Source organism: Oncorhynchus nerka, linkage group LG12, assembly GCF_034236695.1.
Source record: "Oncorhynchus nerka isolate Pitt River linkage group LG12, Oner_Uvic_2.0, whole genome shotgun sequence".
Classification (NCBI taxonomy): Eukaryota; Metazoa; Chordata; class Actinopteri; order Salmoniformes; family Salmonidae; genus Oncorhynchus; species Oncorhynchus nerka.
Window position 1 is genome coordinate 47291019 of NC_088407.1, and position 72089 is coordinate 47363107.

The window sequence follows — 72089 nt, forward strand, 5'->3', positions numbered from 1 at the left end:
TGTGGTCAGTATATGACAACTGTTGCATTGCTAACCCCCCCACACACACACACACACACACACACACACACACACACACACACACACACACACACACACACACAGTTGCCAAATAGTGACAAATGACTGTAGATGATTGTTTCGGAGGAAAGGCAGAGTAGAGGTAAGACAACGATGAGGTTTATGTGTTGCTGGGGAAGAGAGGGAAGAGGGAGATAGAAAGTCATGGTCATTAATACTAGAAGTCTCCATTCCATCAGCAGCAGCTGTTTATCACGCTGTAAGTTGGAGTGCACCAACATTGCATCACACACGGCTCTGGCTCCAGCACCCCAGCCGCCGGCTCTGCCCAGCTCCGTCCTGTATGTTAAATATTTAAGCAGACGACAACATCAAAAGAGCATTGTAAGAAAGAAAAATACAAAATAAATGAAATAATGCCACAGCAGTGCTGAATCAGAGCTTAAACGGCAAAAGTAAAAGCATTAGTTGATACGCAACACATAAACACAGCAACATGATATCCAAAATGTCCTTTGCAATGTTTCTACCTTCTGTAGACATTGTATCACAGGGATTCTAGACATCAACATCCACCCACCCACCCACCTAAGCAGCAACACGACTTCACCCAAACTTCCCACCGGCCTCATCTGCTAACAGACATCAGAGGCATTCCAACTCATCTGACACTCGTCGAAGGAATTCTGCAAATATTCCACACAATTCTCCCAGGCAGTCCCGAGTGTCTGTCAAAAAGACTGGAATGCCGACCAAATCAGGCTCCTTTAAAACTTAAAGCGCCACCTTGTTCCTTTAAACTATTAAAACCCCCCCAGAGTCAAAGTCCGCGCCTCCATGGAAATCTAATTAGCTCCTTTAAAAATGAAAGCGCCACCTTGTTCCTTTAAACTATTAAAACCCCCCAGAGTCAAAGTCCGCGCCTCCATGGAAATCTAATTAGCTCCTTTAAAAATGAAAGCGCCACCTTGCTCCTTTAAACTATTAAAACCCCCCAGAGTCAAAGTCCGCGCCTCCATGGAAATCTAATTAGCTCCTTTAAAAATGAAAGCGCCACCTTGCTCCTTTAAACTATTAAAACCCCCCAGAGTCAAAGTCCGCGCCTCCATGGAAATTGAATTAGCATTATAAACAAATCCCCATAAGAATCTGTCGATTTAAGCTAGAGATATGTGTTTTTGCATTGCATATGGCTTAATCCACCGCATCTGCCAATGTCTCGCACAGTGTCGCACTTTCGCACTTCCATATCTGTGGTGAAAGGTGAAAGAGACAGTGAGACTTCTCACAAAATCGTCTGTAGCGTCTGAATGGTTTGGGCTGCTCACTAATATGACCACTCTGTTGAAAGGTGTTTTGCTCTAGGACGCCCACATGCGTCACAACACTCGTCTGAAGGTCCTCCAGTATGGTTTGAAAATATTCTACACAAAAGTATATATACAGTGCATTTCGAAAGTATTCAGGCACCTTCACTTTTTCCACATTTTGTTATGTTACAGCCTTATTAAAAAATGGATTCAATAAACTATTTTCCTCGTCAATCTACACACAATACCCCAATAACGACGAAGTGAAAACAGCATTTCAGAAAATGTTCCACATTTTTGCAAATGTATTAAAATAAATCAAACAGAAATACCTAATTTAAATAAGTATTCAGACCCTTTGCTATGATACACGAAATTGAGCTCAGCTGCATCCTGTTTCCATTGATCATCCTTGAGATGTTTCTAAAACTTGACTGGGTCCACCTGTGGTAAATTCAATTGATTGGACATGATTTGGAAAGGCACACACCTTCAATATCAGGTCCCACAGTTGACAGTGCATGTCAGAGCAAAAACCAAGCCATGAGGTCGATGGAATTGTCTGTAGAGCATTGAAGCTCGCCAATAACACGGTGGCCTCCGTCATTCTTAAATAGAATAAGTTTCCTCTTCCTAGAGCTGGCAGCCCGACCAAACGGAAAATCAGATGGTCACTCTGACAGAGCTCCAGAGTTATTCTGTGGAGATGAGAGGACCTTTCAGAAGGACAAACATCTCTGCAGCACTCCACTAATCAAGCCTTTATGGTAGAGTGGCCAGATGGAAGCCACTCCTCATTAAAGGGCACATGACAGCCCATTTTGAATTTGCCAAAAAGGCACCTAAAGGACTCTCAGACCATGAGAAACAAGATTATCTGGTCTGATGAAACCAAGATTGAACTCTTTGGCCTGAATGCCAAGCGTCACGTCTGGAGGAAACCAGGCACTGCTCATCACCTGGCCAATACCATCCCTACGGTGAAGCATGGTCGGTGGTTTTTCAGCTGCAGGGTCTGGGGAACTATTCAGGATTGAAGAAAGATGAACGGAGCAAAGTACTGAGAGATCGTTGATAAAAACCTGCTCCAGAGCACTCAGGATCTCAGACTGAGGCGAAGGTTCACCTTCCAACAGGACAACAACCCTAAACAGACAGCCAAAACAACGCAGGAGTGGCTTCAGGACAAGTCTCTGAATATCCTTGAGTGGCCCAGCCAGAGACCGGACTTGAACTCGATCAAACATCTCTGGACAGACCTGACAATAGCTGAGCAGCGACGCTTCCCATCCAACCTGACAGATCTTGACAGAATCTGCAGAGAAGAATGGGAGTAACTCCCCAAATACAGGTGTGCCCAGCTTGTAGCATCATAGCCAAGAAGACTCAAGGCTGTAATTGCTGCCAAAGGTGCTTCAACAAAGTACTGAGTAAAGGGTGTGAATACTTATGTACAGTGGGGCAAAAAAGTATTTAGTCAGCCACCAATTGTGCAAGTTCGCCCACTTAAAAAGATGAGAGAGGCCTGTAATTTTCATCATAGGTACACTTCAACTATGACAGACAAAATGAGAGAGAAAAAATCCACGAAATCACATTGTAGGATTTTTAATTAATTAATTTGCAAATTATGGTGGAAAATAAGTATTATAAATAAGTAAATTCATCAACTAACTTTTGTATATATTTCTTAGATACTTCAAGGGGTCTTAAAATTCAAAATCAAATAGATAAATGATCCTTCGTATGAACTTCTTAAAACAATTCCATATAGCTTAAAAAATATCTTCTCGGGCTTAGAGAGGGCTTGGACTGTTATGGGTTTAATGGGTCACATTTCTGATAGGACATCTAACCTATCAAAGTAAAATAATTCATGTAGGGTAAATTGATTCATATTTTTCTTTTGTTATTCTAAAATCGTACTATGACATCAGATGACATACTACGCCAGGAAAGCTCCTTGTTTGTGTAACTGATGGGTGATAATTTGTCATGGAATTGTGTATTTCTTTTCTCCTGGTGTTGGTATGGCCAGTGTGTGCACCCTACAGTTGACACCTAAGTGTCATTCTGAGAATTCCACCAAATAGCTCCAATGTCCGCAGACTTTACTTGGCTACCCCATGGATGTTTTAAAGGATGGCCGACTTGACACTTTAAATGGGAATAGAATACACATTTCCTATATCCACTGACCGAGCGCCTTCTCTTTAATGAAGTCACTTGCTTGTTAAATTACTCTATTGCCTCTACGACCATAACTGAATCTACTTCTGCGGTGGGCCTATTGGCCTATGACCCTCTGTGTAACCCTTGGAAAAGTTTATTTTGGGGTCAAAGAAGTTAAGGATCATGCCAAATAAATTAGACAGATTACATTATGGACATTGGAAAACGTGCATGGACAATATGTAATTCGATAATAATAGATTTATTTTACAATCATGAACCGATTACTCACAAATTATCATTGGCTACATTTCTTAATAGCCTACAATTCTTATCTTAATAGAAAGAAATCGTAATGTATTTTCGTGCTCTTTACTAAACAGCTTAGGCTTACGTAATATTACAAATCAGAGCATTTATTTTAGCGGGAAGCTATTGGACAAGCTACAGGACACTCTTGTGTGTGTTTTGTTGTATAAACCTCTCTCACCACAATCTGAGAGCGCAGCTGCTGTTGCGCAGCGTAGCAGAAAGCGCTCTCTGGAGTGATGTCGAGCCTCGTGCTGCCTGCTGCGCATTGCCACTGACCGAGCGCCTTCTCTAGTTGCCTTGCTGCTGCTGGTTGCGGAATGTTGTCGCTCTCTTACAACGTTGGTTTCCATATGACAGTGCGACACTTCCCTTCCCTGGACTGAGAGGACACCGTGTCATTACCATGAGTTGTTTGGATGTTATGTACCCAGCCTATGGACATTACGCACCGTACGCTCCAGCCGCCCCCGCGTTCATCAACAGCTTCCAGGTAAGGAGGCGCTGTCAAATGTTTTCGAATGAACTAATTAAACGCGCGAGAGAAACTTTGTTTTCCGAGAATAAGTTTATTTGCATAAAAAAGTAACCTATTTGATTGTTTTACCTACACTAAATGTTGGATCTATGGGCAGATTATCAACGAGGTCTGTAAGAAACCAAATGTCTCCAAAACCTGCACTTCTCTGTTTATAAATTTTCCATGATCAATGCTATGGATCTCACATTTGTTTTGTCTAATGTTGGTAGTTTATCAGACCCATAAGCAGTGGATGTATGTTGTCGGTATTTGTATGACAGGGGGCTTACCAATTGGCACATACTGATTTCGTTTGAAAAGTTGTGGAGAAAACAGTGTCATGACCACAAGACTATTAGTCAATGCACACACACACACACACACACACACGTCTTATGTCACAATAGACTTGGTCTTCCAGATCTCTCCCTTCTAACAACTGTCCATTGACCCCACCCTGCCCCCCTTCCTCCTCCCCCTTCAGGCACCCATTGGTCTGAGGAGCCCCTCTCCTCGCCGCAGAGACTTCATGATGGAGAGCGCGGAGATGACAAGGTGTCCGGAGGGGGTATCGGCGGGCACCAGCACGGGCCCTGGCTCTTCCTCCTCCACCTCTTCCTCATCCTCATATCCCCGTGCCACTCGACCAGAGGAGTGCCATAAGGAGAAACAGGAAGTGCCCGAGGCTGAGTACCTGACGTCTCGTTGTGTCCTCTTCACATACTACCAAGGGGACATCGGCAGTGTGGTAGACGAACACTTCTCCAGGGCACTCAGCTCCTACATGGAGGGAGAGGGCAAGAGGAGGGCATCGGACCTGGGCACAGGTAGCGTGTGTGTGTGTGTGTGTGTGTGTGTGTGTGTGTAGATATAAAATGGCAAACCAAAACGGCAAAGAAATGGACAGAAGGGTGCTTGTTTAGTGGTGCCTGTTGTCCTTTGCCCTAATGGGGTCAGAGGTTAGGAAGGCTTGAGGGTCAAGGGTCAGGGATATTATTAGACATGCTTCATGTGTGACATGCTTCATGCTCTCAGTTAAGTGTGTTTTTGGGCAGTTAGGTGTAGTTTGATGATTTTTCAGAAGAATATTAATGCAGATACAGGTAAGATCAACAAAGTTCAGGATTTGGGCCAAGAAATGACCCAATGGTAGGCAGTATGTCATAAATGAAACTGATATTATAGAGAGAACCAGGTAAAGAGATTGTTTTACACAAAAGAGACTGACATTACTCAGATGAATGGGTTATTAACAATCAGTGGATGTTTTCTCGACAATCACCAACAGGTGCAGACAGCGTCAACCAATGTCTTCACATTAATTGTTTTCTACAGCTTTTTTTTTTTTACAAATGGTTTCAACTTTCTCTCGATCAATGGTACCACTATTACATTCGCCAAAGTAGTCACCCAAACTCGAGTTGTGCTCTGCCTGTCCTCCCGATTTCCATGTAGGACTTAGATCCTCCCTCTCCCTCTCTCGTTGGACGTCTTCCTGCCTGACAACAGATACTATGTTTATACGCGGCCGTAAGCGTTGAACCCCGCGGGCCGGCATATCGCCTTCAAATGGCTCCGGGCGGCCCCACAATGGCCGCTGCTGATTTATCACACAACTGGTTTGATTGGGGCTGCTGCGTGCACTGCCGCACGACGGTGTCTTTTTTCAGAGTAATTCTAAATATAAAAAGTAACGTCTAAAAGCCTAAAACTGTCCCACTGACATTCTGCTTCGGGCAAACGGAGTGGTGCAGAAAAAACAACAGGTGGGGGGTGTGTTGGGGGGAGGGGGTTCGTGTACAGGTCCAGAGGAGGGGGTAAGTAAGGGGGCTGGGGGAGGCAGGACACAGGGCCAGGGTTCTCTTCCTCTCTGTGTCAGTGAGTGTCTGTATCTCTCTCTGCTTCAAGTTTTAATGTCCCGTGCACAAACAAGTACAGTGAAATGCCTTTCTTGCCAGCTCTAAACCCGACAACACAGTCATCAAGATCAATGTGGTACTAAAAATAACAAGGTAGAAGAAAAACGCACAACAAATACAAATAAGAACATGAGAAGTAAGTAAGCTACTGTATATACAGGGTCTGTTCCAATACCAATTTACAGGGATACTGGAGTGATATAGGTTGATATGTACAGGGCTAAGATGACTGGGCATCAGGATATACAGTATATGAATGTGTGTGCGTGTGTGTAGAGTCAGTATAAATATGTGTGCATGTTATGTGTGTGTGAGCAAATTAAGTGAGTGTGTGTGTGTGTTGGAGCGTCAGTGTGTGTGAGTGTGTAGAGTCAGTATAAAAATACAAGGTCAACTCAGTCCATGTCGCCATTTTGTTAGCAGTCTTGGTGTCAGACTCGGTCTGTCTATTTGTTTCTCTCTCTCTCTAAGATTCTCTAGTATTTCTTTCTGTGGCCTGCAGGAGACTACTGTTGGTAGGACTGTGTGCTGTATGTACATATGTGTAAAAACCATATGACCTAATGTTGTTTTCATGACTTGCATCCATCTCTCACGGGCTATTCCATGTGTCTGTAAATCATGCCATACAGTAACACAATTGTCCGTGACGTATGCCTAACCCCCCCCTCTCTCTCTCTCAGATACCCCTTCACCCAGTAGTCGCCGAAGCTTCCCCCTCCTTCTGGGACAGCAACTACTCCTCCCCCAAAGTCGCTCCCACTGCGAACCCGGAATGCCCACCTATTCCATGGACCCCTACGCTTCCGGACTCCGCCCGGGCATTCCGCACCCTCACGCCCATCCTCACAGTCACCCCCACTCGCACCTCCACCCATCAGAGGGGTGGGGCTACACCCCGAGCCAGGCCTACGGGCCCTCCAGGCCCCTCCACGAACTCTACACTCCTGGTGGCCTGGAGCCCCACCACCCCTACAGCCCCTTGCTTATGCCCACCGTGCGGCCCCACCACCTGGGCTCCCTCCCCGTGCACCACCCCTATGACGTCACCAAGCTGGACCCCACCGCGCCCTGGCCGGGCCTGCTGCCCCCCGGAGAGATGGCCCTCAACATGGACGCAGGTATGGAGTCGCTTCTCTACTTCAGCGGAGCCTACCGCAACCACAACAAGCACAACCACAACAACAGCCACCTGCAACTTTTCAATAGCAGTCCTCTCTGCTGCAGCCACAGCCACCTGCGTGTCCACAGTCCCATAAATGTGCAATATCGGTTAACACCATGAACCTCAAACGCTCGACAGGCTTTTGACCACTGACATTAACATTGGAAAGCTGCTTTTTGAGCCCACAGAAAGTATTTTAATACAGATGAATGTGTACCCGCAACCCCAATGAAATGGACTTTTCAATATCATCTGTCAACACAGCTTAGTCATTTCAGTTGTCATTGTGCTATTGTTCCAAATTCTACAATGTAAGCTGATCAATCATGTAATACTATTAAATGTCAGTTTCCCACCAGACGAACTGTCACCTGACCATATAACGATGGCTGCCGAGCACACCAAACATTTATTTGGTGTGGCAGCCATCAGAGAATCCACCAGTATGCGTTATTGACCAAAAAAAAAAAAAAATCTTTTACCAGTTCTCTATCAGTGTGTTTTGCCCTCTGTGCTGGGACGGTTTAGTGCCAATAATAAACTGTTTTGTCCACCTCACTCTCTAACCAGAGCCCAATTTGGCGATTAACATCCACTCACACCTTAGTCTTCAGTCTCGGTACACTACACCTCTACATTAACCTGGTCCTACAAGCCACCTCAGCAGTTTATTTCTTTCAGCTACATTTGTCACTTTTAGGTCACATTTGTGAGCTGTCCTACTGTATGTTTCTTTGCTGCTGTTGTATGGCACAAACAGAAAATTAGTGTCAGAGAAAACACATCATCAATAGCCTTTACATTTTTTTGAAGCTGTTTGGATTAAAGAGCAGGAGCAGCCATGACAACCATTGTGCCTCGTTCTCATTGTTTTCCTCCATTGTATCTTCTTTCTTTTTTTTCTACATCCCCAGGCCTCCAGCATCACAAGAAAGGGAAGGACCTGTACTGGTTTTAACAACCCTCCTCCTTTGCCATCGACCAGCCATTACCGGATCCAATTAGGACGTCTGGACCTGTACCATTGAAGCGCCCCCTCCTCGCCGTTCCCTCATCCCCCTTTATCACTCACCCACCACCGCCCTCGTCCCCCTCATTTGCCCCCCCAGGCCCACAGTGCCAGCGCAGCCGAGAGGCTCCAGGTCGGCATGTGTGTACCGTGGAGATAAAGACTCAGAGGCTGAGGCTTATGGAGAGCAGAGAGAGAAGATGTACAGCCTTGGAGACCACTGTTCTGTGTTCTGTGATGACTGGCCTATCCCTCTCCTCTCCTATCCCTGCTCAGGGCTCATCTGTGTGGTGTAGCAGCATAGAGACCATTGGAGGACACTAGCAATGTGCTAACAACAGTGTCCTGGTTTGGATAGAGAGACAGAGAGGGACAGGCTCATAAGAAACTTCCTTTGGACACAGGGGGAAGTGCAAACAAAGACGGATGAGATGAAATGGAATTTATCACATGCTTCGTAAACAACAGGTGTAGACTAACATTGAAATGCTTAAACCGGTCGCCCAATCTTTCACTACACCCCTCCCTACTGCAGGTTCTCTTCTCTGTGTTGACACTGCACTCGTCATCTATATTATCTGGGCAGTTATCTGCATTTCGTCAAATGGACATGCGATGATTGGACTGGTTGTGAATGGTTTTGGATTGTGACTGTAATCATAATGTTTATTTTCTTTCTTTTTTTCTATTTATTTGTGTTTTAATATGCATTTCTGAAATGAAATCTTCATTTGGCCAGTGCTCTGGAAATACTCTGGTTGTGGTTTATTAAAAGCTGGTTGAGAAGTTCTTGAAGAATGATTGCGAGAGGCTATAAAAGGTGTTTGACAGTATTTGTTGATCTATGAACTAACCTTTTAGTTTGAGGAAAGGAAACACTACAATGTATGTCAATGATCAGCATAGTTAATAATAAGCATTTTATAAGCTGTTGATCAAGTATTGATCAGACACCACATTTGCTTTTAATAATTTGAATGTGTTCCATTGATGTTCCTTTCGTTTATACATGTGACTTGTAGCCGTTTTAAAAATGTGGACCTTAAGAAGTGTTATTCAGGGCATGCATTCTCTTGCTTGTGTCAAGAAATAACATTATTGTCAATAAATATTTTTATGGTAAATTCAGACTTTTTTTCAATATCTGTACAGAATTATTAGAGTGATTTTTAAAAAGTATATGGACCCGTCAGCATAACCCAGTGGCAAACTGGTTACAATGATGTCATCATGAAGTCTTTTGTGACGCTAGGGTCAGGTTATAAACTGGTTACAATGATGTCATCATGAAGTCTTTTGTGACGTCAGGGTCAGGTTATAAACTGGTTACAATGATGTCATCATGAAGTCTTTTGTGACGTCAGGGTCAGGTTATAAACTGGTTAAAGTCTTTTGTGACGTCAGGGTCAGGTTATAAACTGGTTACAATGATGTCATCATGAAGTCTTTTGTGACGCCAGGGTCAGGTTATAAACTGGTTACAATGATGTCATCATGAAGTCTTTTGTGACGCCAGGGTCAGGTTATAAACTGGTTTTAAAATTTTAAAAAATGGTTCTCTGACCAAATGACACATCTTTCCAATGACTTGTTTATGTTGTCATGAAACCCCCCCACCTTTGCCTGGTTGTAATCTGGTCATATGATGTCTTTTCAAACAGGGAATTATGTAATTGTCACATTTTGCCTGCTGGGGAAAGCTAGTGGAAGCCTGATGATATGTTACACTTGAAATGACCGTGATTGAGTTATCAATGTAAACAACAGTTTTGTGGGGCGTAAATTTAAACAGAATTAAATTCCAAAAATGTAAGTTATTTTTCAAATAATCCAAACACCTCCGAAGACATTCTGTTCTACTTCCATTTGACACTTTGACACCTATGAAGTGGAAACGAGCTTTGAATTCCAATTATGTGTAATCCGAGATGACTCCAACACTCCCAGTTATGCACAAGTGTTGCTGCACTATTGATCCAGATGATAATCAAATTGTGTCAGTATGCCAAGCATCGTACATGTTCATTTAGATGGACATTATGTTTGAGCCACTCGGGAGCAGCCAAGTATGTCACTGGCTGAGTCCCATATTGCATCCTATTACCTATGCAGTGCACTACCTTTGTCCAGAGCGCTATGGGCCCCAGTCAAAAGTAGTGAATAGGGTGCCATTTGGGACACAAGCGTGGCCCCGAGGCTTGGAAAAACACGTAAAGTAATCAAGTTGGAATGACTTTTTGAGGAACTGTATTTTGTTGCTAAAAGCACCCTCTGCCAGACAACTTAAAGCCACGCATGTACACAATTACAAAAGGTATATTATTACATTTAAGTCATTTAGCAGACGCTCTTATCCAGAGCGACTTACAAATTGGTGCATTCACCTTATGACCTCCAGTGGAACAGTAGTGCATCTAAATCTTTTCAGGGGGAGGGGGGGTGAGAGGGATTACTTTATCCTATCCTAGGTATTCCTTAAAGAGGTGGGGTTTCAGGTGTGTATTATCAGGTATACCGTTTTGTAAGCGGTATAAGCATAGGGTATATTATATCCCATTTAAGTCACAAAGATCATATTCAAATACTTACAATGAATTAATTAGATTTCTAAGATGTAATTCTACGATGTAAGCATAGAAATTTTTATATATCAAATCTGCCACTACAACTGTAATGACCTAAAGAACATGTAACAGCATTTTGTTCAGCTACACCAGTTAGACTATCCTTAGTGTCCCCCAAAGAGATGCACACTGAGATGTACACCTGCCCCTTCCATGACATAGACTGAATGGAGGTATTTATGGAGATAGTTTCAGTGCCTAAAATAAGGGGATAAATACATGTAAATAAAGAAATACAAATAGTTTCTTGATCTGTCTTTATATCTCCCAGATATAGGACAGACACTTCAGAACCAACTTCCTTCAGATAATGTTTTAATTGTTCCATGTAGGGAATCTGTTATTCAATACGTTTCTATTGGTTAATGCCAGTATTGCCAAATTCAATGTTTCATCCATTAAGTTTTTTTATATATTTTTTGACAGGGTTCTTAAAATACTAAATCAAACAGTTAAATCATCTTTGGAATGACCATCTTAAAACAATTCCAAAATGTTTGCTTTAGAACCCTTCTCCCTCCTCCGGCTTAGACAGGGCTTAGATTCTAGAGAGTTAAAGAATGATTTTTAAGTCTTGAGACAATTGATGCATGGATTGGGTATGTGTGCCAGAGGGAGAATGGGCTAAACAAAACATTGAAATACCAGGCACACCGGTTTGTGTCAAGAACTGCAACGCTGCTGGGTTTTAACCATACCTACATGTACAGTGGGGCAAAAAAGTATTTAGTCAGCCACCAATTGTGCAAGTTCTCCCACTTAAAAAGATGAGAGAGGCCTGTAATTTTCATCATAGGTACACTTCAACTATGACAGACAAAATGAGAAAAAAATCCAGAAAATCACATTGTAGGATTTTTAATGAATTTATTTGCAAATTATGGTGGAAAATAAGTTTTTGGTCACCTACAAACAAGCAAGATTTCTGGCTCTCACAGACCTGTAACTTCTTCTTTAAGAGCCTCCCTTGTCCTCCACTCGTTACCTGTATTAATGGCACCTGTTTGAACTTGTTATCAGTATAAAATACACCTGTCCACAACCTCAAACAGTCACACTCCAAACTCCACTATAGCCAAGACCAAAGAGCTGTCAAAGGACACCAGAAACAAAATTGTAGACCTGCACCAGGCTGGGAAGACTGAATGTGCAATAGGTAAGCAGCTTGGTTTGAAGAAATCAACTGTGGGAGCAATTATTAGGAAATGGAAGACATACAAGACCACTGATAATCTCCCTCAATCTGGGGCTCCACGCAAGATCTCACCCCATGTGGTCAAAATGATCACAAGAACGGTGAGCAAAAATCACAGAACCACACGGGGGGACCTAGTGAATGACCTGCAGAGAGCTGGGACTAAAGTAACAAAGCCTACCATCAGTAACACACTACGCCGCCAGGGACTCAAATCCTGCAGTGCCAGACGTGTCCCCCTGCTTAAGCCAGTACATGTCCAGGCCCGTCTGAAGTTTGCTAGAGAGCATTTGGATGATCCAGAAGAAGATTGGGAGAATGTCATATGGTCAGATGAAACCAAAATATAACTCTTTGGTAAAAACTCAACTCGTCGTGTTTGGAGGACAAAGAATGCTGAGTTGCATCCAAAGAACACCATACCTACTGTGAAGCATGGGGGTGGAAACATCATACTTTGGGGCTGTTTTTCTGCAAAGGGACCAGGACGACTGATCCGTGTAAAGGAAAGAATGAATGGGGCCATGTATCGTGAGATTTTGAGTGAAAACCTCCTTCCACCAGCAAGGGCATTGAAGATGAAACGTGGCTGGGTCTTTCAGCATGACAATGATCCCAAACACACCGCCCGGGCAATGAAGGAGTGGCTTCGTAAGAAGCATTTCAAGGTCCTGGAGTGGCCTAGCCAGTCTCCAGATCTCAACCCCATAGACAATCTTTGGAGGGTGTTGAAAGTCCGTGTTGCCCAGCAACAGCCCCAAAACATCACTGCTCTAGAGGAGATCTGCATGGAGGAATGGGCCAAAATACCAGCAACAGTGTGTGAAAACCTTGTGAAGACTTACAGAAAACGTTTGACCTCTGTCATTGCCAACAAAGGGTATATAACAAAGTATTGAGATAAACTTTTGTTATTGACCAGATACTTATTTTCCACCATAATTTGCAAATAAATAAATTAAAAATCCTACAATGTGATTTTCTGGATTTTTTTCTCATTTTGTCTGTCATAGTTGAAGTGTACCTATGATGAAAATTACAGGCCTCTTTCATCTTTTTAAGTGGGAGAACTTGCACAATTGGTGGCTGACTAAATACTTTTTTGCCCCACTGTACATACTACCTCAATAAGCCTGACTAACCGGTTCCTGTATATAGCCTTGCTACACTTATTTTCAAATGTCTTTTTACTGTTGTTTTATTTCTTTACTTACCTACACACACACACATGCGCACACACACACACGCATGCACACACACGCACACACACCTTTTTTTGCACTATTGGTTAGAGCCTGTAAGTAAGCATTTCACTGTAATACAACACCTGTTGTATTTGGCGCACGTGACAAATAAACTTTGATTTTATTTTGATTTTTCACGCTAAACAGTTTCACATGTGTATCAAGAATGGTCCACCAACCATAAGACATCCAGTCAACTTGATACAACTGTGGGAAGTATTGGCGTGAACATGGGCCAGCATGCCTCGAAGAATTGAGGGTGTTCCTAATGTTTGGTATACTCAGTGTATGTTCTCATTTTAATTGGTCATTGCATGGGAATTATATTACATTAGCCTGGTAGTGAACTTCTCACTTCACTTCCCCTATAGATTTTCCAAAAACAATTGTTTTGCATGTGTTGAGGCAGAGGTGTCAATGCAAACCACTACCTTGCAGAACAGTGCTGCCTTCTGGTGGAGAGTTCTCATTATCACTCCAGATAAACAAAATGCCATCTGCCAGTGCGAGTAAAGTATACTGAACAAAATATATATAAATGCAACATGCAACAATTTCAAAGATTTGACTGAGTTTACAGTTCACATAAGAAAATCAGTCAATTGAAATACATTCATTAGGCCTTAATCTATGGATTTCACATGACTGGGAATATAGATATGCATCTGTTGGTCACAGATACCTAAAAAAAAACAAGTAGGGGAGTGGATCAGAAAACCAGTCAGTATCTGGTGTGACCATTTATTTGCCTCATGCAGCGCAACATTTTCCTTCGCATAAAGTTGATAAGGCTGTTAATTGTGGCATGTTGTCCCACTACTCTTCAAAGGCTGTGTGAAGTTTCTGGATATTAGCGGGAACTGGAACATGCTGTCATAGACATCGATCCAGAGCAACTCAAAACATGCTCAATGGGTGACATGAATGTTGAGCATTCAGGCCACGGAAGAACTGGGACATTTTCAGCTTCCAGGAATTGTGCACAGATCCTTGCAACATGGGGCCATGCATTATCATGCTGAAACATGTGATGGCAGAGGATGATTTTATATATTTTTACCTTTATTTACAGCCTAGGAACAGTGGGTTAACTGCCTTTTTCAGGGGCACAACAACAGATTTTTTACTTGTCAGCTCGGGGATTCGATCTTGCAACCTTTCGTTTACAAGTCCAACGCTCTAACCACAAGGCTACCTGCCGCCAAATAGCATGACAATGGGCCTCAGGATCTCGTCATGTTATTTCTGTGCATTCAAATTGCCATAGATAAAATGCAATTGTGTTTGTTGTCCGTAGCTTACACCTGCCTATACCATAACCCCACCGCCAGCATGGGGCACTCAGCAAACTAATCTCCCACATGACGCCATACATGTGGTATGGGGTTGTGAGGTCAGTTGGACATAAGTAATTTCAGATAATTTAGCATTATGTGTGCTGGCCTTATGATAGACTGGCCTTATGATAGAGAAATTAGCATTCAATTCTCTGGCAACAGCTCTGGTGGACATTCCTGCAGTCAGCATGCCAATTGCATACTTGAGACATCTGTGGCATTGTGTTGTGTTGGCATTGTGTGACAAAACTCCACAATTTAGTGTGGCCTTTTATAGTCCCCAGCACAAGGTGCACCTGTGTTATTATCATGCTGTTTAATTAGCTTATTGATATACAATGCCTGTGAGGTGGATGGATTATCTTGGCAAAGGAGAAATGCTCACTAAGAGGGATACAGTATGTGCACAACATTTTAAAGAAACAAGCTTGGTGTGCGTATGTAACATTTACGGAATCTTTTATTTCAAAGGATCAGCACTCCACATGTTGTGTTTGTTTTTTGTTCAGTGTACTTGTGCATAACAATAGGTCATGTACCTTTATGTCAATACAGGAACTGGTTCTCTGCATTTCAGTTGGTAGAGAATGGCCCGGTCCAGGCCTATATGCTGCCCTAAGCGAGACAAGAAAAATTGTTGCGTGCAACACCAGGAAAGTTGGTTCAATCCCTGGACCACCAATTCGTAAAACATTTATGCACCCATGAGTGTAAGTCGCTTTGAATAAAAGCTTTTGCTAAATGGCATATATTATGTTAAATAAATGGAGATTAATTTGAGTTTAGAATGGCCACCACGTATATTCCATTATCGACATACACTACCGTTCAAAAGTTTGGGGCCACTTAGACATTTACTTGTTTTTGTCGATTAAATAACATCAAATTGATCAGAAATACAGTGTAGACATGGTTAATTTTGTAAATGACTATTGTAGCTGGAAACTGTTTTTCTGGAATATCTACGTAGGCGTACAGAGGCTCGTTATCAGCAACCATCACTCCTGTGTTCCAATGGCACGTTGTGTTAGCTAATCCAAGTTTATCATTTTAAAAGGCTAATTGATCATTAGAAAACCCTTTTGCAATTATGTTAGCACAGCTGAAAACTGTTGTCCTGATTAAAGAAGCAATACAACTGGCCTTCTTTAGATTAGTTGAGTATCTGGAGCATCAGTATTTGTAGGTTTAATTACAGGCTCAAAATGGCCAGAAACAAAGAACTTTCTTCTGAAACTCGTCAGTCTATTCTTGTTCTGAGAAATGAAGGCTATTCCATGCGAGAAACTGCCAAGAAACTGAAGATCTCGTACGAGGCTGTGTACTACTCCCTTCACAGAACAGAGCAAACTGTCTCTAACCAGAATATAAATAGGAGTGGGAGGCCCCGGTGCACAACTGAGCAAGAGGACAAGTACATTAAAGTGTCTAGTTTGAGAAACAGACGCCTTACAAGTCCTCAACTGGCAGCTTCATTAAATAGTACCCGCAAAACACCAGTCTCAACGTCAACAGTTGAAGAGGCGACTCCGGGATGCTGGCCTTGTAGCTCGACTTCCTTAACATTAGAGATCGCGCACCAGCGGATTTTAACAAAGAGACTGATTACATGCAATCAAACCCGAAGTCTAAAGTACTGTGATATAATGTGACTGACATACTTTGGGCCAGCAAATGCACAGCAATTTGTTGCTGTTCAAGAATTGTCACCTGGATGCAATTCAAGATCAAATAACCTGGTATACTATGACAAGGACAAGAAGGAAAGTTGGCCACTAACATTCTAGAAATGTTGAAATGAATTGAACCAATAAAGTAAAATCATCTGACTTCCTGTGAAGGAAAATGACTTTGCCATAAAATCACATTGAACAATATTATAACCAATATCACAACTTAATAATAATAAAATATTATCAAACCGGTCTCAATTTAAAAGCAGAATGGGAAGTAAATGATAAATAATCGTGATGAAGGTGAAAGTAAGGGAGCGGTCAAAATGTACACAATTGTTACCTGGAGGAAAATGGGGGAGGGTAATGCTTTTTCAATTTCAGCCAGGGGGAGAGTTTAGTATATATATTTTTGTTGTCTAGGGGAGGGTCATGTTATTTGTAACTGATTAAATGTCATTTTGCTCAGGGTTTGAGAATTAGTTGGCTATTATATATCAATATGTATCCAATGATGCATCCTCATCCCTGATTCTCTGCTGGGCGCTCAAAATCAAGTGTGCCTAGTGTGGTCTCAATCAAACAATCTATTCATAGGTTGCACCTCTGTCACTCGGTCGCGTCGTGAAATTGTTATGAACGCTCTCAAGCCGCCCTCTACCGGCGGCGCTATAGTGGTGCCCTAAAGTGGTGAAAAACCCAGTCACCCCGGACGAAGGCTAACTTCTGTTTCGTCTAAATTACACTATAGTGCCTGGAAATACGATGACATTGCGAAAGTAGTCAAATATTTAGTAGGAAACAACTCTGCCGGCATTATCATATCGTCAAATTTACTTTAGATAAATGGCAATGTTGTCATTAGCTAGCCAAGTTAGTCAAAAATAGCTAGCAATGCTAATGTCAGCTTGCTAAAATCCAGTGGCCTCTCCTCAATCTTAGCTATTGGCCATATACCAACATAAAAAAAACAAAATGTGCCTTATTGCCATCATTAACTGATTGCCAATGAAATTAGAGCAGTAAAAATAAATATTTTGTCATACCCGTGTTAAAGAGTCTGATATACCATGGCTGTCAGCCAATCAGTATTCAGGGCTCGAAACACCCAGTTTATACTATAGGCTATAGATCACGGCTATACGAAGAGCATGCTCGGAGAAGCACAGGGCAAAATTATATTTCTTAGAAAATGTACATCCTTCCCAAGCTTTTGCCATGCTGGGATGGTGCATGTAAAACTATGCTACACTGCATTACACACTGCAATAGATAGGCTACACCAATCATGAGCCTTGGCCTGCCCTACTCTTGCTGATGTAAACCCCTTTGTGCTGCCTAACAAATGGCCATGTTTGTACGGTGGCACAGGAGGCGAGTCAAAGGCTTCTTCCAAACTAGGCCTACTGATGCCCTGTTCAGTTTGAGAGGGAGAGCATGAAGATGAGGACCGGAGGTAAGCTACTGCTGTAATTGATTTGAATTAAAACAATATGTTTCTTTGTCCATAATGGAGCTATTTATCAGAGTTTTTGACCTCACAATAAGCCATGTTAGAGTATTATTATTACTACATTACTATGAAGAGGCAGCCGCGGAGATGGACAGTGTATGGGTGCTAAAACAGTGTTCATTGTAATTTGTCTTTAGGCTACTAACAACAAGAGGGCTTTGTGTTGGAGACTATTTCTTCCTATTCAAGAAATAAAAGGTAGGTCTACCTGTTTGACAGACTAAATTAAAGTCTACTATCCATAGATTGTGTCAGCCAATTCCTTCAGTGACTATGCACTCCTTAAATATCTCAGTGTCCATGAAGGGCTTGGTGTGTTAAGTTAAAACCAGGGCTCGAATTGAGGGGATATGTGAGGGTATTGTAGCTTTTGTTAAAAAAATGGCTAAAAGCATAGGCCTACCCCTTGTTAGTTTAAGATTGAGAAAGAAATTGAATGGACCTGATTATAATAGTTTAAAATAAATTCTCCCTTGGTAAAGGGTGTCAATTTATCTCAAACACTGAGCGGAAGCATTCATATATAAAATATCACCATAAGCATTCATTTATAATTTTACCTTTATTTAACTAGGCAGGTCAGTTAAGAAAAAAATGCCTTGTTGTAAGCTCAGGGATTTGATCTTACAACCTTTCGGTTACAAGTCCAATGCTGTAACCACTAGGCTACCTGCCCCCCATAAATATAGCTGGTACTAGCCTCCTTCTGGCTTAAAAAAAAGGCCTTATTCCTAAAATGAATTCCCAAATTCAGCTTTCTTTTTTTGTAAGTTGTTGAATATGCAATTTAAAATCTCAAGATGTTTATATGAGGTTACAGCTGTAGCCTGCCATTAAAGAAAAAAATTGTGAAGCATTTGTGACACGCTACAGGCTGGCAGAGGTGATCAACAACAGCACTTCTACAACATCCCTATACATTTTGCAATTAGGTTGTATAAAAAAATGACATATTAGGCTATAGTCATTCTACAGTGCCTTTGAATTCACTTATTAAGGGAATCATGCGGTGAGCATTACATGCATAGTTTGTTAACTTAGTCTAGCAGATACTGTTATATTCCCATGCCCAAATCACAGTCAACACAAATCTATTCTTGTAACAACAATATCATGGAATAAAATAGAATACCTTTGAAGATGATAGTTTCCCAAATATATATTTTTTTACAAGTGCATATAGGCCTACCTGATGATCAACGGCTGCTGTGTTCAAAAATGAATAACTGTTTTTTTTTTCTCAAATTCATTTATGAATACTTCAGTTGTGGTCTAAGGCACAGGATCTCAATGCAAGAGTTGTCACTGCAGTCCCTGGTTTGAATCCAGGCTACATCACATTTGGCCGTGATTGGGAGTCCCATAGGGCAGCACAAAATTGACCCAGCGTTGTCCATGATTGGCTGGGGTAGGCTGTCGTTGTAAATAAGAATCTGTTCTTATTGACTTACCTAGTCAAATATTAAAATCCAAATGTCTCCTGTGCTGCAGCATGCACTCATTTGTTGTCATGCTCTGTTTTGAAAGGCTGATCATGTCTCATCAACACCATCATCTGCATTCGCATACCGCCTGAACAGATCCACAGATGACACAATTTCAATTGCACTCCACACTGTCCTACCTGGAAAAAAAGAACACCTATATGAGAATGCTGTTCATTGACTACAGCTCAGCGTTTAACACCATAGTGCCCTCTAAGCTCATCGCTAAGCTAACAACCCTGGGACTGAACACCTCCCTCCGCAAGTGGATCCTGGACTTCCTGACGTGTCGCCCCCCAGGCGGTGACAGTAGGCAACAACACATCTGCCACGCTGACCATCAACACAGATGCCCGTCAGGGGTGTGTGCTTAGTTTCCTCCTATATTCCCTATTCACCCACGTCTGCATGGGTTTGCACGACTCCAACACCATCATCAAGTTTGCTGATGACAGGACTGATCAACGACGACAATGAAGTAGCCTATAGGGAGGATATCAGTGACCTGGCAGGACGACAACCTCTCCCTCAACGTCAGCAAGACAAAGGAGCTGATTGTAGACTACAGGAAATAGAGGGACAAGCACGCCCTATCCATATCGATAAGGCTGTAGTGGAGCAGGTCTAGAGCTTCAAGTTCCTTAGTGTCCACATCAGGAACTAACATGGTTCACACACACCCACACAGTTGTAAAGAGGGCACAACAATACCTCTTCCCCCTCAGGAGGCTGAAAAGATTTGGCATGGGCCCTCAGATCCTCAAAAAGTTCTACAGTTGCACTATTGAGAGCTGCTTAACTGGCTTCATCACCTCTTGGTACGGCAACTGCACGGTACCCGACTACATGGCGCTGGGGCCGTGCTCCCTGCCATCCACGACTTCTATACCAGGCGGTGTCAGAGGCACACTCATACACACATACACTCACAAGTTGCTGCTACTGCTCCACATACGCTGCTACAGCTCAGTCTATTATCTATCCTTTGTCTGGTCACTTTACCCCTGCTTATATGTACATAGCTACCTCAATTACCTCGTACCCCTGCAGACTTGTCACCTGACTTCAGCTGTAAATGCAGCATAGGTTGATATCTTTATGCACCCACACCCACACAACTCACATAGCACAGGTGTTCAGTGGTTTAGTAGCAGACTGCTGTGAACGTGTTTGTGTGCTTGCCTGCTTGCCTTGTGCGTGCATGCGTGAGTGTGTGCAGTGGTGTAAAATATTTAAGTACTACTTCTATATTTCTGACATCTTTTACTTCACTACATTCCCATAGAAAATAATGTACTTTTTTTACTCCATACATTTATCCTGACACCCAAAAGTACTTGTTACATTTTTTATGTTTAGCAGGACAGGAAAAGGTCCAATTCACGCACTTATCAAGAGAACACGTGGTCATCCCTACTGCCTCTGATCTGGCGGACTCACTAAACACAAATGCATTGTTTGTAAACTGTTGGAGGGTGCCCCTAGCTATCTGTAAATGTTAAAAAACAAGAAAATGGTGCCGTCTGCTTTGCTTAATATAAGGAATTTGCAATTATTTAAACTTTTACTTTGGATACTTAAGTATAATTCAGCATTTACTTTTGATACTTAAGTATATTTAAAAATAAATTCTTTAGACGTTAACTGAGGTGGTATTTTACTGTGTGACTTTCACTTTTACTTGAGTCATTTTCTATTAAGGTATCTTTACTTTTTCCTAAGTTTGACAACTGGGTACTTTTTTCACCACTGTGTGTGTGTGTGGCGGCTTTACTGTAAGACTGTGGTGGCCCGTCTGTCTCTCACTATCTCATTCAGAAAGTCACTTTATGTGGCTTAGGTGACAGTACACCTCCCCAACAAGCCCTGGGCTCATTTTGATAACTACAGTATACATTATTTGAAAATAAATATAAGCAAAACACAGTAAAACACACATACATATACAGTGTATTCGGAAAGTATTCAGACCCCTTGACTTTTTCCACATTTTGTTACGTTACAGCCTTATCTTAAAATGGATTCAATCGTTTTTTCCACTCATCAATCTACACACAATACCCCATAATGACAAAGCAAGAACATGTTTTACTTTTTTTTTTGCAAATTGATCAAAAATATTTTTAAAAACTGAAAAAAATCACTTTTACATAAGTAGTCTGACCCTTTACTTAGTACTTTGTTGAAGCAACTTTGGCAGCAATTACAACATTGCGTCTTCTTGGGTATGGCGGTACAATCTTGGCACACCAGTATTTGGGGAGTTTCTCCCATTCTTCTCTACAGATCCTCTCAAGATCTGTTAGGTTCGCGATGGGGAACGTCACTGCACAGCAATTTTTAGGTCTCTCCAGAGATGTTTGATCGGGTTCAAGTCCGGTCCCTGGCTGGGCCACTCAAGGACATTCAGAGACTTGTTCCGAAGCCACTCCTGCGTGGTCTTTGGCTGTGTGCTTAGGGTCTTTGTCCTTTTGGAATGTCAACTGTCACTCCAGTCTGAGGTCCTGAGTGCTCTGGAGAAGGATTTCATCAAAGATCTCTCTGTACTTTGTTACGGTCATCTTTCCCTCGACCCGGACTTGTCTCCCAGTCCCTGCCACTGAAAAGAAAAATATCCCCACGGAATGATGTTGGATTCACCGTAGGGATGTTTCCTCCAGACATGGTGTTTGGCATTCAGGCCAAAAAGTTCAATCTTGGTTTCATCAGACCAGATAATGGTCTGAGTGTCTTTAGGTGCCTTTTGGAAAACTCCAAGAGGGCTGTCATGTGACTTTTACTGAGGAGAGGCTTCCGTCTGGCCACTACCATAAAAGCCTGATTGTTTGAGTGCTGCAGAGATGGTTGTCTTTCTGGAAGGTTCTCCCATCTCCACAGAGGAACTCTAGAGCTCTTTCAGAGTCAACATCGGATTCTTGGTCACCTCTGACCAAGGTCCATCTCCCCCGATTGCTCAGTTTGGCTCAGCAACAAGCTCAAGGAAGAGTCTTGGTGGTTCAAAACTTCTTCCATTTAAGAATGATGGCGGCCACAGTGTTCTTAGGGACCTTCAATGCTGCAGAAATGTGTTGGTACCCTTCCCCAGATCGGTGCCTCGACATAATCCTTTCTCTGAGCTCTACAGACAATTAATTTGACCTAATGGCTTGGTTTTTGCTCTGACATGCACTGTCAGCTGTGGGACCTTGTATATTGTATACAGGTGTGTTCCTTTCCAAATCATGTCCAATCAATTGAATTTACCATAGGTGGACTCCAATCAAGTTGTAGAAACATCTCACGGATGATCAATGCAAACAGGATGCACCTGAACTCAATTTCAAGTCTCATAGCAAAGGGTTTGAAAGCTTATGCAAATACGTTTTTTATTTGTTATAAATATGCATACATTTCTCAACCTGTTTTCGCTTTGTCATTATGGGTTAATGTGGGTAGATTGATGAAGAAAAACGTTTATTGTATACATTTTAGAATTAGGCTGTGACATACAGTAACAAAATGTGGAAAAAGTCAAGGGGTCTGAATACTTTCCAAATGCACTGTACCTTATCTTCCTACCAAAATAGATCAGACTGGAAATAAATAAATAAATGTTTTAATGAGTACGTACATTGCCATTCTGATCACAGTGTTTGGCTTACGTTTCATTGACATTTTTACTATATTTTGTCTGGGGCTTTTGTTTTGACAGGTAAGTCTTGTGACTTGCAAGCACACCCACGCCCACTCCCCTCATGACGACCATTGACCTAAAATGGCCATGCAGAAATTCACCATTGGAAAAGTTATGTCAAAAATAGTGACATTTAATCATTGTAGATATGTCACTAATGCTGACATATTAGGTTTCACTGAAGCTGACATATTAGATATGTCACTTTTGGTAACATATTACTTATGTCACTAACATAATTAGTATTTCAACAGCAAATAAGATCAACTCGAAAAATTACACTACGGTTAAGAGACAGGTAAAAGGAGGTAGAAGAAAAACATTGAGAGGGAAACTCTCCAACCTGAACTTCTAACAGGAAGTTTGTGGGTAGACAGGATGTGCTGCACTGTTGTTGAAAAGAGTAAGCTATCTTTTTGATTAGAGCAGGCAAAAATAGTTAATCTACAGGAGTCGGTTTGTCCCTCAATAGACCTACCTGTGGCTTGAACTCACACAAGATTAAAACGATAGCAGGTTGATGGTGCAGGAGAGGGTTCTCTTGTCTTGGTGAGTAACCCATCAAAAACTATCTTAGCTAAGGTGTTGCTATTTGATACTGATGGTAATAAATGTATGAAGTCTATTCTGTAATCAACAGGCTTTTTGTTCCAATGTGTTTGCAGTGAGATGACCCGAACCTCAAGATGTGCATGCAGTTGACACTCAAACAGCTGTGACGTCACATGTGTGTGTTCCTCTTGTGCCCTCCCAGCTTCCCCTAACACCTGTGGTTACTTGAAGAGAAGGTAAGATGAATTACCATTACTATTACCACAGGGCATCTGGACTGGGCACCACAGAATCAATCCAGTAGACATTACAGGAAGATGTGGTAGTGGAGAGCACCACATATACCCATCACACCACCCACTGATAGATGAGAAACAGGGCAACGAAAACCTTTTTATATATAATGGGTTAGTCATTTCTTGCAAATAGCTGAAACAGACGTTGACAGAAACTCTGAGCAGAAAATGAAAAGCACCCAATTTTGTGTGACTAAGAGTATGGAAACAAACAAACACAAAATCAAACAGACAAACCACACGACGGTAGATGTAGGCTTACATCTGCACTCAAGTGGTTGAGTCAATATTGTTTCCATGTTATTCCACCTTTGTTATTACTGCAATGTAATCATGTTGCATCAATATTTTTTTAATATTGCATCAATATTTTTTAAAAGTTTTTTTATCTTAATTGACCTACCAAACATAGACAAAAACTAAAAATGTTCACGTCCAGATGAAAAGTAAACTGCCCGTTACTCAGGCCCAGAAGCTAGGATGTGCATATGCATGGTAGCATTGGATAGTAAACACTATAAGGTTTCTAAAACTGTTAAAATAATGTCTGTGAGTATAACAGAACTGATTTGACAGGCAAAACCCCGAGCACAATCCATCCAGGGAAATATTTTTTGAGGTCATTGTGTTTTCCAATGCTTTTCTTTGGGAAACCTGATTTATTAGGGCCCAGATTGCAGTTCCTATGGCTTCCACTAGATGTCAACACTCTTTAGAAATTGTTCGATGTTATTCTTTTGAGAAATGAAGAAGTAGTCCTATTAATTTCATGTGTCACTCAGAAGGTCTCTAGTCTTTTGGTGCACGTGAACAAGAGCGCGCTCCGTGTTTTTCTTTGGTATTGGAAACTGTTTATCCCGTCTTAAATTTGATTGATTATTTTATTGATTATTTATTTTAGGGTACCTGAGGTTGGATTAAAAACGTTGTTTGAAATGTTTGGACTAAGCTTACAGGTAACTTATTAGATACTTTGTAGTCATGTTGGGCGAGTTGGAACCGGTGTATTTCTGAATCAAACGAGCCAAATAAATTGACATTTTGGGGATATAAAGAAGGAATTTATCGAACAAAACGACCATTCATTGTGTCACTGAGACATTTTGGATTTGAAAATGATGAAGATCTTCAAAGGTAAGGCATTTATTATATCGTTATTTTTGACTTTTGTGTCACATCTGCCTGGTTGAAAAACATGAAAAATTATTTTCATGTTTTTGTAAGTGGGGCACTGTCCTCAGATAATCGCATGGTGTGCTTTCGCCATAAAGCCTTTTTAAATTTGATACAGCGGCTGGATTAACAAGAAGTTTAGCTTTATTTTGATGTATTACACTTATATTTCTGTGAATGTTTAATATTTATATTTCTGTAGGTTGAATTTGGCGCTCTGCAATTTCACCGGATGTGGTCAAATCTATCAAGCTAACGGGATTGGCGCATTAAGGGATCCCTAAGAGGTAGCCCCTTTTTTTCAATTTTCACCCAAAACGACATACCTAAATCTAACTGCCTGTAGCTCAGGCCCTGAAGCAAGGATATGCATATTCTTCGTACCATTTGAAAGGAAACATTTGGAGGTTTATGAAAATGTGAAAGGAATGTAGTATAATATAAAACAATAGATCTGGTAAAAGATAATACAAAGAAAAATCCAACCTTTCATTTGTATTTTTTTTGTACCATCATCTTTGAAATGCAAGAGAAAGGCCATAATGTATAATTTCAGCCCAGGTGCAATTTAGATTTTGTCCAATAGATGGCATCAGTGTATGTCCACGTTTTAGACTGATCCAATGAACCATTGTATTTCTGTTAAAAATGTTATCAAGACTGCCCAAATGTGTCTAATTTGTTTATTAATAACTTTCCATGTTCAGAAATGTGCACTCCGGCCTCCCGGGTGGCGCAGTGGTTAAGGGCGCTGTACTGCAGCGCCAGCTGTGCCATCAGAGTCCCTGGGTTCGCGCCCAGGCTCTGTCGTAACCGGCCGCGACCGGGAGGTCCGTGGGGCGACGCACAATTGGCCTAGCGTCGCCCGGGTTAGGGAGGGCTTGGTCGGTAGGGGTGTCCTTGTCTCATCGCACACCAGCGACTCCTGTGGCGGGCTGGGCGCAGTGTGCGCTAGCCAAGGTGGCCAGGTGCGCGGTGTTTCCTCCGGCGCATTGGTGCGGCTGGCTTCCGGGTTGGATGCGCACTGTGTTAAGAAGTACGGCTTGGTTGGGTTGTGTATCGGAGGACGCATGACTTTCAACCTTCGTCTCTCCCGAGCCCGTACGGGAGTTGTAGCGATGAGACAAGATAGTAGCTACTACAACAATTGGATACCACGAAATTGGGGAGAAAAAGGGGTAAAAAATAATAATAATTTAAATAAAAAATGGGCACTCCTCAAACAATAGCATGGTATTCTTTCACTGTAATAGCCACTGAAAATTGGTCAGTGCATTTAGATTAACAAGAATTTAAGCTTTCCACCAATGTCAGATATGTGTATGTCCTGGGAAAAGTTCTTGTTACTTACAACCTCATGCTAATCACATTAGCCTACGTTAGCTCAACAGTCCCTTGGAAGTGACACCGATCCCAAAGTTAAGCAGAGGACAGTGTGACAGGCGTCCATCACCAGCCAGTGGCTTCAAGACATCCTACACACACACACATACACACAGACACACACACACTTCCTGTGGCTGAGGTGGGATGAAAAAATTGATTGCAAGATAAACATCGAGAGAGAGAGACAGAGCGAGAGAGAGAAAGACAGAGAGAGGAAGAAAGATAGAGAGAGAAACAGAGAAAAGAAAGACTGTATACAGTGGTGAGATAAAGAGAAACATCTGGTGCCTAGCCTCCTGTATGATATCTGTCTCCTAATTTTCAGTAAATCTCTGCTGTCTTTCTCCTCAGAATTAAGTTTTTGGTAGTTGTGGCTGCTGCTCTGGCAGTGGCGAGCGCCGCTAGTCTTTCATTGGAAGACCGGGAGTTCCATACCTGGGAACTGAAGTTTGGTAAGAGATGCATCTCTAGCCTATTTCATGTCAGCCTAGTTCATTTCAGCCTCTTATCATTGACAATGATGGAGTGTGACTCTCTCCTCTTTTCTTCGTGTTTATTATCTGTCAATCTGAACCTCTTCTTTCTCATTGTCCTGTTAAAGATGATATAGAGCAGGGGTCGCTGACCTTTACATTCCTAAGAGCTACTTCATACAAATAAAACATTTATGGAGCTACTCACAGCCAGCATATTTTGTTATGGTAGGCGTATATTTAGAGGCACCCAACGCTTAATTTGTATTATTATTATAGAAAGAGCAGAAATCAGAGCTCTCATCAGTTTAATGAAAATAGTTTTGTTGTTTATTAAACATGCCAATATTGATGTTCCCGGAAAGATTTTAGTTGGTTTTCCATTTTGTGGTTTAAGTGGGCTACTGTCTGTCTATTCTTCAAAGTGCAGATGCATCCTCGCCTGCTCGCTATAGGCCAGCATTCAGGTAAACGTGTCCCAAATGTCACATAGCGTAACAGTAACCTACAATTCTATACGGGGAAAAAAATAGAACAAATGGGCATATTAGATAATTTAAAGTAAATGATGCAGTGCAACACTGGAGTGATAGACATAAGCCTGCAACTCTCTCTCTATCAGAGCAGAGGTAGGGAAATGGCTAGAAGCACAGGTCTCTCTCTCTGTCACCACAGCAAAGGCCACTTGTTGGTTTCAAAACATAGCCTACAAAGTTGTACAAACATAAGAACAGTCACGGCCCACACAAATCAATTCAGAGAATTAACAAGGAGTCAATCAGTATACTTGTAACAACTTAAGCATGACGGAACTTCTATTCTATCAAATAAACCATTCCATTTTTGAGGGGCTAAATTTGAAACTCCTCGATTGGTGAGCAAAAGAAACTAACACCACCACCTGCTGGAGAAGGCAGATTTTTGGCCGAGTTGAGTCTCTCGTTCGCCTCTTCCTCTCTGGCTATATGGACACTGTCATGGAAATTCAGTACTGAGAGAGACGTGGTCATTTCTTCAAACAATCATCTTTATTTAATATTGATTAATTATTGCAATAAGGAGGCTGGTCGACCCCCACCCTTGAGTGGTGGACCGAGTAACCTAACCTTTACACAAATGCAAATTACTACAGTGCTTTGCAAAAGTATTCACCCCCTTGGCATTTTTCCTATTTTGTTGCATTACAACCTGTAACTTAAATTGATTTGTATTTTTATCTCATACAATTGACATACACAAAATAGTCCAAAAAATCATTTTCAAAAACAGAAAAGTGGTGCGTGCATATGTATTCACCCTCTTTGCTATGAACAGATACTCCATATATGTATTCACCCCCTTTGCCCATGGACAGATACTCAAATCTCCGCTGTGGAGCTTTGCAGCTCCTTCAGGGTTATCTTTGGTCTCTTTGTTGCCTCTCTGATTAATGCCCTTCTTGCCTTGTCTATGAGTTTTGGTGGGCGGCCCTCTCTTGGCAGGTTTGTTTTGGTGCCATATTCTTTACATTTTTTAATAATGGATTTAATTGTGCTCCGTGAGATGTTCAAAGTTTCAGATATTTTTTTTATAACCCAACCCTGATCTGTACTTATCCACAACTTTGTCCCTGACCTGTTTGGAGAGCTCCTTGGTCTTCATGGTACCGCTTGCTTGGTGGCGTCCCATGCTTAGTGGTGTTGCAGACTCTGGGGCCTTTCAGAACAGGTGTATATGTACTGAGATCATGTGACAGATCATGTGACACATAGATTGCACACAGGTGGACTTTATGTAACTAATTATGTGACTTCTGAAGGTAATTGGTTGCACCAGATCTTATTTAGGGGCTTCATAGCAAAGGGGGTGAATACATATGCACGCACCACTTTTCTGTTATAACTTTGTTTTTTGTTGTTATTTTTTCATTTCACTTCACCAATTTGGACAATTTTGTGTATGTCCATTATATGAAATCGAAATAAAGGTCCATTTAAATTACAGGTTGTAATGCAACAAGATAGGAAAAATGCCAAGGGGGATGAATACTTTTGCAAGGCACTGTATGTCTTGTTCATTTGCCAACCAGTATACCAGCAATATGAGAGACGTTTTGGAACAGATCTCTCTCCATGCTCACTCCACATGTACTTCTTTGGCACTCCCGAGAGAAAAGGCAGTTGATGACTTCAACTGGAAGCTGTACACCGGTTGCTGGCTCGGACTCAGGGCTCTCGATAGAAGTGGTGGCAGGACAGGGCCGTAGTGAATGCCATTTCTTCAGCCGGTTAGAGGGGGTTTTGAGATCGACACCCTGTTTGGTCGAATTCCCTTCTATGCATCTAGATACCATCTCCACCATAACTTTGAAAAAGGACAGATCAGAACAGTAATTCAGTTCCGTGCATCTCTGATTCACGAAATCCAGAAAAGCATTTAAGAAATCCAAACAAATGATCTACTGTATGACAAATGATTACTACTACCAATATGCTTAATGCAAATCTCTGAAGCACATGTCAAAGAAAAAAAATGACATCACACTCTGATGAAACACATTTTCAAATCCACTTATCACACTGTCAACCTCATTGCAGAGTCATAGAATCAGGAAATTATCCAGATCATCCAGCAGACCCAATCTGGTGAGATTTATCAAAACAAAACAGAACAAACAATGCAACAATACACTCTTTAATACATCAATCCAAAAACCTAAAAAAAACAGGTGATTCACCCATTTTGACATAATTCACTAATGTGTAAAAACACCACTGGTTAAAATTGGTATACATTTTTAAATAACTAATCAAATAAAATTGTACCCATAACTTGATTCAAGAAATAGAAAAATAGACCTGTCTATATAGATGGCATCATGAAAAAAAAATAGATGGCATCATGAAGGGGGAAAATTATGTGGATATATTGAAGCAACATCTCAAGACATCAGTTAAAGCTTGGTCGCAAATGGGTCTTCCAAATGGACAATGACCCCAAGCGTACTTACAAAGTTGTGGCATAATGGCTTAAGGACAACAAAGTCAAGGTATTGGAGTGGCCATCACAAAGCTCTGACCTCAATCCTATAGAAAATGTGTAGGCAGAACTGATAAAGCGTGTGCGAGCAAGGAGGCCTACAAACCTGACTCAGTTACACCAGCTCTGTCAGGAGGAATGGGCCAAAATTCACCCAAGTTAAACGCAATGCTACCAAATACTAATTGAGTGTATGTAAACTTCTGACCCACCGGGAATGTGATGAAAGAAATAAAAGTTGAAATAAATCATTCTCTCTACTATTATTCTGACATTTCACATTCTTAAAATTAATTGGTGATCCTAACTGAACTAAGACAGGAAATTTTTACTCTGATTAAATGTCAGGAATTGTGAAAACTTCCGACTTCAACTGTACATACTCTATTGAACTTCCATCAGTCCTGGAAGCAAGAATCCTACTCAAGACGAATCAGATAATAGCGTGTTTCATTAAGTGGAAATCGACACAGTCTAAAATAAACAATCCCAGAGCCCCTTTCCGGTAATCTTATCAATTTAACCTGTTGTATTAATTTAGTAAAAAAATTGGTAGAATGCTCACGTGCTTCTATTAGTGTCTTTATGACTTTGGACCAACAGAATGATAGATTCCCCCAAAAACAAAGGAAATACATTTAGTCTTTCTGAAATAATTGTTTCCATTGATTATAAATAACAATTAGGTCTATCGAACAATTCAAACCTTTAATTAAGTTAATTGCAGAATTTGCTTTGATTAATTATGATTCATCACATTATCCAAATCCTAAAAATAAAAAAAATTAAATGGAAAATCCACTCAAAAACAATATTCTGGTATTTCTTCCATTAGTCCACTGTTGATACAGTCCTAAAAGGATTTGCATGTCAGCAATCAAGTTTTTGAAATATTGGACTCATGTCCCCAGCCACATCATCAATGTTTGTCTATGGAGATTGCATGGCTGTGTTGCTCAATTTTACACACCTGTCAGGAATGGGTGTGGCTGAAATAGCCAAATCCACTAATAAACAAACATTGGCAGTAGAATGGCCTTACTGTAGAGCTCAGTGACTTTCAACGTGGCACCGTCATAGGATATCACCTTTTCAACAAGTCAGTTCATCAAATTTCTGTCCTGCTAGAGCTGCCCTGGTCAACTGTAATGCTGTTAATGTGAAGTAGAAAGATCTAGGAGCAACAACGGCTCAGCTGCAAAGTGATAGGCCACACAAGCTCACAGAACGGGACCACCGAGTAATGAAGAGCGAAAACATCTTATTTTCTCAGTTGCAACACACTCTACCAAGTTCCAAACTGCCTCTGGAAGCAACGTCAGCACAAAAACAGTTCTTCGGGAGCTTCATGAAATCATTTTTCATGGACGTGCAGCCACACACAAGCCTAAGTTCACCATGCGAAATAACAATTGTCTGCTGGAGTGGTGTAAAGCTCACTTCCATTGGACTGGAGCAGTGGAAACGTATTCTCAGAAGTAATGATTCACGCTTCACCATCACCCATCTGGCAGTCCGATGGACGAAAATGGGTTTGGCGGATGTCAGGAGAACCCTACCTGTCCGAATGCATAGTGCTAACTGTAAAGTTTGGTGGAGGAGGAATAATGGTTCGGGTTAGGCCCCTTACTTCCAGTGAAGGGAAATCTTAACGCTACAGCACACAATTACACTAGCGTTCAAAAGTTTGGGGTCACTTAGAAATATCCTTATTTTTTAAAGAAAAGCTCATTTTTGGTCCATTAAAATAACAAATACATTGTAGACATTGTTAATGTGGTAAATGACTATTGTAGCTGTAAACGGTTGATTTTTAATGGACTATCTACATAGGCATACAGAGGCTCATTATCAGCAAACATCACTCCTGTGTTCCAATGGCACGTTGTGTTAGCTAATCCAAGTTTATCATTTTAAAAAGGCTAATTGACCATTAGAAAACCCTTTTGCAATTATGTTAGCAGAGCTGAAAACCATTGTTCTGATTAGAGAAGCAATAAAACTGAACTTTAGAATAGTTGAGTATCTGGAGCATCAGCATTGTGGGTTTGATTACAGGCTCAAAATACCAGAAATAAAGAACTTTCTTCTGAAACTCAGTCTATTCTTGTTCTGAGAAATGAAGAAACTGAAGATCTCATACAATGCTGTGTACTACTCCCTTCACAGAACAGCGCACACTGGCCCTAACCAGAATCGAAAGAGGAGTGGGAGGCCCCGGTGCACAACTGAGCAAGAGGACAAGTGTCTACTTTGAGAAACCTGAGATATGGCTTTTTCTTTGCAACTCTGCCTAGAAGGCCAGCATCCCGGAGTTGCCTCTTCACTGTGAGAGTCGCCTCTTCACTCCCTGCTGGCCCATATAGACTCACAAGTTGTCCACAGTTGTGTCAAGGTGGCTGGATGTCTTTTGGGTGGTGGACCATTCTTGATACACAGGAGAAACTGTTGACTGTGGGAAAACCCACTAGTGTTGTAGTTCAAGACACAAACCGGTGTGCCTGGCACCTACTACCATACCCCGTTCAAAGGCACTTACATTTTTTGTCTTGCCCATTCACCCCCTGAATGGCACACATACACAATCCATGTCTCAATTGTCTTAAGGCTAAAAAATCCTTCTTCAATCTGTCTCCTCCCCTTCATTTACACTGAAGTGGATTAAACAAGTGACATCAATAAGGGATCATAGCATTCACCTGGATAGTCTATTTCATGGAAAGAGTAGGTATTACCTACTGTTTTCTACACTCAGTGCATGTCTATTGTTGTGCTATCACAGGAAAATGAGGAGTACAGACGCATCATCTCCCAGCGCTGCCTGGGCTCCTTCAATGCCTCCAAGCCCCGTGGCGGCTCTACCTTCTTACCCATGCTTGGGGATAATGATCTGCCCACCACCATGGACTGGAGGGACAAGGGCTATGTCACCTCCATCAAGGATCAGAAGGATTGTGGCTCCTGCTGGGCTTTCAGCACGGTAAGGGAGGGAGAGTGTTGGAAGGGGTTAAGAGAGTGAGTTAACTACAGTATAGACTCTGCTCTACTTAGATGTGGAGTAATTGTTCAGCCTGTTCTACTCTTTTACCTTTGTATCATGTGGTGAGAGTGAAACAACAATGAGTGTGTGTTTGGGTGGTGTATCTTATATTTCCAGTCTGTAAATGTTAAATTTTTTGTATTCGGCTGTTTTCCAAAAATTGTGGGCTGCCCTAAAACTATGCCAAGGTACATATATTTGAAGTCAAAATACTTTAACGTACTACCTCTTTGGGCTTTCATCCTGTGAAATTGCAGAGCGCGAAATTCAAAATACAAAATTCGTAATATTAAACATTCATGAAAATACAAGTGTCTTACATCGTTTAAAAGCTTAACTTCTTGTTAAGCCGCTTTGTCAGATTTAAAAAAGGCTTTATGGCGAAAGCACACCATGTGATTATCTGAGGACAGCATCCCGCGTACATAAGCATTACAAACATTTTCCAACCAAGCAGAGGCGTCACGAAAGTCAGAAATAGCGATAAAATAAATCACTTACCTTTGAAGATCTTCCTCTGTTTGCAATCCAAAGGGTCCCAGCTACAATGAAAGCCCTAAAAAGCCTCCTCATGCTTTTGCCCAGTCTTCCCCTTTCGGCCCCAGGTTCCGAGAAGTGTTCCCAAGTCATGTCATTTTCACTTTGTTCCCCATCTCCTCCATTGCCACAACCCTACATCCTCTTGAGGTAACTCAGCACTGTGCTCATCACTGTATATGCTTTCACATCAATGCCTTCAACATGTTGTTTAGAGTACAATTACCCCAACATCCTCTTTCATATGATTCATTAACCAATAAACCAGCTAACCCCAATCCAACTATGATGTATAAAATAGCTCCCAGACCCAACCCTTCGGCATGTCTTACAGTGGAATCTAGTCTCTCTTTCTCTCCACTTCCTCTGTCATGGTGTCTTCAAGCTCACCCATTATGCAGCTGGACCTCACTTCACGTGAGAACTTTGCACCCACCGAGGAGAGACATGACGATCTTTACCGCTGCAGGTGCTGTAAGGAGTACTGTGTGTGAACCAAACCAACTCTGTCCCAACACCCCTGCCTGGTGCATCTTGATGTACACTCAATCCCCAGAATTCAGCCCGTGCCCTTGGTTCTCTGCTTTCGCTTGAGGATATACACACTGCAACACATGGGTCATTTTTTGACAACCTAGACTCTCCTGTTATGGCAAGATCATTCATTTGTGACATTTGAATAAAAGCCTCCCCTGTACTCCCATCGGTCTCCCAGTTACCAATCATGTGGCACGAGTCCTCATTAACTGATATCCCAACAATGCTACTAAAGTAACCCCTGCTACTACTAACATGGCCCATGACTATAGCATCTTTCAATTACGGTCCCTACAGCGACTGCCGTGAGAATAACTGCTGTATGTAATCTGTCAAGTGTTCGCCGGCTGTTAGAAATTGAGAGAGATTAATGAGTTGGAAGAATATCCAACCTAACAATACTCTGAGTCACCGGGTTCTTGAAGGTTTACCATAGTGTCTGAAATTCCACCACTATTTCATCTACTCTCACCATGATCTGGGTATGTGTAATGTTCAATTAAACTCATACTAATCCCTGTATTGTGCACAGTTAGCTATCCTCCCTCTCCTATGAGCTATCTCCTGTAACAATATACCTAGTTTCTGGGAATGATACTCCTCTATCACCACAACTTTAATTTATGAGCCCCCACAGATCTCCACTACAGTCACGTTCCACCCCACTTAACAGCCCTCGCCTCCTGCTAGATATACATTTGCACATACTAAAACATTCTCAAATCAATTAGTCAATATACATCAGTCCCTCCTCTGGAAAAAATGATCACAACATATTGATTTGAAAAGAAAAGAGAAAAAAGTACACGTTTAATAACTTCACATCACCCGTTGATGCAATGAACATTATAATTCTGATGACATGGTAAAACAAAAGAGAACAACATTTTTTTTAATGGTTGACCAAAGCTATCATCCAGCCCCCACCCCTCGCCGTTCTGTAGTAACTCTCTTGCTGTATCCAAATCATATCTACAACATTTTTATCAATTATCCAACCCAAATGTAGAATGACAGTCCTCAGTTCCAGCTTCTAAATTCAGCACACATCATCCCTGTTAGCACATACATTTATAAACAAAACCATTTTATTGTCGGTAATTCTCATTACAGCCCCACTTTGTCCCTGTTTTCCTGTCACGAGTGGCCTGGTAATGAAAGACCAGTATCTCAATGCATCCTTAGTCTAAATGGTTCACAATGTGTAGACCCCCCTGTCCTTTTCCCGGCACTTATCATTCTAGCGTGTCTTTTTCAGATATTGTTTACAGTTCATCTTCCCAATGGCCCTAGCTAATGTCCCGATTCCAATATCCAAATAGATACATCCATTTCTCCCACATACAATAGTCTCTCACCTGAGCAGTTCTCAGCACTCCTGCTGCCCGCACCCCGGTTTATGGCTCAGACTCAGATAGAAGTGTTAAAAGTCACTTTGCACGAGTCTCTCTTTCTTCTGCCGGTTAGGGAGGGTTTTGAGGTTCACACATCCTGTTTGTGGTCAGATTATTCCTACCATGCATTAAGACACGCTCTGACGTCACTTTCCATGACAACTTCAAAAAAAGCACAGATCAGAACAACAGTTTAGTTCAATTAATTTATGTTTCAGGAAATCCAGACAAGCCTTGACAATATGACAAATTATTACATGAACCTTTTCTTGATAACGTTATCTCTACGACAAATGTCAAAAAGCATAGCAATATACTTTTACTGCTAAAACCATTTTCAAAATTAGCCCATACTCCCTTATTCTACTGGCGACCTCTCGGAAGGGTTACCAGATCATGAAGTTAGCACCCTAACCCCTCGCAGAAATCCCACACTCCAGTATCCCAATTTGGTAAAATATGTATCGAAACAAAAACAAAAAATGAATATCAGCAATACATACAGTTGAAGTCGGAAGTTTACATACAGTCAATTAGTATTTTGTAGCATTGCCTTTCAATTGTTTAACTTGGGTCAAACATTTCAGGTAGCCTTCCACAAGCTTCCCACAATAAGTTGGGTGCATTTTGGCCCATTCCTCCTGACAGAGCTGGTGTAACTGAGTCAGGTTTGTAGGCCTCCTTGCTCGCACACGCTTTCTCAGTTCTGCACACACATTTTCTATAGGATTGAGGTCAGAGCTTTGTGATGGCCACTCTAATACCTTGACTTTATGGTCCTTTTTTCCACAACTTTGGAAGTATGCTGGGGGTCATTGTCCATTTGGAAGACCCATTTGCATTTGCGACCAAGCTTTAACTTCCTGACTGAGGTCTTGAGATGTTGCTTCAATATATCCACATAAATTTCCTGCCTCATGATGCCCTCTATTTTGTGAAGTGCACCAGTCCCTCCTGCAGCAAGGCACCCCCAGAACATGATGCTGCCACCTCCGTGCTTTACGGTTGGGATGGTGTTCTTCGGCTTGCAAGCCTCCCCTTTTTCCTCCATTATGGCCAAACAGTTCTATTTTTGTTTCATCAGACCAGAGGACATTTCTCCAAAAAGTACGATCTCTTTCCCCATATGCAGTTGCAAACCGTAGCCTGTTTTTTTTAATGGCAGTTTTGGAGCAGTGGCTTCTTCCTTGCTGAGCGGCCTTTCAGGTTATATCGATATAGGACTAGTTTTACTGTGGATATAGATACTTTGGTACCTGTTTCCTCCAGCATCTTCACAAGGTCCTTTGCTGTTGTTCTGGGAATGAGTTGCACTTTTTGCACCAAAGTACATTCATCTCTAGGAGACAGAACGTGTCCCCTTCCTGAGCGGTATGATGGCTGCGTGGACACATGGTGTTTATACTTGCATACTATTGTTTGTACAGATGAACGTGGTACCTTCAGGCATTTGGAAATTGCTCCCAAGGATGAACAAGACTTGTGGAGGTTTTTTCCAGCCAAGTTAGTGTATGTAAACTTCTGACCCACTGGAATTGTGATAGTGAAATAATCTGTCTGTAAACAATTGTTGGAAAAATGACTTGTGTCATGCACAAAGTGGATGTCCTAACCGCCTTGCCAAAACTATAGTTTGTTAACAAGAAATTTGTGGAGTGGTTGAATAACGAGTTTTAATGACTCAAATCCAGAGTGTATGTAAACTTCCGTCAACTGTATATCACAATCCATTTGTAGTAACTGTCATCCCTTTTTAACCTCACTAGCCTCCCACCTGGCCAACATCCAGTGAAATTGCAGAGCGCCAAATTCAAAAACAGAAATAGTCTTTATAAAAATTAATGAAACATACAAGTGTTATACATGGGTTTAAAGAAACTTCTTGATAATCCAACCACGTTGTCAGATTTCAAAAAGGCTTTACGGCGAAAGCATACCATGCGATTATCTGAGAACAGCGCCCAGAAGACAAATCATTACAAACAGTAACAAGCCAAGTAGAGAAGTTACACAAGTCAGAAAGTGATAAAATTAATCACCTAGCTTTGATGATCTTCATATGTTTGTACTCACAAGACTCCCATTTACTCAATAAATGTTCGTTTTGTTCGATAAAGTCCATGTTTATATCCACAAACCTCCGTTTTGTTAGCGTGTTTTGTTCAATAATCCACTGTTGTAGAGGACTGCTAATTCCTATGTAGGTGACATTACATTACTATTAATTCCTATGTAGGTGACATTACACTACTATAGCTGAGACAACGTATTTTCATAAGTAAAACAGGTTGGGCCCCATACAGGATATTTCTCACACACACACTCACTCAAATCATCCAGAACACTGTCACAACAGGATACTCCTAGCCACAGGTGCTAGCCGGCAGTTCGGCCACAACTCCCCTGAAGATAGGGACGCACACACATTACACACTGACCCCAGAAGACAGGGACGACGCACATACAGTACACACATAGCTGCCGAGGACACCCAGATATGACACGCACAGATTGGCAGAAAGCCTAGATTTAGAGACAAACTAGCACACACACATAATCTCCCTCCCAGCCGAACATTGTGTGACTGAAGATAGCGCACACACCAGATCTCCTTTTCAGCTGAACATGGTGTGACGACCAAGAACAGGCATGGCAGGATTCTACGATGACGGACAGACAACAGAGCCAATGCCGGATGACTACATCCCAGCCTGATCCAATCCGAAGATCCGATCTCCTAGAAATCAACCTACTTTCTGTTGTGTATATGAAGCTTGTACTCACTGTTAGCAAGGTTCCTTTCTGCTAGTCTCTGATGAGCTAACAGAGGGGCCCGTATATACGCTGTACCAGATATCTTCACTCTGAATAAACCTGTCGCTTGTCGTACAATCTACCACCTTGTCTGCATCGATCCTTGACCGACTCACCCTCTATCATATCCCATTATCAACACTGTCTCAAACAACATCCGGTGAAATTGCAGAGCGTGAAACTCAAAACAGAAATTCTCATAATAAACATACATAAAAGATACAAATGTTATACACCAGTTTATAGATAAACTTCTTGTTAATCCAACCGCTGTGTCAGATTTCAAAAAGGCTTTACGGCAAAAGCAAACCATGCGATTATCTGAGAACAGCGCCCAGCAGACAAATCATTACAAACAGTTGGCAGCCAAGAAGAGGAGTAACAAAAGTCAGAAATAGCGATAAAATGCATCACTTACCTTTGATCTTCATATGGTTGCACCCTGAAGACTCCATGTTACACAATAAATAGTAGAGAGGTAGTAGAGAGAACAGTCTATGACTGGGGTGACTGGGGTATTTGACCATTTTTAGGGCCTTCCTCTGACACCGCCCAGTGTAGAGGTCTTGGATGGCAGGCAGCTTAGCACCAGTGATTTACTGGGCCGTACGCACTACCCTTTGTAAGTGCCTTGCGGTCAGAGGCTGAGCATTTGCCGTACCAGGCAGTGATGCAACCAGTCAAGATGCTCTTGATGTTGCAGCTGTAGAACCTTTTGAGGATCTCAGGACCCATACCAAATCTTTTTAGTTTCCTGAGGGGGAATAGGTTTTGTCGTGCCCTCTTCACGACTGTCTTATTGTGTTTGGACCATTCTAGTTTGTTGTTGACGTGGACACCAAGGAACTTGAAGCTCTCAACCTGCTCCACCACAGCCCCGTTGATGAGAATGGGGGCATGCTCGGTCCTCCTTTTCCTGTTGTCCACAATCATCTCCTTAGTCTTGGTTACGTTGAGGGATAGGTTGTTATTCTGGCACCACCTGGCCAGGTTTCTGACCTCCTCCCTATAGCCTGTCTCGTCGTTGTCGGTGATCAGGCCTACCACTGTTGTGCCGTCAGCAAACTTAATGATGGTGTTGGAGTCGTGCCCGGCCATGCAGTCGTGGGTGAACATAGAGTACAGGAGGGGACTGAGCATGCACCCCGGGGGAGACCCAGTGTTGAGGATCAGTGTCGCAGATGTGTTGCTACCTACGCTCACCACCTGGGGGCGACCCGTCAGGAAGTCCAGGATCCAGTTGCAGAGGGAGGTGTTTAGTCCCAGGATCCTTAGCTTAGTGATGAGCTTTTAGGGTACTATGGTGTTGAACGCTGAGCTGTAGAGCTGTAGTCAATGAATAGCATTCTAACATAAGTGTTCATTTTGTCCAGGTGGGAAAGGGCAGTGTGGAAGTGGAATAGAGATTGCATCATCTGTGGATCTGTTTGATTTAGCTCATCTGGTAGGCTCGTGTCACTGGGCAGCTCGCGGTTGTGCTTCCCTTTGTAGTTTGAAAATAGCTGTGCATCCAACCTGACAGAGCTTGAGAGGAACTGCAGAGAAGAATGGGAGAAACTCCCCAAATACAGGTGTGCCAAGCGTGTAGCATCATAAAAACGAAGACTTGAGGCTGTAATCGCTGCCAAAGGTGCTTTAAATCGGGATAGGCGGCAGTATTTTCATGTCCGGATGAAAAGCGTGCATAAAGTAAACTGCCTGCTACTCAGGCCCAGAAGCTAGGATATGCATATAATTGGTAGATTTAGACAGAGTGTCTAAACACTCTAGTTTCGAAAACTGTTTTAATAATATCTGTGAGTAAAACAGAACTGATAATGGCAGGCAAAAAAACTGAGAAAAATCCATTCAGGAAAAAAATTGAGGTCACTCTCTTTTCAATGGGGTTTCTATGTGGATCTAGATTTCTGTGGCACGTGCTTGCAGTTCCTATCACTTCCACTGGATGTCAACAGTCTTTAGAAATTGGTTGATGTTTTTCCTTTGAGAAATGAAGAAGTAGGGCTGTTCAGAACAAGAGTCGAGTCTAGTATATTGTTTGTTAGGGGAGCGCGACCTGAAACCTCGCTCCACTTAGTTTTTATCCGCTATAGTCACATATTTATTTATTGAACGCAGTTTATCCCGTCTTAAATTTGATTGATTATTTACGTTAAAAAAATACCTAAAGTTGTATTAGGACAGTTGTTTGAAACGTTTACAGGTGACTTATTAGATATTTTGTAGTTGTTGGGCAAGTTGGAACCAGTGTTTTTCTGGATCAAACGCGCCAAATAAATATAGATATAACAACAGAATTTATCAAACAAAAGGACCGTTTGTGATGTTTATGGGACATATTGGAGTGCCAACAAAAGAAGCTCTTCAAAGGTAAGGCCTGAATTATATCGTTATTTCTGCGTTTTGTCACGCCTGGTGGGTTGAAATATGAATGTCATGTGTTTGTTTGGTGGGGTGCTATCCTCAAATAATCGCATTTGCTTTTGCCGTAAAGCCTTTTTGAAATATGAGACGTTGGCTGGATTAACAACAAGTGTAGCTTTAATTTGGTGTATTGCATGTGTGATTTCATGAAAGTTTAATATTTATAGTACTTTAATTTGAATTTGGCGCTCTGCCATTTCGCCGGATGTTGTCGAGGGGTTCCGCTAGCGGAATGTCTAGCCATAACAACTTTTTAACAACGTAAAGCAAAAGAAAATCTACAAAAACTGTTTTTTTGCTTTGTAAATGTAATATATTACAGTTTAAACATGTTTTATGTTACACATTTTCAAACATTTTTAAAAACCTGTTTTTGCTTTGTCATTGTGGCGTATTGTGTGTAGATGGATGAGGGAAAAAACGATTTTATAGACACACATATATATATATATATATATATATATATATATATATATATATATATACATATACATATACAGAGTACATCAAAAATAAGTGAGAATTTACAAAATTATCCAATGGATAATGATAGTTTTCTGGGGGAAAAAGTATAGGTCCGAAAACATGTTTGCACTTCCTTTTTTAATTTAGGCCACGGGCTCAGGCAGCCAAGTGGACACAAGGCTCTTTGGCTCATTTCAGTCACAAATAGGAATAACTTTGCATCCGTTTCTGATTAATAAGCAATGCCATGCTGGTGAGTGGTAACATTCAAATAAACCCATTCCTGAAACGAAACATAGGCTGTCAGATCAAAGGAAAATATACCACATTCACACAGATTTGCACAAAGTGGGCAGTTTGTCACTTCAAGTCCCAAAACATCATACTTTGACTAAAACAATGACTTATTGACTTAGATCTTTGTGTAGTATCATGGGTAAGCTCTGGCCATCGTCTCTCAGCTCGAAAAAGTAGATATCTACTGGTGTGGACGTTTAAGTGCACTTTTTCTCCCCCCTACCATCCCTCCCTCAGACTGGCTCTCTGGAAGGCCAGCACTACAGGAAGACCAATAAGCTGGTGTCCCTCAGTGAGCAGCAGCTGGTTGACAGCTCCGGCAAGATCGGCAACATGGGCTGCATGGGCGGTCTCATGGACCAGGCCTTCGAGTACATCAAGTTCTTGGCCCCTGGAGGCCTGGACACAGAGGACTCCTATGCCTACCATGCTGAGGTGAGCATTGAAAAGTGGGCAGGGTTGTGTTCATTAGGACCACACGTTTAAAAACATTTCAGTTCATTTTCTTCCATTTGGTACCTAATGAATACACCCCAGATCTTGATAGAAGTTGTCTTTAGGTACAGATTTGCATCAGATGGGCTTTAGGGGGAGCCAATGGCTAAGCATTAGAAATAAGAAATGCCAAACTGACCTTAGATCAGTGTATAGATAGGATCAAATTCATCCTTCTTTCAAGCCAGCCCACATCAGCCCCACACAGAGCAGTAGTAGGCTGCAGGTTTAGGCTCAATTAATAATTTAAATGAGAATGCCTCAATTCAATTCTTGAATTTGAATTTAATTTGAATTGAAGTAGTAAACAGGATACAAAATTGCAATTAGAATTTGAAAGAAAGGAAATAGAATTGAAAAGTGAAATTTAATTAAATTCTAATTATTCTATTCCGTAATAGGTGTAGTCTATACAATCCTACATCTTGTACATACATACATCAAACGTTGTTATATACATGCGTATAAAATATTGTTGAAACAATTGATTATCAGGACAAACTTATAAAAATGTGAATGATCAAAGAAAACAAACCTTGTATGTGAATATTCTAAGTTGTTATATTTCATTAATCACTTAATGTTCTTAAAAGAATGCATTAGTTGAACCCTCAAGTTGACCGCGAGGCCTTCAAAAAGAAGCCAAACAAATGAAAATGGTTGGTGGAAATATACACTGCTCAAAAGAATAAAGGGAACACTTAAACAACACAATGTAACGCCAAGTCAATCACACTTCTGTGAAATCAAGCTGTCCACTTAGGAAGCAACACTGACAATACATTTCACATGCTGTTGTGCAAATGGAATAGACAACAGGTGGAAATTATAGGCATTTAGCAAGACACCCCCAATAAAGGAGTGGTTCTGCAGGTGGGACCACAGACCACTTCTCAGTTCCTATGCTTCCTGGCTGGTGTTTTGGTCACTTTTGAATGCTGCCGGTGCTTTCACTCTAGTGGTAGCATGAGACGGAGTCTACAACCCACACAAGTGAATCAGGTAGTGCAGCTCATCCAGGATGGCACATCAATGCGAGCTGTGGCAAGAAGGTTTGCTGTGTCTGTCAGCGTAGTGTCCAGAGTATGGAGGCGCTACCAGGAGACAGGCCAGTACATCAGGAGACGTGGAGGAGGCCGTAGGAGGGCAACAACCCAGCAGCAGGACCGCTACCTCCGCCTTTGTGCAAGGAGGAGCAGGAGGAGCACTGACAGAGCCCTGCAAAATGACCTCCAGCAGGCCACAAATGTGCATGTGTCTGCTCAAACGGTCAGAAACAGACTCCATGAGGGTGGTATGAGGGCCCGACGTCCACAGGTGGGGGTTGTGCTTACAAGCCCAACACCGTGCAGGATGTTTGGCATTTGCCAGAGAACACCAAGATTGGCAAATTCGCCACTGGTGCCCTCTGCTCTTCACAGATGAAAGCAGGTTCACACTGAGCACATGTGACAGACGTGACAGTCTGGAGACACCGTGGAGAACGTTCTGCTGCCTGCAACATCCTCCAGCATGACCGGTTTGGTGGTGGGTCAGTCATGGTGTGGGGTGGCATTTCTTTGGGGGGCCGCACATCCCTCCATGTGCTCGCCAGAGGTAGCCTGACTGCCATTAGGTACCGAGATGAGATCATCAGACCCCTTGTGAGACTATATGCTGGTGCGGTTGGCCCTGGGTTCCTCCTAATGCAAGACAATGCTAGACCTCATGTGGCAGGAGTGTGTCAGTAGTTCCTGCAAGAGGAAGGCATTGATGCTATGGACTGGCCCACCCGTTCCCCAGACCTGAATCCAATTGAGCACATCTGGGACATCATGTCTCGCTCCATCCACCAATGCCACGTTGCACCACAGAGTTGTGGTGTTGGCGGATGCTTTAGTCCAGGTCTGGGAGGAGATCCCTCAGGAGACCATCCACCACCTCATCAGGAGCATGCCCAGGCGTTGTAGGGAGGTCATACAGGCATCCAGACCTCCATGGGTTGATACATTTGATTTCCATTGATAATTTTTGTGATTTTGTTGTTAGCACATTCAACTATGTAAAGATTTTTTTTTTTAATAAGAATATTTCATTCATTCAGATCTAGGATGTGTTATGTTAGTGTTCCCTTTATTTTTTTGAGCAGTGTATTTGGCTATTCTAAGCACTAAGGTTAAAATAGTATGAACATTGTTTCCAGAGAAAGGTGATATATTCTTTGGTATCTGCAAGAAATTCATGTTCTATGACTGAGTGGAATATATTTTAATTGCACTGAATTCATTTCTACTTCCTGTCACTCAAATTCTAAGTCTACATCTTGTGGGGTGTGGCCATTTCAAGTCTAATTCAATTCATGAATTGAATTGGAGTCAATTCCAACATTCTGAATTGACCACCTCCTGACTCAAGGAAGAAGCACAACAGTGACATCTAGTGCAAATGCTTAGTGGCGCAATATAAATCAGACGATAAGGAGCAGGCAGTTGAGAGCAGTATTTTACAATTACACAATTAGGTGTGAATATAATATATGTGCTTACTTATAATAGTTCATGCCATTTTTGGCCAATTTTAAGTATACTTTATATTTTAACATACAGTCTAAATAATGCTTTTCTACTGCACTTTTGCCGTAAACAATTAGCAACTACATTTCTAAAGTGTATATTTAACAATGTCTTTCTATGACAGGACAAGAAGTACCACTACAAGCCAGACAGTCTGGGTGCCACCTGCACCGGGTACGTTGACATGACCAGTGGTGACGAGAGCGCCCTGCAGCAGGCCGTGGCCACCGTCGGACCTGTGTTTGTAGCCATTGATGCTGCTATTGATGCTGTCTTTTAAAACATTTTTTAGACATGCCTCTTTCCAGATGAATAAGGTAAGACCTTTTAAGAACCGGCTCTCTCTAGATTAATCAAATTAGTCTTTTTAAGACATGACTTGCTCCAACCTGGACCTACACTTGTCATCTTGGTCAAACTTTAAACAAACTATACCTTATAAAGCGTAATAAACCCTTTATAACCTTAACCCTTTAGCTAATAACAGGTTGTGACATCTGGTTCTTTAACAAATGTGGCATTGGTTTTATACTACCCTTTAATTAGTATGACATTTTCTCATGAATGATTTCTGAAGCATTTATGTAGGTAGGCCTTATAAAGGGCTTATGAAAGCTTCATTGAGACTCCATAAAGTTATGGTTCATAACTGTGTACTGAATGGATCTGTGACTTGTTATCTTCTTTCTTAGATGTACAGTAATACTCCCTGTGTGTTTTGTACTTTGAAAGCATTGAATTGACTTGGGCGTCAACAGTCATGATACATATCCTTTGCAAAATATTAAATATGTAACACATATAAACTGATACCAGGCTGATTGTAGGTACAGTATATTGAGAATAACTGAATGGTTGTTCATTCCCAGGTGTCTATGATGAGCCAGACTGCAGCAGCGATCAGCTGGATCACGGTGTGCTGGCTGTGGGCTATGGCACTAGTGATGATGGCCAGGACTACTGGCTGGTGAAGAACAGGTAAACAACATGCTGTATGAAATCAAGCTAGGCCTATCTGATTGGTCAAGAGCAACCATAAGCCAATGGTGTTGCAGTTGCATTTCCTAATCTCAGCACTGTCAGAGATGGGCTCTCTTATTAGTTAGAATGGGATCTAATGTGCCAAGAACAAACTATGATGCTTAAAACAAGTGGTTTAAGCGGTCCAACACACTGATATCAATGTTGCTATGTCATTGCTAAATGCTAAGTGTTTGCTTGATGTGTGTGTTCTAGCTGAGGCCTTGACTGGGGAGATAAGGGCTACATAATGATGTCCAGGAATAAGCACAACCAGTGTGGCATCGCCACGGCTTCCAGCTACACGCTGGTCTAAGGGTGAGTCTTGCGGGCATCAGTGTTTATTACAACTACTGTACATCTATACTCGCTTACTATCTCATTAGTTACCATAGCATTAGATCACAACTATATCTATAGTTTAACAACCAAGGGCTCTATTCAATCCGTATCGCGGAAGTTCAGCTTGACTGAAATTTGAAGGCAATTTTCCTTAGTGGAGACTTCATCCACTGCTTTAATGACCTTTAAATTTATATCGCGCAATCGGTAACGCTTCAGCGATACAGATTAAATAGACCCTACTAGCAGTGTCTATCCCAACTACATATTACTCAAATGATAAACATGATCAGCTGATATTTAACTACAGCTTTACTGTGTATACACCCTCCCAGACAGAAGGGCCTTTGTGTACTGAGTAAACATTCCTATTGGATTGAAGCAGATCCAGAAGTAAACAAAACGTATATACTTTGCAAGGCCAAAAGTTAATTCCGTTTGGCAATTCAGCAGACATTTTCCCACAAACATATCAAAGCAACTTAATCATTGTCATGCACAGTGATTCATCTTTATTTAAGACAGTTTTCCACAGCATGAAAATAATCCTGCAGCAACAGGATATGTTAATTGTTATTTGGATGGTAATCCTTGTAGGATACAAAACAAAAATCTAGTCTGAAATTTCAAAGTGGAAATTACAAACTTCAGAAGTTTTTTAAAACCTAAAAGACACTGCAAGTTCCCCTGCAACAGGGTGATCAAATGAAAGGGGAATTTCACCATGGGGAATTTGGGCATGTTTTCATCATTGCCCAGAAGGAAGGTGGGTCTGAGCTTCGCACCAGAAGGAAGGTGGGTCTGAGCTTTGCACGCTGAATGATCCACCCTATGACGGCTTCTGGTATATTAATGGGGGCGGGGGCTCTATGTGATACTGATCACACTCCAGACGTAGGATTTTAATTTGAGCTAGTTTGCTACAGCAGGAAAATGATCTTGCAGCAACAGGAAATGTGAATTATTATGTGGATTCTAATTAATGGATTTTTTTTTGTAGAGACTGATACATTTGACATCAGGGCAAATCAAGTCTGACATTTTTAAGTGGAAATTACAAACTTTAGAAGAATTTTTAAACCTGGAATACACTACAAGTTTGCATTTCCTGCTATGCAGGAAAATTCTCAGCGACAAAACAGTGTTCAAATTAAGATCCTACATCGGTTTACATTTTTGTGCATGTAGAAATCGTTGATCTTGTTCGATAAAGCCATTGGATGTCTTTCTGTGATGTTGCTATTGGCGGATGAATTGCTAAATTAACAAGCCGCCACACATTTTTTTCTGGTCTCTGAAAGACTACAACTCATGTGGGGGGGTTGTGCCTTGTGCTCTGGGCCCCATCTCTCACCCAAGGCAGGCTTTTTTGAAAGGGAGGCAGACACTAACAGCACTATCCTTTGGGCAAAATTGAAAGAACTGACCAGACTGCAATGACTTCAAGTGATTCCTCTCATCAACACGAATTTGACAATGGAGCATTTTTTAAATGTTAATTTGGCTCCATGGTGACATTCAACCATAGATATTTCAACCGGAAGAGGATTCAATACAAATAGTTGGATTTAGCTAGAAGCTGAGCTACAGCTGATGCCGGCAGCAAGAGGGCAGATGACAAATACGGTGGCTGGCTAAGTAAGTTATTCTTACTGCAAGCCACCTCGCTAGCTAACTTTAGATTAACTACTAAAACCCATTTTGTGTATTGCTGACTAACGTTAACATATTACAGTAGGGGGAAATTATAATTATTAGTAAAATCTCTTCTCTTTTTAGTCGTAGATACAGGGCATTCGGAAAGTATTTAGACCCTTTGACTTGTTCCACATTTTGTTATGTTACAGCCTTATTCTAAAATTGATTCAATTCCTTTTTTTCTTCATCAATCTACACACAATACCTCAGAATGACAAAGTGAAAACAGGTTTAAGAAATTTTAGCAAATGTATAAAAAAATACATAAATTCCTTATTTACATAGATATTCAGACCCTTTGCTATGAGACTCGAAATTGAGCTCAGGTGCATCCTGTTTCCATTGATCATCCTTGGGATGTTTCTACAACTTGATTGGAGTCCACCTGTGGTAAATTAAATTGATTGGACATGATTTGGAAAGGCACACAGCTGTCTACATAAGGTCCCACAGTTGACAGTGCATGCCAGAGCAAAAACCAAGGCATGAGGTGGAAAGAATTGTCTGTAGAGCTCCGAGACAGGATTGTGTCGAGGCACAGATCTGGGGAAGGGTACCAAAAAATGTCTGCAGCATTGATAGTCCCCAAGAACACAGTGACCTCTATCATTCTTAAATGGAAGAATTTTGGAACCACCAAGACTCTTCCTAGAGCTGACCGCTCGGCCAAGGTGAGCAATCGGGGGAGAAGGGCCTTGTTCAGTGAGGTGACCAAGAACCTGATGGTCCCTCTGACAGAGCTCTAGAGTTTCTCTGTGGAGATGGGAGAACCTTCCAGAAGGACAACCATCTCTGCAGCACGCCACTAATCAGGCCTTTATCATCTACAGATGCACAATCGAGAGCATCCTGGCGGGCTGTATCACCGCCTGGTACGGCACCTGCTCCGCCCACAACCGTAAGGCTCTCCAGAGGGTAGTGAGGTCTGCACAACGCATCACCGGGGGCAAACTACCTGCCCTCCAGGACACCTACACCACCCGATGTCACAGGAAGGCCATAAAGATCATCAAGGACAACAACCACCCGAGCCACTGCCTGTTCACCCTGCTATCATCCAGAAGGCGAGGTCAGTACAGGTGCATCAAAGCTGGGACCGAGAGACTGAAAAACAGCTTCTATCTCAAAGGCCATCAGACTGTTAAACAGCCACCACTAACATTGAGTGGCTGCTGCCAACACACTGTCATTGACACTGACCCAACTCCAGCCACTTTAATAATGGGAATTGATGGGAAATGATGTAAATATATCACTAGCCACTTTAAACAATGCTACCTTATATAATGTTACTTACCCTACATTATTCATCTCATATGCATACGAATATACTGTACTCTAGATCATCGACTGCATCCTTATGTCACTAGCCACTTTAACTATGCCACTTTGTTTACTTTGTCTACATACTCATCTCATATGTATATACTGTACTCGATACCATCTACTGTATGCTGCTCTGTACCATCACTCATTCATATATCCTTATGTACATATTCCTTATCCCCTTACACTGTGTATAAGACAGTAGTTTTGGAATTGTTAGTTAGATTACTTGTTGGTTATCACTGCATTGTCGGAACTAGAAGCACAAGCATTTCGCTACACTCGCATTAACATCTGCTAACCATGTGTATGTGACAAATAAAATTTGATTTGATTTTGATTTGATTTATAGTACAGTAGAGTGGTCAGGCGGAAGCCACTCCTCAGTAAAAGGCACATGACTTTGCCAAAGGCACCTAAAGGACTCTTAGACCCCGAGATTCGCTGGTCTGATGAATCCAAGGTCGAACTCTGGCCAAGTCTGGACGTGACAGTGAAACATGGTGGCAGCATCATGCTGTGGGGATGTTTTTCAGTGGCAGGGATTGGAAGACTAGTCAGGATCGAGGGAAAGGTGAATGGAGCAAAGTACAGAGAGATACTTGATGAAAACCTGCTCCAAAGTGCTCAGGACTTAGGATTGGAGCAAACGTTCGCCTTCCAACAGAACAACAACCCTAAACACACAGCCAAGACAGCACAGGTGTCTCTGAATGTCCTTGAGTGGCCCAGCCAGAGCCCGGACTCTCTATCTGGAGAGACCTGAAAATAGCTGTGCAGCGATGCTTCCATTCAACTTGACAGAGCTCGAGAGGATCTGCAGAGAAGAATTGGAGAAACTCCACAAATACAGGTCTGTAGAGCTTGTACCGTCATACCCAAGAAAACTCGAGGCTGTAATCACTGCCAAAGGTGCTTCAACAAAGTACTGAGTAAAGTGTCTGAATACTTAAGTAACTGTTTTAAATACATTTGCAAAAAATTATTTTTGCTTTGTCATTATGGGGTATTGTGTGTAGATTGATAAGGGGAGAAAAAAATGTAATCCATTTTAGCAGGACAGCGGAGTCAATCACCACCTTCCGGAGACACCTGAAACCCCACCTCTTTAAGGAATACCTAGGATAGGATAAAGTAATCCTTCTCACCCCCCTTAAAAGATTTAGATGCACTATTGTAAAGTGGCTGCTCCACTGGATGTCATAAGGTGAATGCACCAATTTGTAAGTCGCTCTGGATAAGAGCGTCTGCTAAATTACTTAAATGTAAATGTAAATGTAGCATACGGCTGTAACGTAACAGAATGTGGAGAAAGCCAAGGGGACTAAATCATTTCTGAATGCACTGTATGTTTACTAAACAGCAAGCTACAATGTTACAACCAAGGGCTGGAACAGAAATTATTTTTAATCGTTTTGTTCCACTGTTCCGACCAGCAAATTAATGTTCAGAATCGGTTCAAACCCCAAAAAAGAATGGTTTATATATTTCCTTTCTGCTCCTTTTTAAACCTGTGTAATCAACATTACATTACTTCACCAATGGATAGAGCAGCTTGCAATTGAGTGGGAAAGCTATGCGCATGCATTGGACAGACAAGTGTAGTGTAGGGTGCGACATGGAACTGACATTTTGCGTGTGAGGAGAGTGCTGGGCAACTTGTTGTTATGACATGCATTATCTGAATTAGGCCCATGGAATTATACCTACGGAGGAGCGTTTCTCTGAATGTCTTTGAACTTTAGAGAGTTGCCTTAACTAATGTTGGACAAGAGCTAACCCTTGATCATGACTCACATTTCCATTACATTACACAGAATGCCACCTAGAGTTCTTGAGAACTAGACCAGAGCTACCTTAGCTAGCTAACAAGCTTGTGTGTGCAGAGCGGCACCAGAATTAAAATGAAAACACATCTTACCTTTTGTAGTTAATACATCCAATGTGAAACGTGATAACTAATAGTATCCTTAACTAGCATTGAAAATGTTTATCCATTCTCTAATTAAAAATCTCTCTCCCTAATTTCTGAATCACGCCTGTAATGTCATTAGCTACAGTAGACTATGCATGCTTCGGAGGGAGGGGAAGGGGCAGATAGACACACACCAACTATGGAAGACACACCAACTATGGAAGTCTGTTCGGGTCGTTGCGAATCAAAAACATACAGGTTAAATAACCCTATTTGACCCGTCAAATAACACTGGACTGACTAACTGACACTGGAAAACGTTTCTGAGTGACTGTGGGGGCTTTGCATTGGCTCTTTGTTGCATTTTTTTGTGGGACTGGAATAAAAATGCCCGGAATGTAAAATAAAAGTTATTATCTGGTTCCCATGCTTTTAAAATAATGGTTATGTTCTGGAACCGTATAGATCACTTTCGTTCTTGGTTCTAGTTTTGTTGCTCTAAAAATTTCATTATTTTCCAGTTTTACTGAACCAGTTACAACACCTGGTTACAACCAGTCACCTAAAGCTAGGTTTACCAGCAAATGTTAGCACATGACTGGAGTTGTCTAGCTAATTAGCCTGGTGCCTGCTAACTTGTTATTGTTTTCTTTCTATTAGGCTAGATATTGTTCTAAATGTAATCTCTGTGCCTGTGCACATGTATGCATGTTCAATTAGTCTACGCTAATGTTGATGTTATGCTGGTACAGTTTGGTACAATACCGTTTAGTGCCTGGGATTCTTCCTGAAGATGGCACGTAACAGAATGAATTTGTCTGTGTGTTATTGTATCAGAACCGTATCCTGTGAACTGTATCTCTCTTGATGGATTGGACATTATGCTGGATTTGAAGCAGAAGATGACTCAAGGGGAGCTGAATGGCAGTTTGATCATGACAACACTCCTCCCACAGGCTGTGCAAGTATTCCCTGAACTTTACATACTGTATCTTACTGTATGTTTCTTTGTGAATGGCAATTTGATCATGAGCACCTCTCCCATCATTTGGTGATCACCAGTTCTCATGGCTACAAATTGTGATTTAACTTGTTGAATCTAGTTTTTTTTTTAAATATATTTTTAAATAACGTTCCCAAAGTAAACGGGCTACTTTTCAGGACCAGAAAATAGAATATGCATATAATTGACAGCTTAGGATAGAAAACACAATAAAGCTTCCAAAACTGTAAAGATATTGTCTGTGAGTATAACAGAACTGATATTGCAGGCAAAAGAATGAGAAAAATTCCAATCAGGAACGCAGCGGTTTCTAAATAAGAGTCCCTTCCTATGCTTCTGTAATGGATGTGAAACGGCTAGCTTAGTTAGCGGTGCGCGCTAAATAGCGTTTCAATCAGTGACGTCACTTGCTCTGAGACCTTGAAGTAGTAGGTCCCCTTGCTCTGCAAGGGCCGCGGCTTTTGTGGAGCGATGGGTAACGATGCTTCGAAGGTGACTGTTGTTGATGTGTGCAGAGGGTCCCTGGTTCGCGCCTGGGTATGGGCGAGGGGACGGTTTAAAGTTATACTGTTACACTTCCCTATTGAGCAGTGAATGGGATATCAACGATAACTTTTTCTATGGCTTCCTTAATGTGTCTAGTATCACAAGACATAGTTTCAGGATTTTATTTTGAAAAATGAGCCTGAGCGACAACATTGCGTCAGTGTCCACCTGATGGCGCTTTGTCTATTTCTCGCACATTTTTCCACCCGGTCTTACTGAAAAAAGCTCTGTCCAGGTTGATATATTATCGAATAAATATTTGAAAAACACCTTGAGGATTGATTATAAACTACGTTTGCCATGTTTCTGTCGGTATTATGGAGTTAATTTGGAATATTTTTCCGCGTTGTCGTGACCGCAATTTACGGTCGTTTTTCTCAGCCAAACGGAGCTATTTTTGTCTAAAAAAATATATATATATGGAAAAAAGGAACATTTGCTCTCTAACTGGGAGTCTCCTGAGTGAAAACATCTGAAGCTCATCAAAGGTAAATTATTTAATTTGATTGCTTTTCTGATTTTCGTGACCAGATTGCCTGCTGCTAGCTAGGCATAATGCTATGCTAGGCTATCGATAAAGTTACACAAATGCTTGTCTTGCTTTGGCTGTAAAGCATATTTTCAAAATCTGAGATGACAGGGTGATTAACAAAAGGCCGTTTGAATATATTTCACTTGTGATTTCATGAATATGAATATTTTCTAGTAAGATTTATTTGTCCGTCGCGTTATTCTACTTAGTGTCAGTTGATGACAATTCTCCCGGATCCGGGATGGGTAGTTACAAGAAATTTCTTGATGCACCCATCCTGTTAGCGGGATCATTTTCGTCAACATCCGCTGAATTGCAGAGCGCCAAATTCAAATTAAATTACTAAAAATATTACATTTTCATGAAATCACAAGTGCAATATAGCAAAAATACAGCTTAGCTTGTTAATCGACCTGGCGTGTCGGATTTCAAAAAAGCTTTTCGGTGAAAGCCTACCAAACGTTTATGTAAGGACATCTCTCTCAGCGGACAAAACATTAAACAGCTAGCAGCCAAGTAAATTGGTCACGAAAGTCAGAAAAGCAATAAAATGAATCGCTTACCTTTGATGATCTTCGGATGTTTGCACTCACGAGACTCCCAGTTACACAATAAATGTTCCTTTTGATTAAAGATTATTTTATATCCAAAATACCTATATTTGGTTGGCATGTTCAGAAATCCACAGGCTCGAGTGGTCACGACCGGGCAGACACAAATTCCAAATAGTATCCGTAAAGTTCGTAGAAACATGTCAAACGTTTTTTATAATCAATCCTCAGGTTTTTACAATATATAATCGATAATATTTCTTCAAAAGGAGAGAGAGAGAAAATGTCTGCTCCAAGCTGTTGCGCATGCAAAACGCTGCTGGCACATAGATCTTGTGATCTTTCTCGCTAATTTTTCAAAATAAAAGCCTGAAACTATGTCTAAAGACTGTTCACACCATGTGGAAGCCATAGGAAAAGGAATCTGGTTGATATCCCTTTAAATGGAGCGAAGGCAGGCAATGGAACAGAGAGCTTTCAGAAAAAACAGCACTTCTGGGTTGGATTTTCCTCAGGTTTTCGCCTGCAATATCAGTTCTGTTATACTCGTAGACAATATTTTGACAGTTTTGGAAACTTTAGAGTGTTTTCAGTCCTAATCTGACAATTATATGCATATTCTAGATTCTGGGCCTGAGAAATAGACTGTTTCATTTGGGTACGTTTTTCATCCAAACATCAAACCCTCTACACTCAACAGGTTAACCAATTGGGACTATTTTGTGTACGTCCATTACATGAAATCCAAATAAAAATACATTTAAATGACAGGTTCTAATGCAACAAAATAGGAAAAACATGAAGGGTGATGAATACTTTTGGCAAATCTTACCATGACCATCTTGTTGCTCCTCTCCTATAGGCAGAAACTAAAACAGGAAGCTCCCGTGCTTATGGTCTAGCCAACACTGTTCTAACCAATCGGATTCCACGCTTCAAGATTGCTTCGATCACATGGACTGGGATATGTTCCGGGTAGCCACAGATAATAACATTGACGTATACGTTGATTCGGTGAGCGAGTTTATAAGGAAGTGTATAGGAGATGTTGTACCCATCGTGACTATTAAAACCTTCCCTAACCAGAAACTGTGGATTGATGGCAGCATCCGCGCAAAACTTAACACGTACTACTGCATTTAAACATGCCGAGGTGACTGGAAATATGGCCGAGTACAAACAGTGTAGTTATTCCCTCCGTAAGGCAATCAAACAAGCAAAGTGTCAGTATAGAGACAAAGTAGAGTTGCAAATCAACGGCTCAAACACGAGACTGTGGCAGGGTCTACAGACAATCACCAATTACAAAAAGAAAACCAGCCCCTTTTTGCTTCCCGACAAATTAAAAAATTCTTTGCGCGCTTAGACGACAATATAGTGCCACCGACGCGGCCCGCTACCAAAGACTGTGGGCTCTCCTTCTCCATGGCCGACGTGAGCAAAACGTTTAAACATGTTAACCCTCGCAAGGCTGCCAACCCAGATGGCTTCCCTAGCTGCGTCCTCAGGAGCATGCGCAGACCAGCTGGTTGGTGTATTTACGGACATATTCAATCAATCCCTATCCCAGTCTGCTGTCCCCACATGCTTCAAGATGGCCACCATTGTGGAAAGCTAAGGTAACTGAACTAAATGACTATCGCCCTGTAGCACTCACTTCTTTTATCATGAAGTGCTTGAGAGACTAGTCAAGGATCATATCACCTCCACCCTACCTGTCACCCTAGACCCACTTCAATTTGCTTACCAAACTCATCATTAAGCTTGAGACCCTGGGTCTCGACCCCGGCCTGTGCAACTGGGTCTTGGACTTCCTGACAGGCCGCTCCCAGGTGGTGAGGGTAGGAAACAATATCTCCACTCCGCTGATCCTCAACACTGGGGCCCCACAAGGGTGTGTTCTCAGCCCCCTCCTGTACTCCTGTTCATCCACGACTGCGTGGCCACGCACACCTCCAACTCAATCATCAAGTTTGCGGACGACACAACAGTGGTAGGCTTGATTACCAACAACGACGAGACGGCCTACAGGGAGGTGAGGGCCCTCAGAGTGTGGTGTCAGGAAAATAACCTCACACTCAACGTTAACAAAACTAAGGAGATGATTGTGGACTTCAGGAAACAGCAGAGGGAACACCCCCTATCCACATCGATGGAACAGTAGTGGAGAGGGTAGTAAGTTTTAAGTTCCTTGGCATACACATCACAGACAAACTGAAATGGTCCACCCACACAGACAGCATCGTGAAGAAGGCGCAGCCGCGCCTCTTCAACCTCAGGAGGCTGAAGAAATTCAGCTTGTCACCAAAAGCACTCACAAACTTCTACAGATGCACAATCGAGAGCATCCTGTCGGGCTGTATCACCGCCTGTTACGGCAACTGCTCCGCCCACAACCGTAAGGCTCTCCAGAGGGTAGTGAGGTCTGCACAACGCATCACCGGGGGCAAACTACCTGCCCTCCAGGACACCTACACCACCCGATGTCCCAGGAAGGACATAAAGATCATCAAGGACAACAACCACCCGAGCCACTGCCTGTTCACCCCGCTATCATCCAGAAGGCGAGGTCAGTACAGGTGCATCAAAGCTGGGACCGAGAGACTGAAAAACAGCTTTTATCTCAAGGCCATCAGACTGTTAAACAGCCACCACTAACATTGAGTGGCTGCTGCCAACACACTGACTCAACTCCAGCCACTTTAATAATGGGAATTGATGGGAAATGTTGTAAAATATATCACTAGCCACTTTAAACAATGCCACCTAATATAATGTTTACATACCCTACATTATTCATCTCATATATATATACTGTACTCTATATCATCTACTGCATCCTTGTAATACATGTATCACTAGCCACTTTAACTATGCCACTTTGTTTACATACTCATCTCATATGTATATACTGCACTCAATACCATCTACTGTATCTTGCCTATGCCGCTCTGTACCATCACTCATTCATATATCTTTATGTACATATTCTTTATCCCCTTACACTTGTGTCTATAAGGTAGTAGTTTTGGAATTGTTAGCTAGATTACCTGTTAGATACTGCTCCACTGTCGGATCTAGAAGCATAAGCATTTCGCTACAATTGCAATAACATCTGCTAACCATGTGTATTTGACCAATAACATTTGATTTGATTAAAGATTAAGTAAAACATTAACCAAAACATGAGCAAAGTAGAGTTGTGTGAACTTTCTGCATATAGCTAGACTGAATCATGTTTTATCAAATTGGAGAGCCAAGGTGAAACAGTAACAAGTGCACCTTAACCTGTTATGCTGTAAGTAATGTATGTGCAATGAAACTAGCTAGACCCATTCAGGCTGTAACCGTCCAGGTGGAAACTAATATTGCATAGCATTAACATTACAATCAGGGCAACACAGATAAACCGACATGAAAAAGTGTTGGGACCAGCACCACTGTGGAAAATAGGAATGTAGGCTACTGCGTTACTAACGTTAGCTAGAGAGCTAACTATGGCCACATGACTTACTCAAAACCTTTTTTTGTAGCATTTCTCCTGCCGTGTTCGCTAACTGAATTAAATGCCTGGTATTGTCATCAGCCTGTAACAATTTGAACACAAGCCATGGTATTTACAACAAGTAGCAAGCCAAAGTTAAATATGAAGTTGTCACTCAACAGCAAGCAAGTAACCCTGTAGCTAACGTAACTGTTCGAACAGTTATTACTTCTAGTCCTACTATAGCACGTACTGTAGCTAGCTAAAGGCATGGCAGGCAGCAGGCTGCAGATCTCTTTTCAATGATGTAACATAAAAGTTGTGATAATTTTATGGAAAACAAAAACGACTAACATTTGAACACCACCGCAGAAGATTCGCTTTTTGCCATCTTTCAAGTTGTTTTGTTATTTACTTGAAGAGATCTAGGCATTTAAAATATGCTTGATTTTTCAAAATGTCACATACTATTTTAAACCATTTTTTTTTCTCAAATACTCAAACAGCACATTATTTAGGATGCAAGTATGGGTATTTGGACACGGACAGTGTGTGAGAGGAGGAGAGAATCAAATGATTTGATTTGGTTAAATCCTCCGTTAACAGTCGAAGGCTATGTGGTCTCACAAAATACTATTACCGGCAATCAATTTAAATACGTTAGAACCCTTCCCACGGAAACTAATTAGGGGATATAATTTGCCTTTTTGATTCCAAGCACAGCCAACCAGAGAGGGGGTCCAATCTACATTGTGCAGAATGGAACGGGTGAAAACATCAGGAGGTGTTGTTGGACGCAAAGTAACCACGCTTATTGATCCATCAATTTAGACAGCACAGAAGAAGAGAGACTGAGCATGAAAGCAGGAAATGATGCTGTATTAAATGAATGTGGTATTTCATACATGGGAAAACAACAAGAAACGGAAGGATCCCACAGTAGCCATTTTGAATCAGCCAGTCAAAAAGGGTACTTTGGAGATATTCATATGAATCATTTTTATGTTGAATATATTAATGTGATTTTTTTTTTTTTTTCAGAATCTAGACATACTCAATATTTTAAAGCACACTATAAGGAGTATAATGACACCATTATGTTCTGATCTGTATCATTCTTCACCATTTTCAAAAAATGTAAATGTAAAAAGACTGTCAAACATCCTTCCTCTCAATGAAGTTTCTCTGTGAGAATTGCCGGAATAATCAGAGATATCAAAAGTCTTTTTTTAGGGCACGCTGTGATGGAATCGCGCTACGTATACACAGGCCTTGCTCATTAGGAAGGCTTTATGATCTGATTGTATCAGTGTATCAAGTGCAGTTGTTCACAGCCAAATTCTGATATTTTGCCCAATTATTGCCAAATGCTCTAATTTGTCATAAGACCAATAATGGCAAACGATCAGAATTGGGCTGCCTGTGTAAATGCAGCCATATAGGCCTACACTCAGAAGATTGGCTTTAGGGCCTTCTGTTGCATTGACATGATAGAGCTCAATTTTAAATCCCTAAGAAATGATACCTTCCAACCACCCACTGTCTGTGTTCAGTAGATTAGAAACAGTTTGGCGTTTAAGTACATCTATGTTCAAGAAACTAAATCAAATATCCTTTACATGTAAACTGCATCATCTTTTGCCATTCAATGCTACAAGTTACTCACCAGTACCAATAAGTGAGGTGGTCACAGGATGTGACTGACACATTACTGACTCAGAAGAGCAGCAACTAGAGCAGAAATATGCAGGTCGCCATTTCAACCAGTAGATGGCAGCGACTGAATGCTTCTGAGACATTCCCACCACTACCATCAACAGCTAACTACCGTCCACAGCTACAGCAGCCCACCTCACCTTCACGAGCAACAAAGAGCCATCACTGACATCAGTAATAGTAGAGCAGTGACAACGCACGCACGAGCGTGCACGCACACACACACACACACTCAGAGCAACATACAGTACAGTACTAGGTGGAGCTCAGAACTTTCTGACACTACATATCCACCACACTCCCAAGACATTGTCTCATGTCAACAAGCAGCACATGTCACGCCCCGAAACGTCTGGTCGGCCTAATAAAGAGTGTCACAACGCATTCCTGCCCCCTTTGACGCTGCCCTTCACTCGGGATGGAATCAGGTGCCAGTCAAGCATTTCAGCCATCTTGGTTTGTGTCGGTGGCAGCCGCTGCCTCTCCTCTGGGACCCCAGATGGGACTGTATCATGTATGCGCTGCTCGGCGACGGCGGGATATCAACTTCCCATAATCCATTTGGTGTTGCGTGTGGGGAAATGGGATGTCAAGTGTGTTTGTCACATTAATGGGAAACATGTGCAATTGTGACAGACAGGAGGTCTCTATAGTGCGCTCCACTGGCTCGCTCGCACACGCACACACAAACACACACACAAATACACAGATAGAGGGAGCGAGGGAGGGAGGAAAGAGAGGAAGAAAAGAGGTGAGGAAAGGCATTCCAGCTAAGAAAGCATCCAATATTGGCCAATACAAATCAAAACCACAAAAGAAGCCAAGAAAACCCTCCCTTAATCTTCTTCTCATCCCAGCTGCATTTCTTGGATGGAATCTGTCGGCTTTCTTTGAGTACTGAAATAATGATATAAATGCTTCACAAATAATCCTGGCAATCACAGTTTGACACTCTCATATATCGCTATGTTATTGTTGCAAATGTATGTTTGATTTTTTAAATGCATTTTATTGTCTGCATGACATCATCTTACAAATAAACTGTAGTCTCTCGCACTCTCTCTCAAACACGCACACACACACAATTCAATAAAAACAACCTGTTCGGTAGTCTTACAGCACTCTCCTTTTCAGTTGTATCTGTGGTACCACCCACGTTGTGGGGTGGGTGATGTTGAAAGTATCTATCTAGGGTTGGGTGGTAGAGAGGTTTGTGTGTGTGTATGTGTGTGTGTGTGAGAGAGAGGAGAGGTAAAAGGGAGGTACATTACTGTATCATCTCTGCTAGCAAAGAGGGAGTTCCCACATGAATACTTCACTCCCATCCTCCCACTGCGCATGCAGCATGTACACTAGGATAGCACCCCATAGATACAATGGAAAGAAAATGATGAGATTTGTTTGTTATTTGTTATTTTATTCAGATCCACATGAAACATAAAACATGACCTAATATACAATATTAACAGACAAGAACATCTCAAGGACAGAACTTAATACATTTGAAATAAGAAAATATATTTTACCTGTACTGACAAAACACTAAGAAAACAGAGACCTATGCTCTAGGCCTGCACTTAGTAGCATCTATCAATTAGGCCTTCAAAAGAAGACATCTTTCATTGAAAACGTGGGGATTACTTCGTCTCTCATGGCTGGATGGCACAGCTGGATCTGTTGGCTCACATTCACATTCACATTCACACAGGGAACTGCATGAATAGGGTGGAACGTAGCCTAGCGGTTAGAGCATTGGGCCAGTAACAACAAAGGTTGCTAGTTTGAATCCCAGAGCTGACAAGGCTGACAAATCAGTTGATGTACCCTTGAGCAAGGCACTTAACCCTAATTGCTCCAGGGTCGCCGTTGATAATGGCTGACCCTGGGTGTAACCCCACTCTCTGAGGGTGTTAGGGGGAGTTGGAATTCGCTAAATAACTAACAGGACAAATATAAGCACCCACCAACCAATTGTATTAGTATTACTACTACTACACACTATTGGTGTACGTTGAGCCCAACTGACAGTTAAGCAACAGGGTCAAACATCTTGTGTATGTGTGGGGTGTGTGGAGGGTTTTACTGTGTGTGTGTGTGGAATACTACAATTGAGGCCAGAGCAAAAACAACTGAGTAATGATGTGTTTCATCATGTACTGTACAACCAAAATGGCATCCTGAGGCTAGGGGTCAGAGGTTAACATGGATGGAACTCCAGGGTATCCATCATGGAAACAGCGGTCATATCTTTAACCACGTTATGCTTCATTATGGCCCGAGACTTCTCACTCCTTTTGGAACTGACCCCCTCTTTGAAGTTGAATCGTCTCTCTACGTATGTCTCTATACATCCTCCATCGCTCCTCCTCGCTCTCTCGATGCCTCAGCTGTTTTTGCTCTCCCTCTCTGTCTCCCCTCTCTGGACAGAGTTAATCAGGAAATTAAGATCTAATTAAAAGAGACTGCAGAGAGACGTAAGAGCTCTGACAGCTTGTTGTGACTGGAATAGTGGTGTGTATGTGTGTGTGTTTGTGTAATGTTTTCTGTGCATGTCTTGGCCGCGCGCACACACACACACACACACACACACAAAACCCACCACACACTCACACCCCACACATACACAAGATGCTTGACCGTGTTGCATGGCTGTCAGTTGGGCCTCAGCATACACTAATAGCGTGTAGCAGTAGTAATAATAATAATAATAATAATAATAATAATAACACAAACACACAAACATACAATTGTTATTCTCAACAAACAGAGGTGTGGGCGATAGAGAGCATAGGTGACAAACAAAACAATGAAAGTAACAAAATAAACTTTTTACTGTTTGAAACAAACTCGTATAATACACTGCTGTTTCTTCTTGACCAAAGGCTATTTGTCAAACCTGGCACATCAACAGAGATCTCTGCTTGAGTCAATGCAATCCCTCCGCCGGGCGAATTCTACAATCTAAAGCAGCTTGACAGGAAAAATAGAACAACACCTGATTTAATCTCGGAGACCCTTGTCTCCAGAGAGCAATTTCACAACAGGCAAGAGAGAGAGGGGGCTTCGAATCCAAATGAATAAGAAGACATGACAGCGCGCAAAGAGAGAAGGCCACGAAGACAGCATCATGCTCCCGTCGCTCGTCACTCTTATCGCTCTCATCGCTCTTTTCACTTTCGTGGCTCTTGCATTGCCTAGCCATGCTTCGTCCAGAGTGGCTCACCATGTTGTTGCTATCAAGCCGACAGGTAGGTATCAATAGCCAAGTAGGGGTTGGAAGCTATAGTGAACTTAGAATGGTCAATCATGCTGAGGTATTGGAGTATTTGCATAAAGTTCAGCTCACACCCTTTTCACGATCCCTTGCCCATGCTCGCATTGTCCAATGGTCTCCTGCCCACTTCGCTTCTCATCACTTTTCTTCAATTGAAAATTAGTGGATTCCGTTGTTTCATCGCCCAACATTGTACGCAGTTAACACAGGCTGTTATCGCTCTCGTCGCTCTTGATACTCTCATCGCTCTCGTCACTCCCAGACCCTGGGCATCGGATACGGGCAGTTGCGTTTCACATAGTAGGAGAGGATAGGGGGAGGAGTGAGGAGAAGAGGACCTGCTAAAATGGGCCCAGCTGTTCTAGTCCAACTCACTTCCTGTTACACGGGCTAATCCTACTCTGACTTCTTTCAATAAGTAGGGGATTAGCAAGAGATAAAAACGACAAAAAAAAGATTGTTTAGCTGGCCAAGGGGAGGAAGACTGTTTGGCATCTGTGGATCTAGGTAAAGCTCTCTGTTAGCTTATTGCAACTGGCTATGGGTTGTGGATATGGTACACCTGCAATGTGGTATATGTAGTTGTTCATGTGCACGTACACATACAGAGTTTGTATCTTTCATGTGGGAGAGCATACAGGGAGTCGCCCCTGGAGATATACTGGGAACTGGAGATATACTCGGAACTTTGTCACAAATGGCACCCTATTCCCTATGTAATACACTACTTTTGACCAAGTCCTATGGGCCCTGGTCAAATGTAGTGCACTACATAGGGAATAGGGTGCCATTTGCAACACAAACTTGCTGTCTCCTCACTGTTTCTCCTCGGGGCAAATCAGCCTCCAATTCATTCATGTGTTGGGAGAGAAGGAGAGGAGTGTCAACCTGTATGCCAGGTGAAAAGCCTATGTTTCCCAGCACGCTCATGGCTTCTGTGTAGGCAGAGTAGGCCAGCAGGCCCGGTTGTATTATGGAGAATAAAAGCAGACCAGCAGGCCTGGTTGTTCCCCTGGGCACCCCATCGGCATACTCCCGAATTGGAGCGGTAGTCCTGGACAGACTTGGGATGGGAGTGAAGGAGGGATTCAGTACAGTAGAGAAGGAGCTAGGGAGAGTGAGAAAGGGAAAGCGGGAGGGAGGGATTCAATGTACAGTAGAAAGCAAAGGAGGGAGAGACAAATTGGGAGGGAGGGAGAGAGAGAGAGGGAGAGCGATCTCACGGGATATGTCATTTCTCCTCCTTCTTTGTCTCTTGTTTTATTCATCCTTTATTCTCTTGCAAGTAGCTGTCTGGTTTTCTCTGTCGGTTTCGCTCTTGCCAACAACACACATCAACAGTAGACATGTGCACTGAAACAAAAACACTAATAAACACATACACGGTAAAACAAACATGGTAACACATACACACACACACACTCACACACAGATACCAATCTCTTATACATAGTAATAAGGGAGCTCCTGCAAGCCCAAAGCACACAATCAGTATAGGTGGAAGGTGTCCAAAATAATATTACCCTTGATTTAGAGGCCATTTAAGATGCATTAGCTCCTCAGTAATTATGAGAAACTCAATTATAACAATCCTCTGAAGACTAGAACAAAACTGGAGGGCTTAGGTTTTTAAGCAATGGTGTTACAAAACCAAGAACTAGCCTACTGATTTGTTATGCACTCATGGGGTGGATTGCAATAAACGGGCAGAACCTGAAGCTAGCTCAAAAAAAAGAAAATCTGTCAAGTTTTTAGGCCATATCGTCACGGCAGAGGGCATTGCAACCGACCCAGGAAAAGTGTCTGCAATCAACGACATCACAGCAGCTGACCTGATGGAAAATGGTCTAAAACCTTGACAGATTTTCTGAGGAGGTAACATTTTTTTTGAGCTAGCTTCAGGTTGTGTTCCTTAAGGCGGGAAATCACCATTTCAAGACAGTCCAGGGCTTCCTGCTCACTCTTCTCGAAAACCAGGGGATCATCCAAGTAGCACAGGAGGGACAAGTAGTTCTGGTCGCCGAAGATCGAGGTCATCATTCTGGCGAATGTTGCTGGGCTGTTACATAACCCCTGAGCCATTCTGTTGTACTCAAATGAACCTGTGGGTGTTGTGCACGCTGTGTAATTGCGGTCAGCTTCATGTATGGGGATGTTGTAGAATCCCGAAGTCAAATCCATAGTACTGAAGAAGCAGTTCCCTCCAAAATCAGTGAGAGCATCGGCTTGATGGGGCAATGGGTATGCATCTTTCTCTGTCCTCTGGTTCAACTATCTGAAATCACTTCCAAACCAGGACAAGGGGGAGGCCCACTCACTACTGGACTTTCGGATGATTCCCCACTCCTCCATTACCTCCAACGTCTGCCTCAGTTTCTGGTAGTCAGATGGAGAGATCCTCCTGTATGGCAGCCTGAAAGGCTTTTCATCTTTGAGTCGGATACGGTGGATGACGTTCTTCGCTTCTACACAGTCAAGTCGGTCCCTGGAGAAGATGCCTTCATACTGAGGAATAAGGTCCACTAGTTTTCCTTTCCACATATCAGACACTTCACAGGACTCTATGTCATCTTCTGTTAAGCCCAACTCTTCCAACTTTTGTAGATACACCTTTGTCCTTTTTCCACTAACTGAACATTCTTTCCCAACTTGGGGTGACATTCTGAAGAGCAGACTGGACCTTACTGGAGTTCTCAGCATGGCTGGAATAGAGCTCTAGGTCTTCTAGGGCTAGGCATGGGTGAACATCAGCCAACTTGGAGAACAATAGGGTGGTCCAACATGTAGATCACTTTCATGGGGACCCACTTTCACCCGTCAAAGGACATACAGTGCGTCCTACTAGTACACTTCTTGGTGCAGATCGTGCTGTAGTGGCCTCTATGACTACAGTACTACCAACTGATAGCAGCACCTTTCCTTTCAGTTTTCCCCAGACCAAATGTTCATGTTGAGGCATGAGAGTCACATTCTGCTTGAGCATTACAGTTCCCACTTTGTCTGGTATTTTGTCACCGTGCCAGCGGTTCATGTTGGCTAGCATGCTGAGTAAAAGTCCATGTGAATCTCCTTTGGCAGGTTTGGAGAGGCTATCCCAATACCACTTTGTTTTCTTAACCCGTTGCATTATGTGTTTTATGGCGTTCGATCCAACTATCATATCGTCTGTCTGTCCAGGTACAACTAAAACAGACACTGCCATCTTGCAATCTAAAAGATCAATGTTCAAGTCATATTCATACTTAGGCTGTGCCTGGTTGCCCCCGTAGCCTACAATAACTACTTGAGTTGGCTTTCTAGACTCATTACATCTCAGAAGTGTGTCTTCAGCTGACTCACTCAACGTGCAGGTCATAGACCCACTATCTATCAGAGCTTGAAGTTCTACAATTTCTTGCACCATTACTGGATCATAGAAAAGACTGTCAATACTCTCTATTTTCGGATAAATCGCCTCGGCTTTCATTGTGTTTCCAGTCCTTATATCCGTGATGTTCGCCCACACTGCCCCCCTCTTGGTGTGAGCATGTTAGTTTAGCGGGCCCAGGGGGAGCCTCGGCAGTTGCCTCTCCAACTTGTTTTCTTGCTGGACATTCAATGCCTCTGTGGCCTGTCCTGTGACACTTGAAGCATAAGCCCTCCTTAAAGCAGTGCGACTGAGTTGAATGGTCTGAGGCCTTACAAATTCTACAGGGACCAGCAGCTGTATTCGTTTGTGGCGTTCTGGCCGAAGTTCTCCTTTGATTCTGTTCCTGAGTTGACAGGAGCTTTTCCAGGAGAGAAATCACTTTGTTCAATGAAGCCTGATCACTGTTAGTGGGCGTGGCTGAATTATCATGACCGACTGCTTCTGGTTGAGTCATACACCAAGCATCGGGGGTCATCACAACTTCTACCTTGGCATTACTTTGCGCCCTGTGTCTGGCTGACTGTTTGTCTCTGTGATGGCTGTCAATCACTGCCTGCAAATCTCCCAACGGTCCAATTTTCAATAGGCATGCACCTAAGAGCGGCATGCAGTGCTGGATCAAGGCAGTGCTTAACAAACATCATGGTCACCTCATGACCTGGATCATCCACTCTTTTTCCCTGTCTTTGCAAGCATTCATTGGCAAGGTCAATTGCTTTGTTCAGTCTAACCCAATAATCCAAGCAGCTCTCCGACTGTCTTGGAAAGGTTTCATAGAAGTATCCTAATGCAATTGTGCTTCTCCAAAGTGCTGCCTCAAGATATTGTATATGATTTCAGGGTCTCTGCTTATGTTAACGAGAGGGTTTCCACGGAGTCCAATTCTGACTATGTCTTTAGCCCACCCCAAAGGTCTATCCTGTATCTCTTGCCCCTGTTCTGATATACTGCATCCCTTCTTTTTCAAGTAAGCTTGCATAAGTTCTTGCCATTCAGTCACTGTGCACCGGTCTGTGTGATCACCCCGGAAGTGGGGTGGTTCTCTGACGTCTGACTTCAGAATTAGGTTGACCTTTGACCAATCAGGTATTTCTACTATTGGTTGGGGAGGGGGAGTGCTTGCACCAGCCCCTGCTAGACTAGCGGCAATTGATTTCCTATTTCACTGCCCAGTTGTTTGACTAACTCTGCTAGGGCTTGCAATTGGGTTCGGTTTTCATTTACACCCCCTACTAGGCTTTCTGGGACTCTTCACTGTTATCGTTGCCTGATTGGCTACTGCTAACATGCTCTGGTTGGCTACTGCTAACACTTGGCACTCTAGTATCGACTGCTGGGTATCTAAGAGGACTGGCTCTAGCACTATGTTCCACCATACTGGCCAACTGAGCCCCCCGCCCCACCCCAGTGGCAATACCTTGTGGACCTCTCACAGTAACACCAACCGGAGTAACATGTACATTGTTATCCCCAACACCTGATATGTCTTCTCTCTCCTGTTCTGTAATCTCATACAACTGAGGTGTACGCAACATATTGTCCAAAGTTCACCTTGCCCTCAAATGTTCTAAACGTGTGATGTTGATCCAGTTCTGTGTAGGGGTCCCCCTGCGATCTGCTGCAGCTGACCTGTTGATCCGCTTCTTTTTTCACCCCACTTTTGACCTCCTCCTTTTTCCGCAGCAACCAGTGATCCGGGTCAACAGCATCAACGTAACAGTCTCTGATGTACCACAGGAGAACCAAGAAATGAAGAGCGACACCACGGCTGTCTTTTAGGCTTTTATGTTGATCTGCAATAGTATTGTGAAAAGGCAGGACTGGAACACATCAATCTCCAACGCACCATCTGACAAGTTGTTCTTTCTCTCTCAGTGTTTTCTCGGACTCACACAAGCACACTCATACATAAAGCCATAATGTATACTATAAAATAATAACTAGTCCCTAATAGAAAGAATGTATCATCTTAATTATTAGACAATAGAACCATACCTGCAATAGTAGTGTGAAAAGACAGGGCAGGAACACATCAGTCCCCAATGCACCATCTGACAAGTTGTTCTACACAGGACCATGAAGAAAGGTAAAACACATATCCTGTCTCACATCTCCAATACATTGCTAGGTGCTTTCAGTGTTGACAGTACCAAAATACAACAACTCATGTACAAAAACACTGCAACATAAACAACATAAAGTTACAACGTGAAATTGCCTCTATTCCATTCAGACCGTAGAGGACCAAACTACATCTCCCATAATGCAACGCCAGCACCAGCCGGCAACTCAGCTAACCGTCTGCATCACAAAACGGCATGCTAGCTAGCAACAGCAGCACTTTTAGCACTCTGGAAACTATATTAATAACAACAATAAAACTCTGAAGGTTACATGATTCAATAGTCTCACACTCCCTTATAACAATATATACAGCATTAACTTGGGATGTTTTATTTATTTCACGTTATGGACTTCTACAAAGGAGTAATCTGCAACACATACCTTTCTCTCTGTGTTTTCTGGGACTGTGGAGAACGGGAGCTACGGGTAGTACCAGGGTGTTAGTAGGTGACGCAAACACCCAGATGAAATAAAATACATTTAATGAAACAAAACCCGAAGATGTTAACATCATTCAGCTACTGTAGCTGCCTACCTAACATCAACAGGCAGCACCAGTAGCGCAACAATTAAAAATAGACACCAAAAGTAAAGTTCCTGGCGATCATAGCGATCTGACTCCCCCCTTCTGTCTGAACATGGAATATTCCTGTTCGCGGGCTTTGGCCACTGACGCTCAACCTGGTTGTTCTGTTCTGCATTGTGTACTATTCTAATAATTTGAAGTTTGATGGAATAACCATTTGAACTCTACTACATTTAACCACATTCACTATTCAGACTTGAGATAAATTGACTTAATATGGACTTACAGGGATAGTTCAGGATTTTGGCAATTAACCCCTTCTATCTACTTTCCACAAGTCCTATGAACTCGTGGATTCCATTTTTGTCTCTGTGTGTAGTTTAAAGGAAGTTGCTAACTAGCGTCAGCGCAATTGCTAACCATGGGAATAGATAGCATATTAGCTGTCCCTACAGACTTCAAGTCATTGCTCTAATGCCAGTTATCATTGGCCCGCGAAACTAACTCTAACTTCCTTCATACTGGATGCAGAGACATAACAATGGTATCCACGAGTTCATCTGACTCTGGGGAAGTAGATACATCCCATACTATCCTTTAAGTCAATAAAGCATAAAAAATGAATCTCAAGTCTGACTATGCAGAGTGTAAAGCCACAGAGATTGGGATATATAGGCCAGAAGGGGTGGCTGTGTTTTCTAACCTGGCAGCAGAAGGCATGTGTGGCATTTGCCTGCTTTCGCGTGGGCGCCCGTGGGTCATGAGGGGTATTGCTGTGCCCCTCCCCACATTCTGGGCCAGATGGTGACCAGGAATGGTGCTGACTGTCCCCCTACCGCTGGTGACGTCATCCCCCGGGACCATACTAGCAGATCAACAGGGGAGAGAGAGAGAGAGAGTGAGAGAATGAGAGTGCCTGCAAAGGAAGGCAGAGGGAGCCATTGGGCTTTGGTATAGCCTTAACTTGGCAGTCATAAGCCATTGGAGTAGACCATGTAATCTTTATTTAACTAGGCAAGTCAGTTAAGAACAAATTGTTATTTACAATGATGGCCTACCCCGGCCAAACCCGGACAACGCTGGGCCAATTGTGCGCCGCCCTATGGGACTCCCGAACACAGCCAGATGTGATGCAGCCTGGATTCGAACCAGGGACTGTAGTGACACCTCTTGTACTGAGATGCAATCTTAGACCGCTGCGCTACTCGGGAGCCCATAATTGAAACCTAAAATGCTTTACAGTCAAGGAGGGATGACCTTAACTCAAAACTCTTGTGTCAGGAGAGTACCAGGATCCCAAAACCAAAATTGGGCGGATACCTAGAAAATTGTTTATGTATGGCCCCAGAGAATCAACAATCAAAACTGTTTGCTTGCCTCATTGGTTACATCTTAGCATTAACACCATGGAGTGTAAACCAATGAGGTAGGGGTTAGCATGCTGTATATTTATACCATCCCCTTAATTTGCCCTATGTGACTTGCTCCTCAGTGAATTGAGGCATGTCACTGAACTGTAGCATCATGTAGACAGACACAAGTTTACATGTGTACATGTATCTCCATTCAGGTCTGTGATCCTCAGCACCTTGGGAATAGCTAATTGAGTTGATGAAGGTTGGAAGATTGGCTGAGGAAGATGACTGACAAAGTGTCTCTTTGTCATGAGGGCCCATGTGTGTGTGTGTGTCTGTCTGTGTGTGTGTCTGTGTGCATGCGTGCATGTCTGTGTGTGTGCGAGTGCCAGTATGTACCGCTATGGAACTTAAAACTTCTTCAGGCTAGGGTTTATTTTTCTCCACTTCCTGTCTGACTGACGTGCCCAAAGTAAACTGCCTGTTACTCAGAAGCCAGGATATGCATATAATTGGTACCATTGGATAGAAAACACTTTGAAGTTTGTAGAAATGTTAAAGTAACATATGAGCCTATAACACAATAGATATGGTAGGAAAAAATCCAAAGAAAAACCAACCAGATAGTTATTTTTTTGAGAGAGTCCATGCTCTTAAATTGGAAAGTATATCCAAATGCAGCTCCCAGATTGCAATTCCTATGACTTCCACTAGACGTCAACACTCTTTATTCAAGGTTTCAGGCTTGTTTCTTCCAAAACCAGAGTTTTAGTATTAGGACTCAGAGATGGAAATCAGTCTGTGCGTGCGATAAAGAGGATGCGCACCTGCTAATATCGTTTTCCGATTGAACATACTTCTTTCCGTATGAAATATTATAGTTTAAATACATTTTAGGGTACCTGAGAATTGAATAGAAATGTATTTTGACTTGTTTTAACAAAGTTTAGCGGTAGCTTTTTGGATTCCTTTCTCTGCATGGATTACTCAAATCGATGGTTCCAACTTAACTGACTTTTTGGGATATAAAGAAGGATTTTATCTAACAAAACGACACTACATGTTGTAGCTGGAACCCTTTGGATTGCAAATCAGAGGAAGATTTTCAAAAAGTAAGTGAATATTTAATCGCTATTTGTGATTTTATGAAGCATGTGCCGGTGGAAAAATATTTTGGTGGGCCACCGTCCTCAAACAATCACATGGCATGCTTTCACTGTAAAGCCTATTGTAAATCGGACAGTGCAGTTAGATTAACAAGAATGTAAGCTTTTAACCGACATAAGACACCTGTATGTACCTAAATGTTTTAATATCCATATTTTTTATGATTATTTATTTGAATTGCATTCTCACCGGAATTTCACCGGACGTTGTCGACAGCGGGACGGCTCGCCCTAATTAATGAGGCCCTGTGATGAATGTTGTGCCAGACACACGTCAACTCCAAACCCTCTTTTTCCCCAGAGACCCTGGCTTCCTCATAGGTAGCAGTCCCACTATTTGGACAGTCCCATATAGATGATCTACAGATGGTCATGCTATCAACAAACTATCTGTTGATAAGCAACTACTTGCTAAGGTTTCATTTAGAGTTAGGTTTAGAGTAGGGTTTAGGGTAAGGGTTAGGGTTAGTGGATAGTTAGTTGAAATGTTGTTCACAGTTATTGAACATCTACTGAACATCTACAAACAATCTACAAACCATCTACTTGGGACAATCTGAATAAAGCATTACCAGCATCGCTCCCTTAATTGCAACCCTCTCTTACATTCCTCTACCCAGCTTTGTTGTTCTGAACTCCACCGTCTACCTCTGTATACTGTACTTCCTCTCTTTCTTCCTCATTTGACATGCGTCAACTAATGGTGATTGTTTGCAAGTGCTACCTGTTGGAGTAGGGTGGGGTTTTGGCTTTAAATGCCCAGTGTTTAGTTAATTTATTTGATCCGTGTACAGGTTGGAGTGCTCTAAAGGCAAAAGCCCGCCCCACTCCAACAGGTAGCACCTGCAAACAATCACCATTCGTTGACGCATGTCAAACCAGGAAGAGCAGCTGCTGCATGTGCAACAGCTAATGGGGACCATAATAAACTAAACTAAACAAGGTATTCTGCTCCCTGTAAAGTGGGGCTCTCTAAGTAAAGGCAGAGAAGAGGAGCGTTGACCTGACTGTGAGGCTGAGACAGGGACACACACGGCAGGTAGCAACCGAGCAACACTCTGACACTGAAACTCAGCGCACAGTCATCCATCACCACGGCAACGCTGCCTGTCGGAGCCCGCAGCCTGGAGACTTCAGGGCGGGTGCAGATGGGAGGGGGGAGGCGGGCCCTAATGTTCCAGCGGCATGGCCGGAACCACAGTAAGACAGGGGCAGGAGGTACAGTATGTGCACTGACACACATTGAATATATTGTTTTAAACAACTCAGGTATTTCAGCAGTACATTTTACTACTATAATTCCAAATGGTAGCACATAGTGAATCTTTCCAAGTTGTCCTATTTAAGCAGATGGAGAATGATGATGTGGTATTTATAGCCACATCGATATATATATATATCATTTGGGTGTACCAATAAATGTATGTCAAATTGATACATTTCTGAGGTAAAAATATTGAAATGTAGTGTTCAGCAGTTTT

The 72089-nt window shown here is 42.1% G+C and overlaps 1 protein-coding gene and 1 pseudogene across 1 annotated transcript; both read left to right on the top strand.

Moving 5' to 3' along the window:
* The first annotated feature begins 3966 nt into the window (after nucleotides 1-3966).
* Nucleotides 3967-9549, top strand: LOC115138289 (transcription cofactor vestigial-like protein 2; annotated as a pseudogene).
* Nucleotides 9550-19662: 10113 nt separating this feature from the next.
* On the top strand, nucleotides 19663-56736 carry LOC115138290 (uncharacterized). The gene is made up of 11 exons (XM_029674987.2): nucleotides 19663-19850; nucleotides 20221-20399; nucleotides 23923-23956; nucleotides 32304-32394; nucleotides 32849-33046; nucleotides 41812-42009; nucleotides 44746-44938; nucleotides 45491-45599; nucleotides 45858-45959; nucleotides 51760-51887; nucleotides 54421-56736. Exons 1-7 carry the CDS (start codon nucleotides 19663-19665, stop codon nucleotides 44899-44901), a joined length of 1044 nt encoding a protein of 347 aa, XP_029530847.2. The 3' UTR covers nucleotides 44902-44938; nucleotides 45491-45599; nucleotides 45858-45959; nucleotides 51760-51887; nucleotides 54421-56736.
* Nucleotides 56737-72089: the final 15353 nt, after the last annotated feature.

Coding starts and splice junctions, on each gene's coding strand:
- LOC115138290 (XM_029674987.2), top strand. CDS start 19,663: ATGCTGTTCATTGACTACAGCTCAGCGTTTAACACCATAGTGCCCTCT. Junction 19,851..20,220: donor GACCATCAACACAGATGCCC/GTCAGGGGTGTG, acceptor CTTCCCCCTCAG/GAGGCTGAAAAGATTTGGCA. Junction 42,010..44,745: donor CCTATGCCTACCATGCTGAG/GTGAGCATTGAA, acceptor TTTCTATGACAG/GACAAGAAGTACCACTACAA.